Raw genomic sequence first — 69,212 nt, forward strand, 5'->3', positions numbered from 1 at the left:
AAGGTACAGCAGAAGATCAAAAGTTCAGAGTTCTGTTTGGAAAAAGACAAGTTTTAAAAAACACAGCCAAGAGAGCATTACACTGAAACATGGAACGGTCTGTTGGCTGAACTGCACAATGTTATTCAAACTCAGAGGTGACAGCAGGTCTTGATAGGAGGTGTACCCTCCAGGCTGTATAGCCGCTCTCCCAACGCGTCCACAATGTCCTTCAGCGCCGACTCGTCTGTGACATTGAAGAAGTGTTTTTCATCAGGGTCGCTGGCAATGAATTTGATTTCCTTCAGGAAGGCCTCTGGGTTTATTCCACGCCGATTGTAATAACCCAGGACCTAGGAACAGAACATCAAACAACACACCATGAATACCACAGACCAGCCATGCAAAATACCATCACTGGATAATACATTGTCTGTAATCAATGGCAACACAGCATATGAAACTAGCAGCACATGGTTTGGAACGGACTGCCAGGAACCTGGAGAGAACAAAGCAGACAGGCCCGGATCAAGGAGGGAGAAAGGAACACGTGAAAGAAGAACTCACGGCGATAGCGTACAAGGTGATGTTTTCATTCTGGCTTTCCTTCACCGCCGTCTGAAGGTCTGGGCTGTCGTGGGACTCCCCGTCAGTGATGACGATCATCACTTTCTTGGCTCCTTTTCGACCTCCTCGTTTGAACGCCTCAGTCCTGATTTATGGACATTACAGCAATTCTCAATGAGTCTTACAATGGTGAGCAAAGGGGTTTTATTGGCAATCAGAAACCTCTGTGATCCTCAGTAGAAACTGACTTCAGAAACTGACTTTACTGTTGTTGGCAGGTGTGAGCCACATTTTGGTAAGCATGGAGTGGAGACAAGGTGAGGGTGGGATGCAAGGAGCGTCTGGTACCGTGCTACGTTGATGCCCAAGGCTGTGCGCGTCTCCTCTCCTCCTCGCTGGTCAATGTTCCTGGCTGCTGCCACCACCTCCTCCACGCTGCGGAAGTCATTCAGGTTAAACTCATGGACCACCCTGGACCCATACTGCACCACGCCAACCTGCAGACACACCACGGCTCAGTGACAAGTGTCCAACCGGTCCAAAACATCAACGACTTCCTGTCATCAGAAGGAGCATTTCTCACATTCACCTCACCTGGATCTGGCCTGGCCCGATGTAAAACTTCTGGAGAATGTTGATGAGGAAGTCCTGGACTTCATACCAGGGATATATGGAGTTGGATCCGTCCAGGACGATCACTATGTCCATATATGTCTCGCACCCTGTGAGAAACAGTCAGGATACTCAAGTATGCCGTGTCAGAGGAGAGAGACCGTGTCTGGACGGGTCCTTACTCTGGAAAGCAGGAGCGATGGTGCGGGTGAACTTGAAGCTGCTGTTGACTCTGGAGCAGATGCCTGTGCTGTATACTGAGCTTCCACACTCGTACGACCACAGAGGGCCACAAGCCTGGAGCACAAACCACAAACCACCATGGACACTGGATTGATTTGACAGTTTTCCGTCGGGGTTAACATGACCTGACAACTTAGAGTGCAACTACAAGGGCTGGTTACACATCCTGGTGGTGTGTTCTCTCTCACCACAAAGCTGTTGTCTTTGGGGTCTGAGGCCAGGGTCATTCCCAGTCTCATGTTGTCTTTGCGCTCCAGCACGTTGTTTAGAGATATCTTTCCTTGAAGAGATGAACAAGACAAAAACAACTTCATGTAAATGAGTGACAGTGTTGATGTCAGGGTTGGTTACATCTTTATTAGGTGGTTAAGACTGTTCATCGAGTAAAGCTACCCTCTCTACTGAACCTGCTTCAGTTCAACCTGTCAAGACAGGGACATCTCAATCTGAGACAGGACAGGTGTTTCTCGTCTGAACCAACACCTGGCCTACACTCTTTGTGGGCTCCGTCCTGTGGTCTGGTGTGTGCGTGTGCGTGTGCGTGTGCGTGTGGGAGGGGTCATTATACCGAGGTGGAGCCTGGAGCAGTTGGAGGTGGGGTTGGTGTCTAGGGGGCATCTGTACACATCCCCTGTCTGGTGCTGACCGCTCCTTTCCAACGGAGCTCCAACCAAAAGCCTGGAGAGCCAGAAACAGAACATGGATTAGTTCTGGTCCTAGAAACAGGGGGAAGGGATTGTGCCTGCCTGTCTGTCTGCCTGTCTGCCTGATTGTCTGCCTGTCTGCCTGTCTGTCTGTCTGTCTGTCTGTGTCTGTGTTTCTGTCTGTCTGTCTGTGTCTGTGTGCCTGTCTGTCTGCCTGCTTGCTGCCTGTATGTCTGTCTGTCTGTCTGTCTGTCTGTCTGTGTGCCTATCTGTCTGCTTGTCTGTCTGTCTGTGTGGTGATCTGTCTGTCTGTCTGCCTGTCTGTCTGTCTGCCTGTCTGTCTGTCTGTCTGTCTGTCTGTCTGCCTGTCTGTCTGTCTGTCTGTCTGTCTGCCTGTCTGCCTGTCTGCCTGTCTGCCTGCCTGTCTGCCTGTCTGTCTGTCTGTCTGTCTGTCTGCTTGCTGCCTGCCTGTCTGTCTGTCTGTCTGTCTGTCTGTCTGTCTGTCTGTGTGCCTATCTGTCTGCTTGTCTGTCTGTCTGTCTGTCTGTCTGTGTGGTGATCTGTCTGTCTGTCTGTCTGCCTGTCTGTCTGCCTGTCTGTCTGTCTGTCTGTCTGTCTGTCTGTCTGTCTGTCTGTCTGCCTGCTTGACTGCCTGTCTGTCTGTGTGCCTGTCTGTCTGTCTGTCTGTGTGACTGTCTGCTTGCTGCCTGTCTGTCTGTCAGTGTGCCTGTCTGCCTGTCTGTCTGCCTGTCTGTCTGTACACAGTAGAGCTTCTCTCTGGTGTAACACAGTAGAGCTTCTCTCTGGTGTAACACAATAGAGCTGCTCTCTGGTGTAATACAATAGAGCTGCTCTCTGGTCTAACACAGTAGAGGTGCTCTCTGGTGTAACACAGTAAGGCTGCTCTCTGGTGTAAAACAGTAGAGCTGCTCTCTGGTCTAACACAGTAGAGGTGCTCTCTGGTGTAACACAGTAGAGGTGCTCTCTGGTGTAACACAGTAGAGCTGCTCTCTGGTCTAACACAGTAGAGGTGCTCTCTGGTAGGAACATGTCTGTTTAGGGTTTAGGATACGCCACAGCAAAGCCTGCCAATTCTTAATCGGCTAATGTATTTCACATCCAGATCAAACTGGCTAGGGGGAGCGTTGACAAACCACATCCCAAACCTCAGGCCTGTGGAATGATTGTGTGTGAGCCCTCATACCTCAAGCTGTTTACCACAGTACAGAGAGCTCGTCACCCCAGAGGGCACAGGCCTTGGTCAACTAGCATCCTGCATGTTTGGCTCAGACAGTGGCCAGAGAGTTGGTACAATGTTTCTGACAACGTTTTGGTTTTCATTTGATTCAAACTTTGGTGGATCTCTTCTTGATTCTGTTCTAAAGGGATCTGAACAGAAGTCATTCACAGCGCTTTCAGTGGTTACCCTCAACCAAGGTCTGACATGAGTATGAGGCCCAGACACTCTGACTGCTGAGAGTGCGTGTTATCATGTCATGTAGACTGGAAACAGCTTTAGATGTTCCTCTGTGAACATGGCCATGACCCTTGACCCTGACAGTGGTCTCATGGTGCTGAGGGGCCAACACAGAATACCAACACACCAGCAGACTAAACACCCAGAAACAGACACCGCACAGAGAGATCAGAGGGAGCCAGCCACAGACTGGACACACAGGCTGACACAGCTGCCATTTCTCAGCATGGCTTTGTCTTCCACCAGAGGAGCCTCCAGTTCCAAGGTCAGACCTGTTAGACCGGCCAGAGCTTGCTGGGTGGTGTCTGGCCTCTCACCTGACCCAGCAGGGAACACAGGAGGGGACGATCAGGAATGGCAGTGACAGATCGCCCCAGCGATGGAAACAGACACTGATATTACATTTTAAATGACAATGGTCATTTATCAACAGTCAACGGCAAGGCTATTAACGGAGAAATGTGCTGGCACGCTATCCAAATTGTCCGGAGGTAATTATCTTCAGGAAATTAGAATTCAGGCCTGCATATATTTGACTGAGGCTAATTCAATAGGGGCTAAATGCATCTCCAAGCACTGAATGTAAGTTTCATGTGTGTGAGACTAGTACTGCACATCTCTTTCACTAAGTGTGTCGACAATCTCTCCGGCTCTCGTGAAAAGCAAGGACTCTGTAGCATCGCAAACTCTGTTATTCTGCACCCTTCATCAGCCAGTGCTGGGACACGCAGGGGGAGGCCAGGGAACAAGAGACCACAACACAGATTTTCCAAAGCCATCAGTGGCCTCAGGACACCAACGAACAGGTTGCTAGACAAATGCTCAAGTATTTTCCGCTTATTTACCTGGTACTTCAAAGGGCGAAATATTTCGCGATCTTGGGAAACCGCAAGATATTCATCATGGCTGGGAGACTTCCAGTTGAAAAACAGAAAGAGGACGAGGAATGTTACCCAATTCCAACTGGGCTCTGTGATAGAAGCCTCAACGGAAAAAGATTAAAACTCAAACTATGTGACTTTACAGGGACGCCATGACGCGTTATAAGTGACCCCATGCATCACAATACTTGAACAACAGAACCGAGCAGGAGTGTCTTTTCACAAACTGACGTAACGAGTAGCCGCGGGGCCTGACAATGTGCTTTCACCATGGAAGTTTAGATGTGCAATGTGATCGCTTTCAGATTAGACACAGACGCCCCAGACAGTTGATGGCAACAGCGGCCAAGGCCGATACTAGCCTACCGTGCCAAGCCTACACTGACATCAAAATAGATGTGGAGCCTTTTGGGACGCAATTAGAAGTAATCAAAGAGTGTAATTTTAAAGGAAAAGGACCATGGATAATGTCCAGCAGTCCTGATGATATGCTCCACTTAGGAGATGTAGTAAGCGGAAACAGCCACAGGCAAGTGCTCTGATGTCGAGCTGAGGAAATGCGCATGACTGTATTGAGCCTGTTATAAAGAAGAAGAACAAATATTTTTGATATCCAAGAGACATTGTAGGCTACATTTTACTGAATGGGTCTCGAAACCCAACTGTGCTCTGTCTCTTATAGTACGAGTCTGTGTAGATCTTTCCAAGGTGAGCAGAGAGACATTTAGACATTTAGCAGAAGCTCTTATCCAGAGCGACTTACAGTAAGTACAGGGACATTCCCCTGAGACAAGTAGGGTGAAGTGCCTTGTCCAAGGACACAATGTCATTTTGCATGGCCGGGAATCAAACCGGCAACCTTCTGATTAATAGCCCGGTTCCCTAACCGCTCAGTTATCTGACCAGATGAGAGAGACTAGTGAGAAGCCGTACGTGATGGTGGATGTTCAGGTACAGGCACAGGTGTGATGGTGGATGTTCAGGTACAGGCACAGGTGTGATGGTGACTATTCAGGTGTGAGGAGGAGGTGAGAAGTTACCACTTGTGTCCTTCTGTCTCGTGCTGCTGGACCGTGTATCCAAACTGGGCCTCCTTGGAGCCCCAGATGATCTTGGATTTCCTGGTGTCAAAGTTGAAGCAGTGCTGGAGACCTGGAACACACACACATTACACACACATTACACACACATCACACACACACATCACACACACATTACACACACATTACACACACATCACACACACATCACACACACATCACACACACACACATCACACCAGATGAGCCTTCACTGGTGGAGAAGCAGAGTAATGTTAAGTCATGTTATCCATTTTGTGAATGTGAAAGTGTGTACTGACAGTTCTGCATGTTCCATCCATGGAATCAGGACAACTCAATGGTCTCTGAAGGTTTGCATGCCACCATGATAGGTCACACTGCCAGGATGTGCCATTTGATACACAACACTTCTGATCAAACTGTATCAGACAGCCATCAGTGGAGGGAATGCAATGTGTTGCCCAAAGGCAAGACAATAGAGACACCAGCTCACTTAATTACAGTGTGTGAGTAAGCTGATCAAGCTAGCCTCTCTTCTCTTCTTCTCCTGCACTCTCTGTCTCTCTGTCTCTCTGTCTCTCTGTCTCTCTGTCTCTCTGTCTCTCTGTCTCTCTGTCTCTCTGTCTCTCTGTCTCTCTGTCTCTCTGTCTCTCTGTCTCTCTGTCACTGTCTCTCTGTCTCTCTGTCTCTCTGTCTCTCTGTCTCTCTGTCTCTCTGTCTCTCTGTCTCTCTGTCTCTCTCTCTTCGTCTCAGCGCTGATCTCTAGACAGGCCCGTCCACACAGCAGCTTTGATCTGGTGGAGGAGGAAGGACGCTGACAGCGAGAGGGGCGGGGGGGTTTCTGACTGATGATGTCATATCAAAATTCAACTATCATTTCCGTTCCAGGAAATAGTGAGGAGCGGAAAAACATGGACCAGATGACTAGAAGACCAGAGAAAAGGGTCAGGCATAATTTCATCCTCTAATTCCTGAATGTTCCTGTTTCTAACCCGTTATCTTGAAGGTCTTGTTTCACCTGAGTTTTCCACGTCCACTCAGGCAACTTATTACCAGGTGTTGCTTTGACGGGATTTAGTTGTAAACCAAAATAAAAAGGGTTCAGTTGTTGAGAGGGTCTTGTATGGCCTGTAAAGTGATTTGTGAATAGGAATGTGACTGTGTACCCAGCCCTCTTCACTGTTACTGCCTGGCTCATTGATCGAAAGGAACAAATTGTATCATCACTTAGCTGAATGACAGAAAATGAGAATTATTGGCTCCTGTGTAACATGAGAGAGGAGAGAGACAGAGAGTGCATGAGAGAGAAGCAGCTTTAAAAGTAATCATCCTCAATCAGACCAGGGCTCCAGCACTCTGTCAAACATAGCACAACATTAGAATTCAGATCGTTATCTAACTGACTTGGATTCATCAAGCTGACGGGATGTGGAATAAAGACATCTGGTGCACCTTTCATTTTGGCTCTCGGTGCCTCACAGTGAGACCGGCTTTCCATGATGCTGAATATCGACAACTGGAAGTTGGCAGGTGAAGTGAGTGAACAGAGGAAGACATGACGTTATGCTGTTCTGAGTATAAAGGCTTGAGTATGAAGCTGAAACAGCTGCTGTAGGTCAGCGGTGATTAAGGATCATAGCTTGAATGTTTACAGCCCAAAATAGTGAATGGAGGATAAAGATGTTTGCTCAATGGTGTTCAAACAAGAGATTCCTCAGAGTCTACCAAGCTGTTTGAACAACAGTCTGATGTCGCTGCGAGGCGCTGCGAGACGGTCTAGTCAGGGGCTGCCAAGATGGAAGTTCTGATCATCTTGGCTGCTGCAAAGAAATAAACCGTGGAAGAAAAATGATTTGTGCATGTTCATGCCCTGAGGTTGTATTTGTTTGGTAACAGCTAGTGAGATCAGCTTCTGTTTGAGGAGGGCCTGAGGATCCAGATTTATCTGAGCTGTCTAAAAGACTTGGCTCTGCGAGGATGCTTCAGTTATGATCCAGACGAGACTTGGACCTGAGAAAGTCTGTAAAAAGCTGATATCTTAGACCACATAGCAGCCTTGTGGCAGTTTGTCTAGGGGGCGGGACTCTGGAAGGTACAGAGACAAGGTGACAGACTGAAGATCAGACATCTGTTTTACATCCTGCCCAATATCCTGAATAATGGGCTGACAGTTAGGCCAGACTATTGCACAGAGAGAGGACAGGACAGAGAGAGAGAGAGAGAGAGAGAGAGAGAGAGAGAGAGAGAGAGAGAGAGAGAGAGAGAGAGAGAGAGAGAGAGAGGACAGGACACACACAGAGAGAGGACAGGACACAGAGAGAGAGAGAGGACAGGACACAGAGAGAGAGAGAGAGAGAGAGAGAGGACACAGAGAGAGCCTGCAGAGGCAACATGTCTCTTTTAGCCTATCAGCACCTCAGTTCACATGGCCCCAACAATGTCTAACAAACACCAAACATTGTCCTGCTGGCTGTTGGGTCTAGAACTTTTGGAGATATAACCGTAATTCTCACAGTGCCCCAACAAACACCAACAGGCACATCACACTAAACCAACACAACCCAACAACTGGACAGTCCCCATGCTGTTGACCCTCCAGACTCCCAGTGTGGACCAGGGCAGGGTTCGGCTCGATCTCCAGTGGATACGGTCTACGGGCTGTTTTGATGAGCTGAGTGCTTCAAATGTTCCCTGTGGTTTATTGTGTGCATGTGGCCTGTGGGTGTTTAAAGACAGTGTTGTCTGAAGAACCACAGGGGGTGCTCAGACTCTGGAGTGGGACTAAGGAGGCTCCACTGTTTCCAACATCAGGAAGGTTCACACCTCTTCTCAGGAAGATAGAAGTGAAGTTGAGCTAATGTGTCAACTTTTTTACGAGCAAAGTTTACTTAACCACTCCACACCGCAGCCCTGCCAAGCACAACAGCCCCAGCCTGGTGGCAGAGTGAGAGACTGATTACGTACTCGCATTAGAAAAGGGCTGGAATTCCCATTCTGGCCCCAAAGGCCTCGACTTTGGCTAATATTTCTCATTAAACATAGACCATATGTGCCCTTACTGAAGCCAACCATGCTGAAGAGCAGTGTCAGTTGATCTTCTTAGCTCCTCCTCCTGCTGACTGGTCTCTGTACTCTGTGGAAAGCTGTGAGCTTTCCTAACCAAAGCAACATCTTCTGTCACCCTGGAGAGCTGACGAGTCAGTACGTTTGATGGGTCATCGTTATAGGAGGTGAAGTTTGAGAAAATTAGTCTTAAAATAAACTGTGGTCATCCAACCCATTCAAGGCTCTAGATATGGGGGGAGCAGGTGGGCATCTGGACACCCAGACATCAGACTCACTGCTAGTTAGAGCACAGGCTTTACATGTCCTGTGCAGCTTTACACTGCTTGCCGGTGTTGTCCCATATAACTGTAAAATGTATATAAAGTTTATAGTCACACATAGACTCTTGAAAGTACATCTAACTCTGATACAGGTCACACCAAATGTTAAACAATTCTTCATAATCCACGTATTAATCAAAATACCCAAAAATCTCATTTTCTGTTACTCTTAATACACTGTTTACCACTCTCTCTCACTCCCTCTCACTTATTCACTCACTGTCACTGTGTCCCCCCCCCCCCTCACCTGGCAGCAGGCTCCAGGTCCACAGCAGTAGCATCTGGTAGTGTTCCATGTGTGTTGATGTGGGCTGTTCTGGTGTTCTCCTCACAATGCGTACGCTGCTGTGGACACTTCTGCTCCACAGGCTCTCTATGTCTGAAGGAGGAGGGACTGGGACTATGACTGAGGGAGGAGGGACTGGGACTATGACTGAGGGAGGAGGGACTGGGACTATGACTGAGGGAGGAGGGACTGGGACTATGACTGAGGGAGGAGGGACTGGGACTATGACTGAAGGAGGGAGGAGGGACTGGGACTATGACTGAGGGAGGAGGGACTGGGAATATGACTGAGGGAGGAGAGACTGGGACTATGACTGAAGGGGGAGGGACTGGGACTATGACTGAGGGAGGAGGGACTGGGACTATGACTGAGGGAGGAGGGACTGGGACTATGACTGAAGGAGGGAGGAGGGACTGGGACTATGACTGAAGGAGGGAGGAGGGACTGGGACTATGACTGAAGGAGGGAGGAGGGACTGGGACTATGACTGAGGGAGGAGAGACTGGGACTATGACTGAAGGGGGAGGGACTGGGACTATGACTGAAGGAGGGAGGAGGGACTAGGACTATGACTGAGGGAGGAGGGACTGGGACTATGACTGAAGGAGGGAGGAGGGACTAGGACTATGACTGAGGGAGGAGGGACTGGGACTATGACTGAGGGAGGAGGGACTGGGACTAAGACTGAGGGAGGAGGGACTGGGACTAAGACTGAAGGGGGAGGGACTGGGACTATGACTGAAGGAGGGAAGAGGGACTGGGACTATGACTGAGGGAGGAGAGACTGGGACTATGACTGAAGGGGGAGGGACTGGGACTATGACTGAAGGAGGGAGGAGGGACTAGGACTATGACTGAGGGAGGAGGGACTGGGACTATGACTGAAGGAGGGAGGAGGGACTAGGACTATGACTGAGGGAGGAGGGACTGGGACTATGACTGAGGGAGGAGGGACTGGGACTAAGACTGAGGGAGGAGGGACTGGGACTATGACTGAAGGAGGAGAGACTGGGACTATGACTGAGGGAGGAGGGACTGGGACTATGACTGAGGGAGGAGGGACTGGGACTATGACTGAGGGAGGAGGGACTGGGACTATGACTGAGGGAGGAGAGACTGGGACTATGACTGAAGGGGGAGGGACTGGGACTATGACTGAAGGAGGGAGGAGGGACTGGGACTATGACTGAGGGAGGAGAGACTGGGACTATGACTGAAGGGGGAGGGACTGGGACTATGACTGAAGGAGGGAGGAGGGACTGGGACTATGACTGAGGGAGGAGAGACTGGGACTATGACTGAAGGGGGAGGGACTGGGACTATGACTGAAGGAGGGAGGAGGGACTGGGACTATGACTGAGGGAGGAGAGACTGGGACTATGACTGAAGGGGGAGGGACTGGGACTATGACTGAAGGAGGGAGGAGGGACTAGGACTATGACTGAGGGAGGAGGGACTGGGTCTATGACTGAAGGAGGGAGGAGGGACTAGGACTATGACTGAGGGAGGAGGGACTGGGACTATGACTGAGGGAGGAGGGACTGGGACTATGACTGAAGGAGGAGAGACTGGGACTATGACTGAAGGAGGAGAGACTGGGACTATGACTGAAGGAGGAGAGACTGGGACTATGACTGAAGGAGGAGAGACTGGGACTATGACTGAAGGAGGAGAGACTGGGACTATGACTGAGGGAGGAGAGACTGGGACTATGACTGAGGGAGGAGGGACTGGGACTATGACTGATGGAGGAGAGACTGGGACTATGACTGAAAGGAGGAGAGACTGGGACTATGACTGAGGGAGAAGAGACTGGGACTATGACTGAGGGAGGAGAGACTGGGACTATGACTGAGGGAGGAGAGACTGGGACTATGACTGAGGGAGGAGGGACTGGGACTAAGACTGAGGGAGGAGAGACTGGGACTAAGACTGAGGGAGGAGAGACTGGGACTAAGACTGAGGGAGGAGAGACTGGGACTAAGACTGAGGGAGGAGAGACTGGGACAAAGACTGAGGGAGGAGAGACTGGGACTAAGACTGAGGGAGGAGAGACTGGGACTAAGACTGAGGGAGGAGAGACTGGGACAAAGACTGAGGGAGGAGAGACTGGGACTAAGACTGAGGGAGGAGAGAGGGGACTGGAACAGGCGCTTCCAGTGAACACACCCAGGAGGCAATACTGCCCTAAACTGGAATCTATCTGACACCTTTAGCCACACACGCTCTCACACACACTCTCTCTCACACACACTCTCTCTCACACACACTCTCACACACACACACACACACACACACACACTCACACACACTCTCTGTCTCACACACACACTCACCCAGTCCCATGCATGTGCCTCTCATACACCCACAGCAGACGAAAACAAACGCCTGCATTTTCACTTTTGTGAAATCAACTGCACCTCAACGACAGAAACATCTGGTCACCAACAGCAGACCATGATGCACGTCAACACACCCACCAACAGTGCAGACATAGAGGCCTTTACTGTAAAACAGTTCAGTCAGGAATTAAGACAGAGATCTGGGAGTCTTAAAAAGAGATTTTATAGAGCTGAGGCACTTTCTGCTTTGAACACTGCTGTACCTTACAGGACTGCTCCTGCAGAGTGGGGGTGTGAATTCCTCTGTCTCTCTTTCTCTCCCTCAGTCTCCCTCCCTCCCTCTATCTCCCTCTCTCTCTCCCTCTCCCTCAGTCTCCCTCCCTCTCTCCCTCAGTTTCCCTCCCTCCCTCCCCCCTCCCTCCCTCCCTCCCTCCCTCCCTCCCTCCCTCCCTCCCTCCCTCCCTCCCTCCCTCCCTCTCCCTCTCCCTCTCCCTCCCTCTCTCTCTCTCTCTCTCTCTCTCCCTCCCTCTCTCCCTCTCTCTTTCTCTCCCTCCCTCCCTTTCTCTCTCTCTCTCCCTCTCTCTCTCTCTCCGTGACCACACTCTCTGGATGGACTGAGATGAGAGAGGGGAGATCAAGATTTACTCCAGATGTGGAGGTGCACAACACTCTACTGTCCAGAGCCCTTGAGCTCAGGTATTTACAACAGAGTACCTTCCAGGAAAAAGGCATTAAACTTCCTGCCAGAATAACGACTCTTCTGAAGACGGGATTTAGGAAGTGAGATGTTGTGACTGACTCAAGGAAGTATATACTGTTGTTGTTCCCTTTTACTACATTGTTGTTATTAAAATGAGAAGGAACTGCTGGAATGATTCACAGTACATATAGGGCTCCTTCATGTTATCACATACATGTAGAAGAAAAATGTAGCCAAAGAAAAATGTGCTTTTCTTACATGGACATTTTTTGACCCCTAACTTTTGAACAGTAGTGCATGCAGGAGACACTGTTTACAGACAAAGGCTGGCTAGAAGCGATAAAGCGACATCATCTGAATAAAATTAAACTCTGGAAAACTGAAGAAGCACAAGTCTCCTGTTGGTGAAGAGAGACGTAGATGACCTGGGGCAGGGTGGAGACGAGCTAACATCAGGAGACTGGCTAGTGATGAATCACAGGACGTGTGAGTGAAGCAGGAGATGCACTGGAGAAGGGCTAACCCAGACTGAGGAAGTTCTGTTAACTACCAAAACACACAACAGGAATGTCATCAGATGATGTTAAAGTTGTAAATAGAGCTCAGTGACATCATGGAAGCTGCTCAGCAAAGATCAACACCACTGAGCAGAGACCTGACCCAGCTCATCACAGTCAGTCACTGGCAACACACTGGACCTGACAACATTCTTGGAATTTAAATTGTCCAGGACTCAGACAAGAGTCAAGTTCACAACTCATCTGACTTCAAAAATAAATAAAAAACTGTGGAAAATTGTGTCACTCTCTTGGAAATACCACTGGAAATTCACAGCCTTGAAACCAATTGGAGCTGAGCAACACTGCATTGAATGAAACTGAAACATTTGGGCCCCGACAGGCGATATCATGGCCTGTAAATCTTCTGACTTGTCTGACACATCGGAGGTTCTCCTACAGGAGCCGTCCTTTACTGTTACCTGTTTCCCTGTTTGCATTCATCATCCACTAAACAAGTTGGTCCAGTTGCCACCAGTATGGCCGACCATCCGACCCTGTATCACAAATAACCTCGCTGTCCACCTCAGTGGTGAGATGGGAATACCTTTTTGAACAGTGAAGATTATCAACCAGGAATGTCAAATGAAAAATGTGTAGACCCCGCCCACACAGAGGAGACGGGAGGAGACAGGAGGACACTGCGTCCACACAGAGGAGACAGGAGGAGACAGGAGGACACTGCGTCCACACAGAGGAGACAGGAGGAGACAGGAGGAGACAGGAGGACACTGCGTCCACACAGAGGAGACGGGAGGACACTGCGTCCACACAGAGGAGACAGGAGGACACTGCGTCCACACAGAGGAGACGGGAGGACACTGCGTCCACACAGAGGAGACAGGAGGGCGACTCCCCACGCCCGGATGGATGAGAAAAACACCTCAGAAAGAGATGATCACATCCACAAAGAAAAACTTATTTTGGGGGAATGTGGGAAATGGTACTGAAATAGGACACTTTGTCATGGAACAATAAAGTCCTTTTTAGCTGCTTTATCTCTCACACTCGTGCCTCACACATGAGTTTGGGATCAAATGCCAGAAGAGATGTTAATGCATCACAGCATAGTGTAATTAGGTACCTCAGTGAAGAAAAATAGACATTAAAACATCTGTAAAAACCTCACAGCCAGCTCAAGGCTCTAGACAGTAATATCTTACTAACTGGCCTGAGGTCTTATTAACAGCAGCATGACAAATTTTCCACACAAAAACTAAAAATACATTGAATGAATGTCACAGAGGGCCAAACAACCGTTGGTCATTTTTCTTGATGAAAACAAAATCCCGGGACAGAGAAAAGCTCTGAAATACGACACGTCGAGTAACGTGGGATCGAGCCATGTCCCACCCCTCCAAACAGCTGGCCTGCTGGCAGGGAACAGGCTCATCCCTCATGGTGCTAAATCATCCAGGAGGATTTGGAGGCCTCATCCCTCATGGTGCTAAATCATCCAGGAGGATGTGGAGGCCTCATCCCTCTTGGGGCTAAATCATCCAGGAGGATGTGGAGGGCTGGGACTGGGCTCTCCTGGCAGGTGAGTCCTGCTCAGCTGATCACTTGTCTCAGCAGAGCCCACAACGCTTTCCCAGAAGAATCTCAAAGACATTGCTTGAAACTCTGAAAAGGGCAAATGACACGTTTCATCCAGCTGCAGAGAGCACTCTGGATGCTCCTAAATCTTCAGTTGAAGTCTGGTGCTTGTGCTGCGTGAGTAACTTAACTCCAAGTCTGCCTCCCTTCCCAGCTGCTTCTGATAAGAGCTTCCTCTAGGAGAGACGAGCCCTGGCTCTAGCCCCCGGCAGGTTGGAGGGGAACCAGTGATCCACCTATCTGGACCTACTGGCACTCGGCTCATCTGGGAGGGGAGGGGGAACATGGTTTTGGAGTTAAGAATCATGGTTCTAAACCTTCAAATCAAATCAAATGTACTTGTATATTCCTTTTTACACGCAAGCATGTCACAGAGGGCTTCACATATGCCCATAGAACTGCCCATCAACCAATCTAAACCCTCAAGGAACCTTGAGAAAGATATGCTTAAAAAGGTTCAGTCTAATATGACCATCAAAGATATTTTTGCACAGAAGTTACTTTGAAGAGCTAATGCATGGTATATTATATTGTTTTAAGAGTGGGTTTAATACTTTTGTCTTGATCAATCTGTCACAAGGATGTTGAGTGGAACGGAGGCAGGAGACAGATATGATGCAGGCGGTTGTGTTTTAATAAAGGCTAATCTTTTTCAAAATTAGCCTTTATTATTCTACCCTAAGTAGGCCTAAACCATCTTTTGGAAAGTTTTTGGCACTTTCTTCTTGAGGTGCAGTTTGTTCAACTCATTTACTTGTAACTGGGAATACATGGGATAACTTTTAATTTCATAGTTCCACATGCAGAATTCACCTGCCATTGAAAGAACATCTCACTGTATACTGCATCCATGCTCTGTTCAACAGGGTCAAAAGGTGCAAGTCGTTTTTTATATTCATTATTCTCATAATGTCAGTGTAACTGACAATTTCGCACAAGCTTGTAAATAAAAGTACATGGAGAGAGAACTACAGTAGCTACCATACATCATTCTCTGCATCCATTTTTGCGGCAGCAGTGCCTCTTTGTCATCTTAATCATCTTAATCATCATCCTTAGATGAAAATCATTCTGTTGGGGGAAACTGCTACTACAAGTTGAATTAGGCAGCAATTGATATCTACTTTGTATTGTGTCGAATATGATTAAAACCAAGGTGACGTTGTAAGGCTGGGTGTCAAACCTGCCCCCACCTCTCATATGCTAAAGTCTGGAGTTTCTGGACGGTCTCAACTTGATGGCTCTCACACCCCATTCAAGATGTGGTCTGATTGGTTGTTCTTGTGTATAAAGAGATATGTATTCTGTGGAACATTCTCCTCAGTTCTCCCTTGTCCTTGTACTCATTCTTCTTGCTCACCTCTTGCTTTCTATCTGATTTACAATGATCATGGTAGAGGAGGTAAGATTTAAAGCTTTCATTTTGTAACATGTTTGCCTTGTGATTGATTTCGTTCATTTGCAATGTTATTAAATGCATATTTCATTTGAACCTTACTTTGACCATTCTTGCTCTGATTTAACACAGAGTCAAATACCTGGAATTCTATTGGTATTGGCATTATTTGGTTCATGCTAATACACTGTTCAGTTTCCCATCTTCCTTTAAACCACAGGGGAATTAGTTTTAACCCCCTACAACGTTGAGGTTACAATCACAATCAAAATTTGTAAAATGCCTTACCTGTTCGTAGTATGTTTTTATATTGATATTTTGTATGTTTTTATATTTTTCTTATATATATTTATAGAATGAAGGGTACATTGGGATTATACAGAATCGAAGGTAAGAGCGTTATCTTTCACATTTTCTTTTAATTTTACAACAACATAAACGACAAAAGCTAACAATCCCCAACCTCCCATTAGCCCCCCTCCAACCCACAACCTGTATGTTTTTATATTTAATATAACTTTGAACATGCTATTTTATTAAGTCCACCACGTTTTCTCCTGTAATATTAATGGACAGTGGGGTTAAATGTTTAATGTACGGACTGGCTACTGTATAGCGTCATGAGAAGAGCTGACTAGGGCAGGCAAGAGTGAGGCTGTGCAACAGGGTGGGGAGGACTATGCAAAAACAGGTTCCACAAAAAGAGGGCCCTTCATTTTCCAGGAGCCAACATAAAAAATTAACTCAGGCAGGTTCCTTCTTCAAAACTTAAACTGTCCACAAAAGTTAAACAAAAACGGACTTTCCCCTTCAAAGCCGTCCTTCACTCACCCAACAGGGCTTAGTATTCCACCTGCTTCTCTCTGGTCCAAACTAACCAGCCATGTGCCCTTTGTCTCTCTGGTCTCTCCCCCTGCTCTTTCCCCTCCCCCCCTTCTCTAGTCCTAACTTAATTAGGTGGCTCACACATCTACACCTGTCCACTTGGTGAGGGATTCTGGGAGATGTAGTGTGGGCCATTGCCACCATTTTGTAGTGTTGCCCCCTCTCTGGTCCAGGGATGTAACATCCCTCCACTACCTGTCCCCTGGTGATGTCACACTATGCATCACAAATGTATGTATTGACTCAGCAGTAATTGTCTCCCACGCCAGTTGTAGGCCTATGCTGCTACAGCCGTGTTGCTTTTTTTCCGTAATATGTGCTCAGATTGACCATGAACACGAAATAAAACTTATACCTGAAGTGTGGTGAAGTAGGACAACATTTTTTGTCGCCGGATGTCATGCTGGATCCGTATCGGAGCTCCATAGATGTTGGCTTGTAATAGTTGTCATTCCTGCGCTTAACTCAGAGAAGTACTCCGAGTTTACTTTAACAATTTCAGCTTTTCTGGAAACGAAAAGTCAGAGTTTCCCATTTTAGAGTAACAGAACTCAGAGTTCAGGGTTAGGCTGAGTTTGTTAAACCCACTACCTGGAATACCCCCCAGGAAGACAGACAGAATATGAAACTTGAACTTGAAAATGAACAATAAAGGATTTGCACTTTGTGTTTTATGTTTTCACTGAATCTTCAATCCAACTTCTGCTGAACGTTATCTATTGTGTCTCATTTATCAAAACAAATATTCCAATAAGGGAGAAGGTAAGCCAGTAAAGAATAATATTAATAGTAACATTACTGTAATATTACTGTAATATTTCTGTGGCATGAGAGTAGGAGTCAGACAGCGTTAGGAACGCTTTTATATCAACAAGAAGGAGATGATCCTTAACTACTCACACATGCTGCAGTCCTGATCCAAGCTACAGCAGGGGCTCCTTCCAGGTTACAACATGTGACAGAGGAAGAGTTAGTTATAGAGACACCAGAGCCCACTTGTGGGTGGATGTGTAACTGCAGTTCAGACACAGGCCCGGCGTCAGCTACGAGGGGTTTGATCTCAGATAACAACCACAGGATGGCAGCATGAGACCAGTAAAGGAAGGATAACATGCAACACTGTCCTGTGTCCTTCAGACACTCACACAGCTGGAGCTTCACTGGGTGTGCGGTAAGAAGCATCATATGCATTTCTTTCTGCCCTGTTTCTGAAACATCAATAAGTGGTCACCAAAAATGTACAAAACAAAGTGTATGTTTTCAACAGACTTTAAAACAGTGAACAGTGATGTTTGTGAAGCTTCCGATGTGTGAGAAAGGTTTGGCTGAAAGGGGATTTGTGTTGTCTGCTGCTGGGGTAATCCCTCTCTGGATTCAGGAGCAAGTGTACTGTGGGGACAGCAGTTCCTCCTGCCAGTAAGAACCAGTAAGAACCAGTAAGAAGCAGTAAGAACCAGTAAGAACCAGTAAGAACCAGTAAGAAGCAGTAAGGAGCAGTAAGAACCTTATTGTGAGTCCAACATTGCGTCTGAGAGCTCCACTCCGCTCCACTCACACTGCAAACTTAAACTTTCACATCCTGCCCCTAACTGCCTCTAACTGCCTCTAACACTACAACGTGATGTGTGCTCTCCTCCATCATTTCTCCTGCTCCAACTGCCTTCACCATCCCAGTTCCTCTCATCTTTACCTCCCTTCTGCATATGATCTCCCTGTGCCAGACAGCACTGCTGTAGTGAGGCCAGAAGAGAGAGGAGAGGGTGGAGGGATGAGGCCTCAGGACACAGGAGAGGGTGGAGGGATGAGGCAGTGAAAGAGGAGGAGCTCTGCTTCTCTGTAGAGGCAGCATCTACTCCTGCAGCTGTGGTGATTGGCTGCTCACCCACAGTGAGCGACAGAGCAACAGCTCACTCCCTCCCTCTCTCTCTCCCTCCCTTCCTGTCTCCATATCTCCAGTCTCCGTACAGTGGAGAGTTAGCAGCTTCTGCTGGAGAGAGAGGAGCACCTGTCCTACAGGGGTGTAACAGACCCACGGCCAGGGAGAGAGACAGCCACACGTCCACGCTGCATGACTGACGAAGGTAAGCCCTCGGGAGGGGGGCGGGGGGGGTCTGGCTGCTGTCTCTGGAAGAGGTGGGGTTCAGGATGAAAGGTCTGCCAGGACTACCACCCCTCCAGACAACAAGGCTGTTTCACTGTTCCAGATCTGTTCCAGGGGAAGTGAGGACTAGGGCTTGGAGAGTTGGGTCAAGCAGGACGACTCTATGAGAAGCAGCTGGCATTACACTGATATGTGGATTAGAGAGATGAAGTTTCTGACTGTTCTCAGAGCTCTGTGTGGTTCAAGAAGCTGGGGTCTGTACTATACGTGAAGTCTGACTTGGTTGACTTAGTTGAATCATCTTGGAGGATTTTTTCCTAATTGCTTTTTAGATGTGTCAGTCGCATGGTTGTTGCTGTAGAAACAGAGACTGATTAAACTACTGCAGGCGAGTAAGTAAGACTAAGTTTACCTGGTGGAACAAGAGCAAGTTAGGATTTGTTTAAATTGAGGAGCTGAAGGAAAGCTTGTCTGTGTTCATAAACATTGTGTGTTCGTCCAGCAGAGGCTCTTAGAGTCAGCAAACAGTCGACAACAGCTGACAGACAACGTAGGATTTATCTGTAGGATATTAGCACAATGACAATCTGCTGAGTACAATGGCAGATTAATACAGTAATCCCATTCCCTTACACACACATGAGCATGCATACATACAGAAGTGGCTACACTGAGGTTACAGTAACTTCCATGCAACTACACTGTAAAACCCACACTAGCAACAGTGTAGTTGGAACAGCCATGAGGTTCATTTTTGTTTAGCAGTTAAGTTATTACGACAGTAAAACTTGGTATGGGGGAGGTTGGGTGAGGCTTTCCAGGGGTAAGTGGATGTTAACATTGATCTTGTTTTGAGAATACAACCTTCAACCCTCTTCACAACATCCCCTCCCCCTTCACACCCCTCCCCCCTCACACCCCTCCCCCCTCACACCCCTCCCCCCTCCCACCCCTCCCCCCTCCCCCCTCACACCCCTCCCCCCTCCCACCCCACCATGTTTTGCTATGTAGTCACAGTGTTGTCAGTGGCCAACCTTAAAACGTGACTAACTTTGTATGATACTATATCTAACAAATTGTCCTTTTATAGGTTATTTTACCTGTGCAGCTGCAGCAGCAGCACCAAACAAACGGGTGTGGAGAAGTCTGCATTTATAATGAAAGAGACCAAAATAGACACAAACAAATGAAGGAGAGATAGGGTGAGCGAGAAAGAGAAGGACTGAGAGGGAGAGGGGAGGAAGAGGAAGAGAGAGGGAGGGAGGGAGGGAGGGAGAAGGAGAGAGAAAGAGAGACAGAGAGTGAGGTAGGAGGGATAGAGGGAGACAGAAGGAGAGAGAAGGAAAGGTGAGATGTGATGGGGAGGCAGTGGGCTCCCTAGCTGCAGCAGCTGCTGTGCTGCCTGGTCTGGGGGGTGGGGTGGGGGGGGGTGTTCAGTGTCACCCTGACCAGCGGTCCCAGCCAGAAACAGAGAGAGATCTGTGTGAGGCTGCTGGGCCTGCCTCTGAACAAACACAGTCCTGCTGTCTGTCACCATCCACAGACACAGTCCTGCTGTCTGTCACCATCCACAGACACAGTCCTGCTGTCTGTCACCATCCACAGACACAGTCCTGCTGTCTGTCACCATCCACAAACACAGTCCTGCTGTCTGTCACCATCCACAGACACAGTCCTGCTGTCTGTCACCATCCACAGACACAGTACTGCTGGCTGTCACCATCTACAGACACAGTACTGCTGGCTGTCACCATCCACAGACACAGTCCTGCTGGCTGTCACCATCCACAGACACAGTACTGCTGTCTGTCACCATCCACAGACACAGTACTGCTGTCTGTCACCATCTACAGACACAGTACTGCTGGCTGTCACCATCCACAGACACAGTACTGCTGTCTGTCACCATCTACAGACAGAGAACCGTCCGGTTCAGCCTGACCTTGAGAGAACAGGAACCTTCAGCTACAGGAACATTCTGCTGCAGGAACATTCTGCTACAGGAACATTCTGCTACAGGATCCTTCAGCCACAGGAACATTCTGCTACAGGAACATTCTGCTACAGGATCCTTCAGCTGCAGGAACATTCAACTACAGGAACATTCTGCTGCAAGAACATGAAGCACTCAGAGATGACCTCTGAGTGAATCTCTGGAGAGCAAGCAGGGTTAGGGTTAGGTAACAAACACACAACAACCGCCCCAGCGATGATCACTCTTACAAAAGGAAACACGGGAACTGAATCGGAGCGATCTCTGATTAGGATCGAGGAATAAAGACTGTAATGTAGGATGTTGGGATGTGAAATCTACAACGTTGGAAACTGGTCCTGCAGCTGGGGGAGGAGGGGGTGGAGGGGAGGAAGCACATGGGGTTGGAAAGACTTTTGTCTGCCGAGAAAATAAATCCACAACAATGGAATGACATCAACCAGGAAAACCACTGAGGCCACCAACCTGCCCACATATCCCCTCAGCCTCCAGGGGAAGGCCAGGGGGAGGGTGGGGAGGCCAGGGGGAGGGTGGGAGACCAGGGGGAGAGTGGGGAGACCAGGGAAAAGGAAGGTTGTGTTGGGGATGAGAAAGGAATTCTCTTGATGACTGTCTAAATAGACCCTTTGTTGTTATATAGGATGTGCCTGGGAGTTTTTAAAGATTTATTCTTTGGCCATTTTCCATGCTTTACTTTACATACTTTTTTCAGTTTCAAGTGAAGTGTGACAGAAATAGCAAGAGAGAGACAGAGACAGAGAGAGAGAGAGAGAGAGACAGAGAGAGAGAGAGAGAGAGAGAGAGAGAGAGAGAGAGAGAGAGAGAGAGAGAGAGAGAGAGAGAGAGAGAGAGAGAGAGAGAGAGAGAGAGAGAGAGAGAGAGAGAGAGAGAGAGAGAGAGAGAGAGAGAGAGAGAGAGAGAGAGAGAAAGAGAGAGAGGAGAAGACATGCAGCAAAGGCCAAGGCCTAATTCAAACCCAGGCTGCGGCAGTCAGGCCCCTGCCTGTATGGTACGCACACTTCTCTGGGCCCCTGCCTGTATGGTACGCACACTTCTCTGGGCCCCTGCCTGTATGGTACGCACACTTCTCTGGGCCCCTGCCTGTATGGTACGCACACTTCTCTGGGCCCCTGCCTGTATGGTACGCACACTTCTCTGGGCCCCTGCCTGTATGGTACGCACACTTCTCTGGTGAGCTACCGCGGTGCTGCATCGGGGTGTTTAACACATTCTGGTTGATGGAGATTTGGTTGGTGTAAATGACATGTAGTGTGTTTAGCTGTCACTTCATGATCCATGGAGGCATTCATTATCACTGCTTTACAATGGTCTGGGCTGCTTTTTTCAGCCTGAAACAAAGACAGTTTTTTCCCTCACTAAAACACAAAGGCAGTGTTCAGCTTCATAGATATACTCCTTATTCGTTGTTTCATTGCATGGCATAGACGTCTGACTGCTAGCATGACTTCCTGTTTGAGCAGCGTGTCGCTGTCTTCGGCTTCCATGAGGGCCCAAGGGCTGTGTGGTCCATCCATGCCACAAATATGTCTTTGTTCCCAAACAGCAACTTTTCCCCGTTTGACCAATCACCATTTCTCCTTCACTAAACGATGATGATGGATCAACATCCATCCACTCTTTCCCACTAAAGTCATTTGATCTCCCTTTTCCCTCATTACCATCATCCTCCTCAACTCCAAGCACGGCGCTGGGTCACAGTCTGCGTGTGTTAGTGAGTGTGTGTTCTATTGATGAGACCAGGCAAAATCCCATAGAGATCAAAATAATCTCTCAGCTATAAATATATAAGCTTCTTATGCCTGCTGTCCTGCAGGACCCGTGGGGGCTCCCAGCCTGGATAGGACAGGCCCAGCTGCTGATGTGCCTGCTGTTATGCAGCTTTCAGCACGTCAGGGGGACACAGATAATGCAGCTTCACAGTCAAGAGAGATCTGTGCTCCGCCGTCACTACTGAGCTCAGACAAACACGTCTCTAGACGTCAGCAATAACTGATGGACACCAGTGGCCATTCAACATGGCGTAGACTACTTTACAGTAGGTTAATGGTAGGCCACACATGACATATTTTACTGATTTTAACAACCGATGCTGAAGTTTGAGTAGAAAATAAGCGGCAATTCTGTATTCAATATTGTGTTAAAGGGACAGGAGGCTTTTTGGTGAGACATCTGGGGTCTCATTTATAAAACGTGCGTAGGATTCTTACTAAAAGTGTACGTACGCCCAAAAGCCTAAAATGGCGTACGCACACAAAAATTCAGATTTATAAAACCGTGCGTACGCACACCTGTACGCAATGTTCCCTTTATAAATAACAGATTACCTACAAGTGTGCGTACGTGAATCAGCATTGTACCCCGCCCTGAACACGCCCATTTTTTACCATATATGGTCAATGCAAAGCACCTCCTGAATGCTAATCTAGTATCTCATTATGACCCTGGCATACGATTGTTCTTTACGGTGAATCATAGCGCATGACAACTTCTCAGACACTGTTAGCCTTTTGGTGGAGCCCGAAAACTCCGAAAATGTCGTGGCCGGTAGATCACCAATTAAAAAAACTGTGCGAGTGGAGTCAACTGTGCCAGTGATACTGCGAGTCGAGATACAATTTGAAAACAAAAGCGTTTTGTTATGAACAGTAATCTATTAAAGTCTGGACTGTTAACGAGGACGTAGAGTGTAGCGATTGCACAGGAGCTTGACGACTGTATTTCCAGTTTTTGACATATGAGGATATTTGCACAGTATTAAATAAATATATTTAGTTATACACTGTGTTCTGCAGTTATCTAAAGGTAGGATATGTGATGTTATCCTGTATTCCATGCAGTTGGGGAATCTCCCCCCCCCCTGAACTCCCGTAGTGGACAATCTGATGGTGAGGAAGCGCTGAATTTTTATTTAAAATTTGAGTTGGATTGTACAAGGTGTTTATGGAACAAGAATCACTCAGTACAAGCGCAAATAACACTGCTGGATGTAATCTTCATGACTATCATGAAATTGAATGAAAAAAACGTGTGCGAGGAAAACAAAATATATAGATATTATGAGTAATGTTCTTCCCACATTCAATTTCTGCAGTCTGACTACAGTACGGTCATCTGCGTCGCCAATTCCAACTGTTTTCAAAATGTGCGTAGGCCTACGGGAGGGTCAGAGTTTGCGTGGAGGACCGCACATTCTCCCGTCTAGTTAGTTTTTTATAAATCACAACCTTTGCGTGGAAAGTGGCGTACGCACATTTTCAGTCCCGTTTTATGCGTACGCAAGCTTTATAAATGAGACCCCTGGGACCTCATGTATAAACGTTGCGAACGCACAAAAAGCTTGCGTACGCTGGTTTTCACGCACACTTTGTGATGTATAAAGATTTACTTGACGTGAGAATGTGCGGGCCTTCACGGAAACTTTTGAGCAGACGTGAGAATGTGCGTACCGTACGCAAAGTCTTGTCTGGCTCTGTAACATGGCGAATTCTAACTGAAAAGTACCGAGACTCACCAAACATTACAAAATAAAGTTTCCTACGTTTATGACGTTGACTATTCAAAAAACATTAAAATAAAAGTTTGATCATTAATGTGGATAATCACAACAAAATGCCAAAACCCAAAACGCGAAATGCTATATAGCCTGTTTATAATACCGTCACCACTTAATAACTCCTGTTAAACTTGAGGCTGTCAAACGAACGACAAAATCACTCAGGAAATGCATGTCACGCAATAGCTGCCATGCTGTTACAATGCGCCACCACTCGTTACTTCATTTAAAGTTTTATATCGGACCATTTCTTCTTAATTTCTGCCATGGTCTGGTTCTCTGAACCCAGAGCATTGATGGCCCTATAATAATAATAATTTTATTTGTAATGCACTTTACATTTAGCTAAATCTCAAAGTGCTGCAGGTTAAAAACAAGTAAGGGCGCAAATAGTGACAGTTTTCCACTCTGCCGACTTTCTTTGGTCACTAATACCTGATGACAGGCCGCCAAACAGGACACATTTTCTCGCCTCCACCTCTGTTGTCAGAACCTCGATCTCACAGTCCCCGTATTTCTTCGAATAAACGCTGCGGCGTTTAACGTTCATTTTTGGTCCGGCGTTTCTTCGAGGAAGGCGTTTATTCGAAGAAACACGGTAATTCAGATAAATAAATGACCTCAGGAGCGATTTTCTGGTATGAAAGCTGCGCAATCCTTTATACATGAGGCCCCTGGTGATGTAACTTTTCTTATAAAAACGACTCGTCGTGATCAGGTTTGACTCCAGTTCAGTAAAAAATGATCTATGAGTGTTTACGTGCGTCGGACCACATTAAACTGAGTTGACTCAGTTGACTCTGCTGCACTGATCTGCCTCTGACTGTTTCAGCTCAGCCGAACGCTACAACGCAATAGGAACAAATCCTTTTGTTAAAGCGACTCCTCTCCCTAATTGTCTGAAAGTGATTTCCTCCAAGGAAATCCTCGCTACAGTATCTATGGCAACGCCCATTAGTGCCGTCTGAGTTAACATCTCTCACAACCAGAAAAATAATTTACAGAGAACAATAGGCAGCAGGAGAAGCACATGAACTTCAAGTGTGAACGAGCTTTGATGTGTTTAATTGCTACCTAAAGACATGAACCACTTGAGCAGAGAGCAAAGTGGACTGTTTACTGAGGTGATATGCTGACAAACCTAACCCATTAACCTGTTTAAACGTTCAACGGCCTATGAAAACAACAAGTTACAACAGTAGCCCATAGCCTACAGTACTATAAGTTGTTTTGACTAGTGTGTTTCAGTGGTCTGACTGAAGGGCCTGTAAATCGTTAGACGTGGGGGAGGAGACAGAGTCTTCTCCGGAGAGAGAGAGAGAGAGAGAGAGAGAGAGATAGAGAGAGAGAGAGAGAGAGAGAGAGAGAGAGAGAGAGAGAGAGAGAGAGAGAGAGAGAGAAAGAGCAGTCTCTAATGGAAGCTATTTTGGACCAATGAAAAAATAATATCATCAGGAAGGGGAAATTGTGTTTGCTTGGGGTCACAAGAGTGACAGGAAATCTAACCACCCTTTGCAGTTTGTTCATTATTTTGGTCTGTTTTAATGTGAAGTCTACAACGGTGTCAAGTTAAAGTCACAACGTCGGTAACGTGTCGCCAGTTGACTATCTGTCAGAGGTTTTCTCTTTGGTCTATTTTAGGTGGATAAAGGGCCTATAGCCTATATGAAGAATATATCTCTCTTCTTTCTATAGGGAAAGAAATATGACGACATACCACTCATGCTACAAAACCCAAAGTGGAAAATAACCAAGGACTAGCTCTGGAAAAAAATAGGTCAAAGTCCTGATGCCATGACGTGAAATGCGTCACATTGTTTGAGGGTTTTAAGGCAGCAAACAGCCAGCTGTTCCTCCCAGCAGAACGTATCTACTGGAGAATGCGTAACCTTGTGATTCCTGGGTCTGTCTGTGGTCTGAAAGTAGGACAAAGGAGAAAGGTCAGAAAAAAGAATCAGCAGCTATTGTCTTCAACCTTTTAACTACTCCACCCCCTCACCCTCCTCACCACACCCAGACCCCATCTTGTTTACCACACCCAGACCCCATCTTGTTTACCACACCCAGACCCCATCTTGTTTACCACACCCAGACCCCATCTTGTTTACCACACCCAGACCCCATCTTGTTTACCACACCCAGACCCCATCTTGTTTACCACACCCAGACCCCATCTTGTTTACCACACCCAGACCCCATCTTGTTTACCACACCCAGACCCCATCTTGTTTACCACACCCAGACCCCATCTTGTTTACCACACCCAGACCCCATCTTGTTTACCACACCCAGACCCCATCTTGTTTACCACACCCAGACCCCATCTTGTTTACCACACCCAGACCCCATCTTGTTTACCACACCCAGACCCCATCTTGTTTACCACACCCAGACCCCATCTTGTTTACCACACCCAGACCCCATCTTGTTTACCACACCCAGACCCCATCTTGTTTACCACACCCAGACCCCATCTTGTTTACCACACCCAGACCCCATCTTGTTTACCACACCCAGACCCCATCTTGTTTACCACACCCAGACTCCATCTTGTTTACCACACCCAGACCCCATCTTGTTTACCACACCCAGACCCCATCTTGTTTACCACACCCAGACTCCATCTTGTTTACCACACCCAGACCCCATCTTGTTTACCACACCCAGACCCCATCTTGTTTACCACACCCAGACGTTAAACGACAAACTAAACAGGAGGGAGACTCAGCTGGCCTGGGGGCTAATTGATGTTGAGAGGGCGAGCATTGCTTCCCAGCAGGATGCTGCCAGCCTTGAATAAGCTGCCTGCTCTCTGCTCTCCTCAGACAGCTCTGTCTCTCTGCCTGCTCGTTACACCAGCGTCCGCATGTCTCACATCAGAGAGGCACACAAACACAAAAGCCAGCTGGCCTCTCAGGTCACCTCCCATTCAGTCACAGGTCACTGGCAGCCTAAGACGATGGCTGGGGGTCTGGCCTGCACCACCCCTCTGTCAGTGAATACTCCATCACTAATGCCACTGTCACAGTCAAGGGTGTGTGTGTGTTCAGTTTGGGCTGTGGGCTGGGGTTCAGCTGAGATGTGGGTTTGAACTCAGTAGTTGAGAGTCAGTAGTGTTGTTCCTCCTTACCTCCTCACCTCCAACACTCCACTTGCTCCCTTAACTGAACATGTTTCCTCCCCACAGATGTCATGGCGTCCAACGTACAGGAGCTCAAAGTTTAGGAACGTATACGGCAAAGCCGCCAGCCGGGAGCAGTGCTTCGATGGCATAACCATCACCAAGAACGTTCATGACAACCACTTCTGTGCCGTCAACCCCAAGTTCTTGGCCATCGTCACAGAATGTGCAGGAGGAGGGTCCTTTCTGGTCCTCCCCATTCACAAGGTACAGCACTGTCTCCACTCCTGTCTATCAGTTACAGCACTGTCTCCAGTCCTGTCTATCAGGTACAGCACTGTCTCCAGTTCTGTTTATAAGGCAGAGCACTGTGTCTGGTTCTGTAAGGCTGTGCAATTCATAAATGTCTGAGTCAATAGTAGCAGTATAGAATCTTTACATTTCACTCGATATTACCCCAAGGCTAACTCTACCAACTTCACTAGTTATTCATGTCTTTGTTTCTCAACCAATAACACAACACAGATTTTGCCCGATAGTTGATACTGCACTCAACATGTATCAAATCATCCGTCTGCTTTCCCCAATCTGGATTTTACAATTTACATAAAAGCAGATTCTTTTTTCATAGTGACGTGCAAATAGTGCCTGGAGAAAGTACAGCATAAGATTAAGGATCAGAAGTGTGTTGTTCTAACAGTCAATATCCAGTATTTCACTGGACATTTCTGTTTTCCTGACTGCCCCCCCCCCCCGGCTGCGCAGGGTTGGCATGAGCCCATCTCAGTCACACATGTGACCTTGACTTACAATTCTCTCTTTCTCCTGGCTCTGGTATCAGACACAAACTAAGGAAGGCTGACAACGCCATCCACAATGGATACTGTCTGACAGCGACAGCACAACTGTTGCTTGAAACCTTGAGGCATAACTGAATCAAGATGACATCCACATTGGAAATCTTGTTCAGTTTGATGATATCAACAATCATTCTTTCACACTGTAATGTATTCATGTTGTAAAACCAAACAAAAAACTAAGCAAAAGTAAAACCAGTTTTTTGAGCCTGAGATTAAAAGTTGTTGAGGCAGGCTGGGATTCAGAAGACCTTGTCCTGTGTGTGACAGCACAGTAGCGCCCCTCAGGGGACACAAGGGGACGTGCAGGACTGGACCCAACATGGTCTCCTCCGTGGTAATGTCCCACACAGTTCAGTTCAACAACCTTCCTGTCGTCTGTTTGTCCCCCCAGCCCGGCCGCATCGACCCCCACCATCCCAAGGTGTGTGGCCACCAGGGCAGCGTGCTGGATATCAAGTGGAACCCCTTCATCGACAACATCATAGCGTCCTGCTCGGAGGACTGCTCTGTAAGTGACACCCTCAACAGCCCAACACTGACGTGTGAGGTGGCAGACTACGTCCATCTCTGAATGGGTGTTTCAGAAGAAGAACTCCAGTGTGGGATACATGTATAATGTGATAATAGAACACCTATATGATAAGGATTGATAATACCTCACCTTGTGCCTACGAATGCAGGACTACCCAGGGGTTATTAGGCAACACACCCTCTTGTGGTTTAGTGCTTTATTTTGTTCTGTGTCAGTGCGTTGACCTAAGATGTGTGTGTCAGTGCGTTGACCTGAGATGTGTGTATCAGTGCGTTGTTTTTTGAACTGAGATGTGTGTGTGTCAGTGCGCTGTTGACGTTGTGTGTGTGTCAGGTGCGGGTCTGGGAGATCCCAGAGGGGGGTCTGAGGAGGAACCTGTCTGAGGCCGTGCTGGAGCTGTACGGACACAGCAGGAGGGTCGGACTCATCGAGTGGCACCCCACCTGCAGCGGCCTGCTGTTCAGCTCCGGCTACGACTTCAAGGTACACATCCACTCTGGGGAATGGAAGGATTGTTTACAAATGTGGCCCAACAGCTTCTTCACCATAGCTGAGGATGTGCTCATTAAATAGGCCGTTGTCAACGAAAAGTAGGTGGGGGGGGAGGGGCAGATTTGAAGTTTTCAAAAAGCGGATTGGAGATGTCCTACCCATATATAATGAAACTTACGCCCCTTGTTCAACCGCTAGTGTGTCGCTACGATCACGTTTTTTTCCATCACAGAATCATCAGAGCTCCTAGTGAACAAGCCCGGAGAGACCTGTTTCCTGTGGTAGTAACCCTGGTGTGATGTCTTGTGACAGATCCTGCTGTGGAACCTGGAGGTGGGTGCTGCAGTGAGGATGCTGGACTGTCACTCAGACGTGGTGCTGTGCATGTCTTTCAACACGGACGGCAGCCTGCTGGCCTCCAGCTGTAAGGACAAACATCTGCGCATCATTGACCCTCGCTCAGGGAAGGTGCTGCAGGTGGGACTCCCTGGACGCCCTGGACACACACACACACACACTCAGTCAGATGTGCATGTGTAAGATGTACGGTGTAATGTTGTGTTGTGTCAGTGAGGAGTGTGTGGTGTTTGTGTGGTGTTTGTGTGGTGTTTGTGTGGTGTTTGTGGACAGGAAGCAGACTGTAAGAGCCACAGAGTGAACAGAGTGGTGTTTCTGGGCAACATGAAGCGTCTGGTGACAACGGGTGTCTCACGATGGAACACGAGACAAGTGGCACTCTGGGATCAGGTGAGCCCAAACGTGTGTGTTGAGTTGTGTGTATGTGTTAGTGTTTGTTAGTGCATGTGTGTTCTGTGGGAGTATTGTGTGTGTGTGTGTGTGTTAGCTGAGTGGACAGTTGACAGGGCTTGTGTTGTCTCCACAGGAGGACTTGTCCGTGCCCATTGTAGAGGAGGAGATCGACGGCCTCTCTGGGCTGCTCTTCCCGTTCTACGATGCTGACACACACATGTTGTACCTGGCAGGCAAGGTACAACAGAGAGAGAGAGAGAGAGAGAGAGAGAGAGAGAGAGAGAGAGAGAGGGAGGGAGGGAGGGAGGGAGGGAGGGAGGGAGGGAGGGAGGGAGGGAGGGAGGGAGGGAGGGAGGGAGGGAGGGAGGGAGGGAGGGAGGGAGGGAGAGAGAGAGAGAGAGAGAGAGAGAGAGAGAGAGAGAGAGAGAGAGAGAGAGAGAGAGAGAGAGAGAGAGAGAGAGAGAGAGAGAGAGAGAGAGAGAGAGAGAGATGCCATGTTACCAACATTTCCAGGGTGCTATGTAATCTCAGGTGTGTGTGTGTTTACGCGTCCTGTTCAAAGGGAGACGGCAACATCCGCTACTACGAAGTGAGCACTGAGAAGCCCTACCTACAGTACCTCATGGAGTTTAGGTCACCAACCCCACAGAAGGGACTGGGTACGTCTAACAATACCCAGTCTTCATTGTTGTGACAGTACATTCAAAACAGCTAAAGCCTTACTGTAACAGCTGAAGCCTTACCGTAACAGCTGAGGCCTTACCGTAACAGCTGACGTCTTACTGTAACAGCTGAAGCCTTACCGTAACAGCTGAGGCCTTACCGTAACAGCTGACATCTTATTGTAACAGCTGAAGCCTTACCGTAACAGCTGAAGTCTTACTGTAACAGCTGAAGCCTTACCGTAGCAGCTGAAGCCAGACTGTAACAGCTGAAGCCTTACCGTAACAGCTGAAGGCTTACTGTAACAGCTGAGGCCTTACCGTAACAGCTGAAGGCTTACTGTAACAGCTGAGGCCTTACCGTAGCAGCCTGGGTTCAATCTGGCCTTGCCCACATGTGTTCCACTCTGTCATTCTGCCTTTACTGTCAAACTTTACTTAAAAACTAAACAATAAAACATGAACATCAGTAAGGTGATGATGTTTTATCTGAAGTCTTTTCCTGGTGTCCTGCGCAGGTGTGATGCCCAAGCATGGTCTGGACGTAGCGGCCTGTGAGGTGTTCCGCTTCTACAAGCTGGTGACTCTCAGAGGCTTCGTGGAGCCAGTCTCCATGATAGTCCCACGAAGAGTGAGTAGGGAAGGAGAGGAGGAGAGGAAAAAGGGAGACGAGGGGAGACGAGGAGAGGAGAGGAGGAGGGGAGATGAGGGGAGACGAGGACAGGAGGAGAGGAGGAAGGGAGAGGAGACGAGGAAAGGAGGAGGGGAGAGGAAGGGAGAGAAGGAGAGGAGGGGAAGGGGAGGGGGGAGGGGAGGGGAGGAGAGGAGGAGGGGAGGGGAAGGGGAGGAGGAGAGTAGGAGAGGAGGAGGGGAGAGGAAGGGAGAGCAAGGGAGAGAAGGATAGGAGGGGAAGGGGAGGGGAGGAGAGGAGGAGGGGAGAAGAGGAGGGGAAGGGAAGGGAAGGGGAGGAGAGAGGAGGAGGGGAGAGGAAGGGAGAGGAGGAGAGGAGGGGAAGGGGAGATAGTTGTATAGTTATTGACATAAGTTGCTGCACTGGCACGCAAAAAGCAGAAACTTGATTCAGATCTCACAAACAATATCCCTTCAAAAACCACTCGTGGGAACTCAACACTAATTGCTCAGGCAAAATAATTCCACAGGATATCAGACTCTACCCTCTCTCAGGCATTATTAGCAACAGCAGTAGCTGATAATGCTACACTATCTCAGAGAGTTGGACTGGAATCCCCCACACCATATGGGCAGCCTGGCCTGCCTCTCTCCCTGCCTCCCTCCCTGCCTCCCTGCCTCCCTCCCTGCCTCCCTCCCTGCCTCCCTGCCTCCCTCCCTGCCTCCCTCCCTGCCTCCCTGCCTCCCTGCCTCCCTCCCTCCCTCCCTACCTCCCTGCCTCCCTGCCTCCCTGCCTCCCTGCCTCCCTGCCTCCCTCCCTCCCTGCCTCCCTCCCTGCCTCCCTGCCTCCCTGCCTCCCTCCCTGCCTCCCTGCCTCCCTCCCTGCCTCCCTGCCTCCCTCCCTGCCTCCCTGCCTCCCTCCCTGCCTCCCTCCCTCCCTGCCTCCCTCCCTGCCTCCCTGCCTCCCTGCCTCCCTCCCTGCCTCCCTGCCTCCCTGCCTCCCTCCCTCCCTGCCTCTCTGCCTCTCTGCCTCCCTGCCTGCTTCCCTCCCTCCGTGCCTGCCTCCCTCCCTGCCTGCCTCCCTCCCTCCCTCCCTCCCTGCCTCCCTGCCTCCCTCCCTCCCTGCCTCCCTGCCTCCCAGCAGCCCAGCCAGCCAGCAATGGTGAGTGTTGTTGTGTGTTTGCAGTCGGAGACATACCAGGAGGATCTGTACCCCATGACGGCCAGCACAGAGCCAGCGATCACCGCAGAGGAGTGGCTAAGCGGCACCGACAGAGGTGAGGAGCTCTCTGGCTTCATCCTGTCCGGGTGCCCTTCACATGCACTGGGCAGCGAGATAGACATAGACCTGCTCTACTGGGTACCAACATCACATTCAGTGTCATTCGAGTAACACTGTTACCCTCAGTTATACAGCTACACTATCTGTAGCTACGGATCTTTTGTGTGTGTGCACGTGTGTGTGCTCGCATCAGAATCAGAAAGGCTTTTATTCGCCATGAAAGTTTGCACAGAAATGTACATATCGGAATCCTAAAAATTAAATATGTGGTCTAACTATACTAAAGGTACCAGTCTATTTAATACTAATACAAAATATAAAATAAGATATAAAGTAGCCAAATAATTTACAATATAAAAATATAAATAGTACAAGAAAACCAAACAGAGCGCACCAAGCGACCGAGGCAGCCATCTTGGATAAGGATGTTAACGCATAACGTTAATCCAAGTGTATGTGCGTACATCCGTGTACGTGCATGCATGTTAATCTGTGTGTGTGGGGTCCTTCCAGAGCCCGTGCTGATGTCCCTCAAGGCCGGGTACAGGAGGCCAGGCCAGGCGACCTTCAAGGCCCCGCTGAAGGAGAGGAGGAGCGGGCCAGGAAACGGCCTGGAGCTGCTGGATGTGGTGCCGCCCAAAACAGAGAACGAGGTGAACATGCTAGAGCGGGCTTTCTCTCCTATCCACAGTACTATGAAACAGCAGCAGGGCGTGTGTGTGTGTGCTGTGTGTGTGTGCTATGTGTGTGTGTGTGCTATGTGTGTGTGTGCTGTGTGTGTGTGCTATGTGTGTGTGTGCTGTGTGTGCTATGTGTGTGTGTGCTGTGTGTGTGTGCTATGTGTGTGTGTGTGTGTGTGCTATGTGTGTGTGTGCTGTGTGTGTGTGCTATGTGTGTGTGTGTGTGTGCTGTGTGTGTGTGCTATGTGTGTGTGTGTGTGTGTGTGTGTGCTGTGTGTGTGCTGTGTGTGTGTGCTATGTGTGTGTGTGTGTGTGTGTGTGTGCTATGTGTGTGTGTGTGTATGTGTGTGTGTGCTGTGTGTGTGTGCTATGTGTGTGTGTGTGTGCTATGTGTGTGTGTGCTGTGTGTGTGTGCTATGTGTGTGTGTGCTGTGTGTGCTATGTGTGTGTGTGCTGTGTGTGTGTGCTATGTGTGTGTGTGTGTGTGTGCTATGTGTGTGTGTGCTGTGTGTGTGTGCTATGTGTGTGTGTGTGCTGTGTGTGTGTGCTACGTGTGTGTGTGTGTGTGTGTGTGTGCTGTGTGTGTGCTGTGTGTGTGTGCTATGTGTGTGTGTGTGTGTGTGTGCTATGTGTGTGTGTGTGTGTGTGTGTGTGTGTGTGTGTGCTGTGTGTGTGTGCTATGTGTGTGTGTGTGTGTGTGTGCTGTGTGTGTGTGCTATGTGTGTGTGTGTGTGCTGTGTGTGTGTGCTATGTGTGTGTGTGTGTGTGTGTGCTGTGTGCTGTGTGTGTGTGTGTGCTTTGTGTGTGTGTGTGTGTGTGTGTGCTGTGTGTGTGCTGTGTGTGTGTGCTATGTGTGTGTGTGTGTGTGTGTGTGTGTGTGCTATGTGTGTGTGTGCTGTGTGTGTGTGCTATGTGTGTGTGCTATGTGTGTGTGCTGTGTGTGTGTGCTATGTGTGTGTGTGTGTGTGTGTGCTGTGTGTGTGTGCTATGTGTGTGTGTGTGCTGTGTGTGTGTGTGCTATGTGTGTGTGTGTGTGTGTGTGTGTGTGTGCTTGCTGTGTCCAGGACTTACTTGTCCATGTTCTCCTCCAGCTCCTGCGCATGTTCTTCAGACAGCAGGATGAGATGAAGAGGTTGAGAGAGGAGCTGGTGCAGAGAGATGTCACCATCCAGCTGTTAGAGCTGCAGCTCAACAACCTGAGGAACAACAGCTCCTGACCCCGCCCCCCTCTGATCTTCCACCCTCTTGGGAAGAGACGCTGGTTCCCCCCCACCCTCCCGCACCGAGCTGTGAATACTGCCAAACATCCCCCCTGATGCTCTACCCCAACACAGCCCCTGGCCTGGCCAGTCCTCGGGGTACTCATATAGATCTGGTGGAGTGTAAGGGTGTGAAGGGTTAGGCTGAGGGGACCTGAGGACAGGGTGCAGTTAGGGCCACCTTTGGTGATCCTCATTTACGAGTTCCAAAAACATGCGTTCCCTGTTAGTACACCCAGGATCTGCCCACGTAGCCAAAGCACCCATGTAGGATGTGTAGCTGGGAGTAGACTCCACTGTGACAGTCTAGCTAGGCAAGGGCCCTCTGGCTAGGAAGGAAGACCGTTTGATGCAATAACTGGTAACCTAAATTGAAGTACCGTACTTGTGTGTCATCTTGAAGACAACTTATTGAGTAACATGGTCGGCTGCAAGATTGTTGCAGCGTTTAATGTGATGAAAATGCTCTGCTCCAGCAGTGATCTGTGAACGAGAGGTGATACGATTTGAAAACCAAGCCCATAACCCACTGTCTATCTGGTACTATTCCTTCTGAGTTGGTTTTCATGTATCGTTAAATGATCCTCACATCAATACTTTATTGAATATTGTCAAATGAAAGGCATCAACTTACCAAGCCATATCAGTGACAGCTTGGCTGGTCATGTGACCTGGCTGTCCGGGGTTAAAGGGACCTTTCTGGGAACGTCTCCTGAAGTCTGAATGAAATCTACCAGAGATGCCAAGGATACCTGGACCACTTCTGTGTGTTTAAACTTGTTAATAAAAGTTACAATACAGTTTAGAAAACTCTAAAGCATTCAAGGTCAGAGAAGGTAAAACATTGAATCCTGGAAAAGACGGTAACAAGAGTATCTTATCATTTGAAAAGATGTTTGATGTTGATGTTTGTTATGTTGAAGAGGGTGCTGTGTACGTGTAGTTTGGAGGAAGTGTGAACGCAGGCTTTAGTACGACAATAAACAAGCGCTAATATTATATGAACTTGTGTTATGCTACTTGTTGGAGCATGAATCTGCATATCCCTGCAGCTGTCCCATTTACTAATTAAATTAACTGACACCTCAAATATACCATCAGTGTACTGTCTTCAACAGCTGCAATGATTTCCATGTGTGCTTCAACGGTACATCACAGATAAGCTTGCCAAGATTTACTTTTCAACTATTGTAACATTAGACTCCTCAGGTGTGGGACCACTTCTGAACAAGTCAGGAGGCTCTGCTGGAAGCTAGGGACAGACACTGCCTCCACACTGCCTCAGACAGACACTGCCTCCACACTGCCTCAGACAGACACTGCCTCCACACTGCCTCAGACAAACACTGCCTCCACACTGCCTCAGACAGACACTGCCTCCACACTGCCTCAGACAAACACTGCCTCCACACTGCCTCAAACACTGCCTCCACACTGCCTCAAACAGACACTGCCTCCACACTGCCTCAAACAGACACTGCCTCCACACTGCCTCAGACAGACACTGCCTCCACACTGCCTCAGACAGACACTGCCTCCACACTGCCTCAGACAAACACTGCCTCCACACTGCCTCAGACAAACACTGCCTCCACACTGCCTCAGACAAACACTGCCTCCACACTGCCTCAGACAAACACTGCCTCCACACTGCCTCAGACAAACACTGCCTCAGACAGACACTGCCTCCACACTGCCTCAGACAAACACTGCCTCCACACTGCCTCAGACAAACACTGCCTCCACACTGCCTCAGACAAACACTGCCTCCACACTGCCTCAGACAAACACTGCCTCCACACTGCCTCAGACAAACACTGCCTCCACACTGCCTCAGACAGACACTGCCTCCACACTGCCTCAGACAGACACTGCCTCCACACTGCCTCAGACAAACACTGCCTCCACACTGCCTCAGACAAACACTGCCTCCACACTGCCTCAGACAGACACTGCCTCCACACTGCCTCAGACAGACACTGCCTCCACACTGCCTCCACACTGCCTCAGACAAACACTTCCTCCACACTGCTTCCCATCCTCCTGAGGGAGGGTTTTGGAAAAACAAGAATAATACAGGGTCAGAAACCACACCTCTTTATGATCTTCTGCCACTAGGTGGAGCTCCATGTCACGCAACTGTCTTACACATGGTGTAATAGCGCCTCACTGGCAGTAAGTACATTGGTTAAATAGGGGTGATGGTGTATGTGTAACAGATAGCAGCTGTTGTCATTTCTAAACATGGTTAAGGATTAGATCTTTACTTAGTATGAAGTAATACCCAACCATCTAGCCATCTTGGCGTTTGCCAGGAAAGTCATTTAACAACTAAATTACAAATAAAAATAAGAACATTACATTTTTGGGGCAACAGAAAAAGAACACAATTTTAACTGCAGAGGACTAAATGTTTGGCATTGAGTAAAACAGGGAAAATGAAATGTCAGAATATGACAAGGGGGGGGTGGTCAAATCTCAACACCTCAAGAGACCACAGGTTGCACCAGTGAGGAAGTCTACATTTGCATATGAGTGCTTTGGTACAACGAGATCTTCCTGCAGTCTTGGTGAGAACCTTTCCACAACATAGCTGAAACACTGAAAACATACACCATGGAATAGAATTACACTGTCTTTCATTTTACAATATTTAATTTATTGATTACAACAGGGAAATATAAGAAATGTCCACCATTATCAAACTAGCATAGAAAAGGTTTTGGTCACTATTTACAAAAATCCACAGACTTTTCAAGAAAAGGTAAGAATTAATCTTGTGATGATGGAGGACATTCATTATAAATCGACATGAGGGGAATTCAGTATATTAGGATTCTCAACCTCCCTGACAAGACATGGTGCTACAGACTTCATGAACAAAGGATAGAGAACACAGGCAGGTATGTGGGCATTCAGTCCAAGGCGTGGGTACATGGGTCCATGTTGGGGAAACAGACACTGCCAACAGGACGTGCGAGCACACAGACACATCTCGAACAAGGGAGTTCCAATTCTGGTTACACCAATGCCAGTACAGTCTTTCTAGTGGCTCCATAACAGAGGGAAGAAATTAAATTCCAATAACATTAAAAAAAATATTGTAATTCCCAACTAAACCCATGGTTAACATTTCCCACTCCCACCCAATATAATAGCTTAAAAACCAACAGGGAGACATATGCTTAAAACAATACAACGGGTTTGGTGAGGGTAAGACAGCATCTCTAGTCGTCATCATCATCATCATCGTCATCATCGTCGTCATCATCTTCTCCTTCGTCATCTGCTGGTCGTTTCCTTTTCTGTCCCCGATCCTCACCTGTGCAGAACAGTCGTGTCAGGTTAGTGGGAAAAAAACATCTCCACTTGAAATGTGTATTTATGTGATCATTCAGCACGTTTCCTACTCACCATCATCTTCCAACTCCTCCTCCTGGAGCAAGAAATCAAACATTAAACAGGTTTTATTAATGTAATAAAATGTAAACTCAATTAAAATAAATTTATATACCGTTTTTTTAAATTAAAATGTCAAGTCTGAAAACACAGCTAAATGTGTAGTAGTTGTGACACTACTAGCCTGAAACAAGGCAAAGCTAAAGGGGGACATCAGGCAGTGCCCTTACATGTTAAATGCACGTCTAGATGGCGACAGTCTCACCTCCCCACTCAAGTCATCCTCGTCACCTCCTTCCTCATCCTCTTCCTCCTCTACCTCCTCATCATCTTCATCCTCGTCTCCTGGGGCAGCATCTTCATCATAGTCTTCCTCCTCTACCCCTTTACAAGAATAAGAGAAGATTTAAACACAATGGATGGGTGAGGGAGCCAAAACCCGACAACCACATAACTTCCGCCCACACAGCCTAGCTTCTGCCCCCATAGCAACCCACAAGGAGCTGTTCCTTTCACCAAAAGGTATGGAAACAGGGTTTCAGCACACTTTTACCATAAGAACATACACAAGAACACAGAAGAATATTACAAACAGGAAAAGGTAACCCCCCACACAGGGGAGATGAAGGCTCCCTCCTTCCACTGACAGATCAATCCCACCTCATACGCAGCAACAGAGAACATACCGTCTTCGTCCTCGTCCTCCTCGTCGTCCAGGCCAGTGTAGGCCTCTAAGTCAGAGTCGGGGGCCTCCTTGTCGTCCTTGTCATACCCGTCCAGGTAGGTGAGCTGGGGCAGCAACGTGAACACGCTGTCTCGGTACTCCCCCAGGTTGGTCACCTCACAGTTGAACAAGTCTAAACTCTTCAGCTTTTCTAGTTTTTTCTGCGAGGTAGAAAAGAGAGACGGGCGAGTCGACGGGTGAGTGCTCAGTGTTAGATCACAGGGTCTCTGCAGCAGGTGGACGGGGCTCCACTCACCAGAGGTTCTATGGTGCTGAGGTCTTTGATTTTGTTTCCACTGAGGTTCAGGTGTGTGAGGTTTGGACATCTCTCCGCCAAGACTTCCAGACCGCCTGAGATTCTGTTATCACTGAGCTCAAGCTGAAGGAACCATGATGAGCATGTTTATTAAGTGCCAGTTAAGAGGATTGTAATAGTGTTTTGTATGTCACAACAAGTAAACTTACCTTTTTTAATTTCTTTAGTTTGGGCAAGTTTGCAACTGATGTTAAGCCCACATTGATTGTACTTAAGAATTCCAATTCTTCAAATTCATCTGTGAGGCCCTCAATTTTTCCTTCATTTGAGCGGCAGTTATCAAGAACAAGTTCTTTCACCTGGAAAACAGGGGGAAATTGATAAGATACATAGCCTAACATGCAAATTGTAAAGCTCTTTGAATGGGGTGAGATTTCATAAAGGCAACCTCTATCCACTAGTTCGCTAAAGCTGGCTTGTAAATGATTGCAGAATGTAGAAACAAAGTATGTTATGTATGTAGAAAAACGTGAGTATATAGTAATGTCGATTTCAGTTTGAACTAGGCCTGATCATACATTTTCGTGGGATTGTAAATGGACAGCTATGCACAACACCGCATGATCTCGTGTTTTAAATAGAATGCAGCAAGCTTCTCGAAATTTGTAACAAATGTCTCGACCTCATGAACGATATGCTGGACAAAATGGCCGTCCGCGTTTATATTGTGGAATTTGCATCTAAAGGATCATTTGAAATCACGTATAAGCAAAATTGTGTGATTGTCGGTGATAAAATCGTGTGCGAGTGGGGGTGGAGAAGAACTGCGAGGTTGGCGCTTACTTAAGTTGGAGGAGGGGGCGTAATCCCCACAAACACAGTTATACACTCGACGTTTGTGTTCACATTAAACACAAGGTCAACGATTGACCATGCTTTCAACTATGTAAATGCAGATTTATATTTGGGCTAATTGCTAAAGATATTTAACCGCTGCAAAACCTTTTAATTATTTGTCATTGTTGTTAGCAAGAGCTAACACGAGTTGTCGACAATGGCCAGGCAGGCAAGCTAACTGCTAAAATGGCGACGGAATGCTAGTCTCGCAAGCTAACCTAGCAGCAGGTATCAAAATGAATACGAAAGCATTTTGTAGAAAGGATTGACCCAGACGGAATATTTTCGATGTATAAAATGTCACGCAAAACGTTGTCTTATCCTGAGAGCTTTGGTCTATATTAACCTAGGACTTGGCACAGCTTCTTGTTTTTAGCTGATATGAGTGGATGTCGGTGTTGTGCTCTACTACGATAATAGCCCAGCCGTGTGACAGGGTCCTACGACTTATTTGCTTTTAGATATGCATTTCAGCACACCGCTGTTTACTGCGCCGTTACGTTAGTTGTCTGTTGTCTGGGCCCGTCTTTTAACATACGATATTTGTGCCATTGTCTTTCAACCTCGCACATCTTGAAACAAGATGTTTTCGCAAAAAGGACTGATGCTGACTGGATGTTTTTTATTTGGCTCTCCAATAAAGCCAAGAGTAGACGTTTCGGAGATACCAAAACTGGCGCACCTGGTACCGGCAACGTTAAGTCGCTTAGTTCACTGATGTCGGCCATTATAATGTTCAATGGAAACGTAAATTAACTCCAGAAAATCTGTTGGTAGCCTACCATTCATTTCCGTGAACGGGGTAGTGTAGCCTACGTATTACAGGCTGCTAGCCACCGAGTGTTGTTGGCTATGCGGAGCGGCCTCTGTGCGCTACGCGGTCCGTTTCCCTTGAGCGTAAATTAAGTTTATCAAGCCCCAGACCTACAAGGGTCAGGTTTCGGGTAGACACATCATCGTAAATAACTTGAAATTGTTACGAACAATAGAATACAATTTGTATGAACTACAAAGACTAAATGGAAAAAAACATACTTTACAAACTACTTAAAACAACCTCTTCCGTAGGGTAGCCTACGACTTTTGCCTAATAACAAAAAAAAATCCATGTGCATAACAGTTTAACTGCAGATAATAAACGTTAGAATGTGAATGGTCACCAAAAAAAAGTGGCACGGAGACCGTTTAAACAATTCTGATATGAACAACCGTAATTTCACAAGCAAGATGGACTACACCATATAAAAACGCACACGAGTCAGCCCATTGTGTTGCATATTTGACCCGATTCCCGAATTGAATAATGAAATTCCTTGTGTGAGCCTACAGTTTGTTAAAAGGGCGCGATCATGATTTTACTAAACAGTCTACTCCATGTTTACGGACAAGTTTAACTCCCATCACAATCGCCCTGGCATTGTGATGAGTTCTGCACACTGACTTTGCAAGCTTTTCACAAGTTGCTTTTCTAAAAACCCTGCATGGCTCGCCGACACGATCGTTTAATTAGAAGTTCAATAAGTCAAATTCAGTCTATAGGCGCCCAAATGTTGTTAAATTGAACGCGAGAGACTCAAACCTTACATGCACTAACGTTACTTACAGCTTATAATTTGGAAATAAATACATATTTGAGGATGTTCTTACGTCTGAAGGTGTTCGATTCCGCAGCTCTAGATGAATTCTTTTTTTCATGTCCATTTTAAGCCTAACAAGCTATTCCAATTCATAAACCCAAGAACAGTTGAACATGTAAAGCTCTATCCACACAGCTACCGCCTTGGCCACTATTCACTCAAACTTGATAAGTAAGGGGCGGGATTAGGAATTTATTGTCGTCACTATAAACCAATCAATACATTCATAGCAGATATACCAACGTTTTCGGACGCCCATCCTTCATTCTGAGCCAATCACAGAACAAGGCGGGGTTTAGTGGTCGTATGGTTGGAGAAATGCAATAGCTACTTGGCTATTGAATACTGCCCTTTTAAGTTATTTCACAGCCAAGACAATTGTAACGCTCTTCATACTTGTATTAAAACGTGTAATATGAAATGTGTAGGCTACACAGGGTCAAAACCATTTCTCATTGGAAAGTGTGAATAGACATCAAAAAGCGTTATAGTGAACTGTAATATTCTGCCCAGAGCTAATATGCTACTTCACGATAGCGTCTCTTCACCTTTTTAATTTAACCATAAATACTTGTTTTGTTTTTCAATATTTTACCTGCAAACTTTTAGGGTGAATGTTTCAAATGTTAGGCTATAACATTACAATTTAAGCCCACCAAGCCTTGAGACGTTATAATATAGGCTAGGATATATATTTTGTTGTGTAGCCTATTATCACACATTCGGGGGTGATAGCTAGCCTACAATTTAAGCCATTTAAAGGGTGGGTAGAGATGATAACCAAGAACAACCAAGTTTTCTACATATCCACTTCACTTTCAGTAAACTAGATGAACAACCGACGTCACCGCCAAGATCAACAACATATTTGGGCATTGCGACAAATTCACCTCCCATGAAAAGAGATTGACAAGAGCCTCCACAAACAACCAGCCGGATTTTCCATATCCTTCCCCTTTCAGTTTAGGAACCTACCAATGAAAACACTACAACGACTACCGACTTCCTTTCCCCATTGAATCTACTGCATTCCAACGAGGCCAAAGAAATGTCATCTGACCTTTCCAATCGCCATTTTGTCAGCAGAATACACGATGTCTTGAAATAAAGATAAACAAAAATTATAGCTTGAAATGTGAAGTAAATTAATCCACATTACCCATCATTCTGGCCATTGACGTGTTGCGCTGCCGCTTTTAGAGGCACGGACACTGAACAGCAACTGCGTGGCATTTTCGTGTCAAAGCCGACTTGGTATGCTGGCTTGAAAACCCACCGAATTTCAACAAACTGCTCGTTTGAATATCATAAAATGTATGGAATATTATCAATACGTAAGAGCCATATAGCAGCGAAATACCGTCTTCGGCTGCCGCTGTGAACAGTTTCCAGCCCGCGTCTGCAGGTTTTATTGAGAGCCATTGAACGGTCTCCTAGCGCAGGGAGCACCACTTTCCTCTGGGTGTGCTTCATTGCTGCCTTTCCAGCTAGTTTTGCCACACTGTGCTCCACCGACTACTGACTGCAGTTGTCGGAGTAGCAGAATGCGTCCACTTGAGTGCGCAATGTAGCCTACCCAGGGCACGGCCCGTCGAACCACGGCACCTGCACACTTGTCTTAAGACAGATCTTTGCTCATTGGCGTAATGTCGTCAAGAGCACACAACAAACGGTGAAAACGACCAAACGCTGCTCAGCCATGCTTGTGTTGGCGACTTTGGCGTCTTCGTAGTTTGTTCAATGGCTATCAAACATCGTCAAGTCAAGAAATCGAATATCCTCAAACTAATCCCCTGAAACGTACAGAAATAGTTGCCCCTCTTTCAAAGTCACTGTACTAAATTATGCAGCGAACGATGAACCTGCAGGATGCACTTCTAGACTACGTGTTTAGAACCTATAGGCTGTGTCTACAACATTGCATCAACATAGAAGTCCGGATGTCCACATTGGCTATTCCAACGGGACATGCTTTATACCAATTATGGGGTATTTTCTTTTTTTTTTCTTCATTATTTGACTGCTGACGTTATGGACAATGCAAAGATCCAATGTAGAGTTCAAATATTGCCATCTAGTGTCTAACCGTGAGATTACAGTACCTAACATCACATTCCACAAACTGCAAAATAGTACTGGAAGCAATCATTAAATTTAATTTGGCCAACATTCATATTCAGTTCTCAAACCATACCTATGGAACGCCGAGTTAGTCAAAATTAAATAAATAAATAAATAGGTAAATAAATAGATAAATACATAAATAAATATGGCTATGGAATAAATTCTGAAATTTAAAAAAGATGGCAATAAATATAGAAATATAGCATTATATAATTACATAGCTGAATCCATTTACCGACATCAATAAATAAATACATTTATTTATTTCAAAATGACGTTTTTGTAAATACAACATTTATTTATTTCATGGGACTTTTACACGCCACATTTATTTCCACTTGTATTTCCACGCCACATTTATTTCCACACTACATTTATTTCTGTGCTGTATTTATTTCAAATCTCACATGCAAACGAGAGGGGCGTGGTTATCGTCAGACCAACGCAGCAGATAGCTATGCTACCTGTATGGGGGTGACAGTGGAATCGCACTGCCGAACGGCATGGCTTGTCAGGATATATTATTTTGGCACAGATAGTAGATTTTGTTGAGGTACTTGGGCGGATAAGTGCTCTACAGAACATAGATATTGAAGTCTTAAATAGTTTGAGAGTTATCGAGCACTGTTCGTGTGCAAGATGTACAGGTAGTGGGGGGTGATAAGTGCCAGGTAATGTTAGCTAACACAGCTAGCAACAAAGAAGACAATCACTGCCACCACCGCTACATCGCTCTGCTATTATGTGGATAACTAGGTCGATAAGGCACCTGATTATAACGATCTAGCCTCACCATTATGCCATGCATTACCATTTAGTGAGACGAGACCTGAAGTGAAGCCAGACCATTCCAGACATTACCCATACCTTTGGATTTAGAGTAGGCTACTGCTTCAAATTGAAGTCAAGTTTCTTAACGCTTTGTTATTATTGGCAATTTAAAGTTGCAACTAACCAAGACGTGTCAAGACCAAGACCCATTCAACACGGTACACAATAACCAAACCCAGATATTAGGTACAGGTTTATGGAATTATTCAATATTAAATCAAACCACTACCACTGGACTCGTTTTAATGACCATTCAGTGACAAAACGGGTTTGGCTGTTCATATGTGCCAATACAGCACAACAGTACTAGCTCTACAGTAGCTAGCTCTAGCTGAAATGGCCACACTGATGTCGTCCTTTTATTATTTTGTCAGCTAGCTAGCCGGATAGCCAGCCACTTGGCCTACAGTTGCCGACTTCGAGACCAGTGATAGCCAACATATTACCACCTAGGAAGACATAGTTTTGGCAGTGATTGTTAGCTTTGCAGACGAGTTCCACGTCACACGAGCGAAAGCCATGTTTATAAAGGTAACTTCAGCGCAACCTCATAGCTATCAAAGATCAAGTCCCCACACGTAGGCTACTAAGTCACCGCCATCACTCCCATACAAAGGCAGAGACGACACAGACATTATGGGCAAAGCTTGTCTACATTGTATGCTTTTCGGCAGTGCGATGCCACTGTCACCCCCATACAGGTAGCATAGCTATCTGCTGCGTTGGTCTGACGATAACCACGCCCCTCTCATTTGCATGTGAGATGTGAAATAAATACAGCACTGAAATAAATGTGGAGTGGAAATAAATGTGGTGTGGAAAAAAATGTGGTGCGTAAAAGTCTCAAAAAATAAATAAATGTGGCATTAGGAAATAAAAGTCCCATGAATTAAATACATGTTGTCTTTACAAAAACATCATTTTTAAATAAATAAATGTATTTATTTATTGATGTCGGTAAATGGATTCAGCTATATAATTATATAATGTTATATTTATATATTTATTACCATATTTTTTTTATTTCACAGTTTATTTCATAGCCGTATTTATTTATGTATGTATTTATCTATTCATTTACCTATTTATTTATTGATTTAATTTTGACTAACTCGGCGTTCCATACATACCATCCAATCCAATTACATGTTATTTTATGAAACAAACAATATAACAGGGATAATAGTAAATACAAGGTCATGCCAGACGACCCAGTCTAAGTAAGTACTGTTTGTATTCAGCAGACAAGAACCTATCTTTCATATTGTTGTTGAGCCTGAATAGAAAGTGTGAGGGCCTGTGGTCGTGAAGCAGCCCAGCAGGGAGGTTGTGTCAGTCACAGCTGTCGCCTGTCTGTCCTCTGACGCTGCCTCCACTACACCCAGCCTGCTGCCTCCACTACACCCAGCCTGCTGCCTCCTCTACACCCAGCCTGCTGCCTCCTCTACACCCAGCCTGCTGCCTCCTCTACACCCAGCCTGCTGCCTCCACTACACCCAGCCTGCTGCCTCCTCTACACCCAGCCTGCTGCCTCCTCTACACCCAGCCTGCTGCCTACTCTACACCCAGCCTGCTGCCTCCTCTACACCCAGCCTGCTGCCTCCTCTACACCCAGCCTGCTGCCTCCTCTACACCCAGCCTGCTGCCTCCACTACACCCAGCCTGCTGCCTTCACTACACCCAGCCTGCTGCCTCCTCTACACCCAGCCTGCTGCCTCCTCTACACCCAGCCTGCTGCCTCCTCTACACCCATCTTACTGCCTCCACTACACCCAGCCTCCTGCCTCTACTACACCCAGCCTGCTGCCTCCTCTACACCCAGCCTGTTGCCTCCTCTACACCCAGCCTGCTGCCTCCTCTACACCCAGCCTGCTGCCTCCTCTACACCCAGCCTGCTAGATGACCTGTGGAGGTGAGCTCTAGCTGGCAGGAAGCTACACACACTGAGATACCTTGAAGGTGTTGATCAAACAGGGAGCACAGGTAAGCTGTGGTTGTTGTTTGATTTCTTCTGTTTGGTTCTTTTGCATGTGTTTTTTTGTATAATGCTAAACAGAACAGAACATAACCTCTCAATGTGTTGCATGTTATAAAACGGCATTTTAATGTAATTTAAACATTTACACTGACACTTAATCCATGAATATATTCCATATATTGGAAAATATACAGCATATATTGTGTCCTCTGGTCTTGTAGTATTTGCAGTCATGAGTTTGTAAAGTGCCTTGGTAGTGTTTGTATTATAGATATGTTTAATTAAAAGAAAGATCTAAGCAAAAATGTTCAATTTCCATTTTCCTTCTCTGCTGCTGATGTCTCCATGGCAACGTCAGGCCATGCTGGGTTCCATATATAGACCATTCTCTATCAAATGAGTTAATTCTTTTAGACTCCTTCATATTTCAATGACATGACCAACATATGTTTGACTGCCAGTTACATACAGGTGTGTTTTCTACACCTGAGTGTGATGTAAACATTTCCAACAGCAAATTTGAAAAGTGTTTAACATCAGTAGTGTCCATTGAACTCCTTCAGTGTAAACTATAGATCCACTCTTATGAGGTAATGCAGTGAGTATTCCAGCAAAATCTCAAACTGAATTGTGGGACACTAACCATACTCAAGTCTAGTATGTAAAAATAAATAACAAAATAGAAAGTAATAGTTCAATACTTTATGACAAATACTATACAACCACCACCCTTTAGTACATCCAGCCCTGATGGTTGCATTAGAGTTCATACAATGTGTCTGTGTGATCTTCTTGTGTGATGGTCTTCAGAGCCAGCAAAGCAGTACCATGAGCCTGGACGATGATGCCCGCTGGCTGGAATGGGTCACCAAACAGTTTGAAAGCATCGCGGGGGACGACAAAGAGATAGACCTGGACGAGTTTAAAACTGCTCTCAAAGTCAAGGAGGTGAGGGAGAAGGGCCCTGAACGCCCTGGAGGGAGGAACAGGCTGGAGAAAGTGTGTTTCTGTTCAAATAAAACACACAGGGTAAAGATATGAACTGTTGAGTGTTGGAGTGTGAGAGGTTTTCCTGATCTCTACTGTTTCGCAGTCTTTCTTTGCAGAGCGGTTCTTCGCCCTGTTTGACGCTGACGGCAGCGGCTCCATCAGCCTGGACGAGCTCCTCAAGGCTCTGGACCTGCTCATCCACGGCAGCGAGACCGACAAGCTCAAGTTCCTGTTCCAGGTGTACGACGTGGACGGTACACCTGGCTTCCAGCACCCAGATACACAGCACCCAGACACACAGACACACAGCACCCAGACACACAGCACCCAGACACACAGACACACAGCACCCAGACACACAGCACCCAGACACACAGACACACAGACACACAGCACCCAGACACACAGACACACAGCACCCAGACACACAGCACCCAGACACACAGACACACAGCGCCCAGACACACAGCACCCAGACACACAGACACACAGCACCCAGACACACAGACACACAGACACACAGCACACAGACACACAGCACCCAGACACACAGACACACAGCACCCAGACACACAGCACCCAGACACACAGACACACAGCACCCAGACACACAGACACACAGACACACAGCACCCAGACACACAGCACCCAGACACGCAGACACACGACACACAGACACACAGACACACAGCACCCAGACACACAGCACCCAGACACACAGACACACAGACACACAGCACCCAGACACACAGCACCCAGACACACAGACACACAGCACCCAGACACACAGACACACAGCACCCAGACACACAGACACACAGCACCCAGACACACAGACACACAGCACCCAGACACACAGCACCCAGACACACAGACACACAGCACCCAGACACACAGACACACAGCACCCAGACACACAGACACACAGACACACAGCACCCAGACACACAGACACACAGACACACAGCACACAGACACCCAGACACACAGCACACAGACACACAGACACACAGCACCCAGACACACAGACACACAGCACCCAGACACACAGACACACAGACACACAGACACACAGACACACAGCACACAGCACACAGCACCCAGACACAGCAAACAGGGGCGTGCACAGAAATCTATTGAAGTCTGTGATGACCTCTGACCTCCAGGCAGCGGCTCTATCGACCCTGACGAGTTGCGTACGGTGCTGAAGTCGTGCCTACGCGAGAGCGCCATCTCCCTGCCGGAGGAGAAGCTGGATGACCTGACGCTGGCGCTGTTCGAGTCGGCCGACAAGGACAACAGCGGCTCCATCACCTTCGAAGAGCTCAAGGCCGAGTTGGAGACATTCCCAGAAGTCATGGAGAACCTCACCATCAGGTGAGAGCGTACACACACACACACACACACACACACACACACACACACGTACACACACACACATACACACACACGTACACACACACGTACACACACACGTACACACACACGTACACACATACACACGTACACGTACACACACACACACACACACACATACACACACACACACGTACACACACACACATACACACACACACACACATACACACACACGTACACACGTACACACACAGGCTGGCACACGCTTTCTCTCCCCCATCTCTCCTCTCACCTATCTCCTCTCCCTCCCCCATCTCTCCTCTCACCTATCTCCTCTCCCTCCCCCATCTCTCCTCTCACCTATCTCCTCTCCCTCCCCCATCTCTCCTCTCACCTATCTCCTCTCCCTCCCCCATCTCTCCTCTCACCTATCTCCTCTCCCTCCCCCATCTCTCCTCTCACCTATCTCCTCTCCCTCCCCCATCTCTCCTCTCACCTATCTCCTCTCCCTCCCCCATCTCTCCTCTCACCTATCTCCTCTCCCTCCCCCATCTCTCCTCTCACCTATCTCCTCTCCCTCCCCCATCTCTCCTCTCACCTATCTCCTCTCCCTCCCCCATCTCTCCTCTCACCTATCTCCTCTCCCTCCCCCATCTCTCCTCTCACCTATCTCCTCTCCCTCCCCCATCTCTCCTCTCACCTATCTCCTCTCCCTCCCCCATCTCTCCTCTCACCTATCTCCTCTCCCTCCCCCATCTCTCCTCTCACCTATCTCCTCTCCCTCCCCCAGTGCTGCTAACTGGCTGAAGCCTCCACAGCAGGAGCAGAAGAAGAGGAAGCCCCCTCGGTACCTTACCCCAGCCTACTGGCATAACAACAGCCGCAAGCTGCTCTTCCTGTGTGGCTACACCTGCCTCAACTTCCTGCTCTTGATGGTGGCCATGCTGCAACACAGCCATGGCGGGCCCTGGTATATGTTGGCCAAGGGCTGTGGGCAGTGCCTCAACTTCAACTGCACCTTCGTCATGGTGAGATGAGGGGTGAGATAGGGGGAGTGGGGAGGGGGAGGGATGGTGGTGTTGGCAGAGGGCAGACTAAAAGTGCCTGTTGGTGTGAAGTCCATATCAACATGTCACAGCATGGTATGCAGCTGGTCTTGGGTTCTAAACCCTTGTAGCAGTATGAGCTAAGTACGTTGGGTTAGTCAATATGCTGAGAATAAATATTTTGTGTGTTTTGAACAGGCCTGTCCTTAACCAATGATCAGTTAACAAGAACTAAAGATTACAACTAATGATTACTTTATTACTTTTATACTCTTTGGAATGCTTTGAATATAATCAGAATCAGAAGGGATTTTATTCGCCATGAATGTTTGCACAAACAAGGAATTTACTTTGGCAGGGAGGTGCATACATTAAACATATAGGAATATTGAAACTTAAATATGTGGACTAACTATACAAAAGGAGCAAAGTCTAGCTAATACTAAGGGGGGTCTAGCTAATACTAAGGGGAATAAAATAAAAAATAAAATATAAGTAGTCATAATTTGCAATCTAACCTAAAAAAAAACAGATAGTGCAAGAGAACGATACAATAGTGCAAATTGCAATGTGCAGGGTGTCATTGTGCAGCTTGTGATTTAAAGTCAGTGACAGTCCTTGGCCTTGTTAAAGTGGCCAACAGCGGATGGGAAGAAACTGTTCTTGTGGCGTGAGGTTTTGGTCTTGATGGACCGCAGCCTTCTGCCGGAGGGGAGTAGCTGGAACCTCGCCTCAGGGACCTCGAGGTGTGCAGATCCTCGAGGGTAGGCAGATTGCAGCCGATCACCTTCTTAGCAGTGCGGATGATATGCTGCAGCCTGCTCTTGTCCTTGGCAGTGGCAGCAGCGTACCAGATGGTGATAGAAGAAGTGAGGATGGACTCAATGATGGCTGTGTAGAAGTGCACCATCATTGTCTTTGGCAGGTTGAATTTCTTCACCTGCCGTAGGAAGTACATCCTCTGTTGTGCTTTTTTGGTGAGGGAGCTGATGTTTAGTTCCCACTTGAGGTCCTGGGAGAGGAGGGTGCCCAGGAAGCGGAAGGACTCCACAGTGTTGACTGGGGAGTCACTCAGGGTGATGGGGGTGAGTGGGGCTGTGTTCTTCCTGAAGTCCACAACCATCTCCACTGTCTTAAGAGCATTGAGCTCTAGGTTGTTCTGGCTGCACCAGATCACCAGTTTGTCAGCTTCCCACCTATAATCAGACTTGTATCCACCAGAGATGAGCCCAATGAGGGTGATGTCGTCCTCAAACTTCAGGAGTTTGACAGACGGATGACTGGAGGTGCAGCTGTTGGTGTACAGGGAGAAGGGCAGAGGAGAAAGGACGCAGCCCTGAGGAGATCCGGTGCTGATGGACTGGGAGTCAGAGACTTGTGTTCCCAGCTTAAAGCTTGATCCACCTGCAGGTGGAATGGGGCACGTTCAGCTGGGAGAGCTTGTCCTGAAGCAGGGCAGGGATGATGGTATTGAAGGCAGAGCTGAAGTCCACAAACAGGATCCTGGCGTAGGATGCTGGGGAGTCCAGGTGCTGTAGGGGGAAGTGGAGGGCCATGTACGGCATCATCTACCGACCTGTTGGCTCTGTAGGCAAACTGCAGAGGGTCCAGTAGAGGGTCTGTGATGGATTTGAGGTGTGCCAGCACCAGGCGCTCAAAAGACTTCATTACCACAGAGGTCAGGTAATAAACAATGTTTGAACTATACCCTGCTATATTAGCTCATGAGAACATGGAACGGCATGGCCATTTCTAGGAGCCCTATCTAAAGCCCAAACAAACGCTATCTAGCATGCGGCGTCCTCTTTCTGTGCTTGCTAAGGCTATGTTAACTGTCATCCCCCTGATGTTTCTAGTGAGAGTATAACCCCCCATATTGTGATACTATTTAACTGCCCTTCATTCCTGTGTTCTTGGCCCAGTCCTCTGAGACGCTCAGCTTGACTGGATCAGACACCTGCACCTTACAGACCTGGAATAAATACTAAGAATAATTTGTCTTGAACTTGTACTTGGCGATTCACTTCATTGACTTGGTACTTTTGGGTTCTAATACTTCTTCAGTTTCTAGCAGGCTTTGTGTCATTTGTGATCCTGGATGATTCACCTGTCTGTATGTGTGTGTGTTTGTGTGCCTGTATATATGTGCGGGTGTGTGTGTGTATATGTGTGGGTGTGTATATGTGCGGGTGTGTGTGTGTATATGTGTGTGTGTGTGTATATGTGTGTGTGTGTGTGTGTGTGAGTGTGTATATGTGTGTGTGTGTGTGTATGTGTGTGCGAGTGTGAGTGTGTGTGTGTGTGTGTGAGTGTGTATATGTGTGTGTGTGCGTGTGTGAGTGTGTGTGTGTGTGTGTGAGTGTGTATATGTGTGTGTGTGTGAGTGTATGTGTGTGTGTGAGTGTGTAGGTGCTCATGCTGAGGCGCTGTATGACCTGGCTGAGGGCCACATGGGTGGTCAGAGTGCTCCCTCTGGACCAGAACATTCTGCTGCACCAGATGGTCGGCTACGCCATCCTCTGTTTCACCCTGGTTCACACCCTCGCACACACCATGAACTTCAGTACGGCCTCACACTCCCAAACACAAAATTGTGTATTGTGGTTATGAGACAATATGCAATAGTTAGGAACTGCATGTTTATTCTGTGGGAATACTTTACATATGACATTAGGTCATTTCCCAATGACATGTTTTTCTCATGTAGCCGTCAAAACAGTTTGAATGACTGACCCTCTCTCATTTTCTTTCTTTAAAACTTCCCTCCTTCCCTCCTACCATCCTTCTCTTCTTCACTCCTACCCTCTTCTGTCCTCTCTTGACCTCCCCTGGCTCCTCCATCCCTCTCCTCTGCCAGTCAGCCTGTCTGAGAGCAGCAGCTTCAGCGTGTGGGAGTACCTGTTGACCACGCGCCCGGGGGTGGGCTGGGTGCATGGCACAGCCTCACTGACCGGCCTGCTGCTGCAGATCTTCATCTGCCTCATGGTCTTCTGCTCCAGCACCTTCGTACGGCGCAGCGGACACTTTGAAGTAGGTGTTCAGACAGGAAGTAGGTGTTCAGACAGGAAGTAGGTGTTCAGACAGGAAGTGGAACTAGGATGACTGTTTCTGACAGGACCGCCGTGTTCATTGAGTCCAAAGTACCAAACGTTGTGCTGTAACACATAGCGTATGTTAAACTTAAAAACGCTTATTATGAGTCTATAAGCCGCACAAGTGCCTTTACTGCATATTATTAACATTGAAAGGACTTAGTTTTGTTAATAGTGATATATTGGGGGGAACAAATCATATTTTTCCCAGAATTTTGGGGCTGTGTTTCCCCATGCCCCTCCTGATCTCCTCCCGCGGATCAAAGACAGCGACGGACTGGGCTGAAAAAATGTCAGAGGAGTTACTGTCAGACCGGACCTCTCAGTACAGGGCACGCTACCCTCTCAGTACAGGGCACGTTACCCTCTCAGTACAGGGCACGTTACCCTCTCAGTACAGGGCAGGTCAGCCCACCGGGGAATCCCCCGGTATCCCCGATGGCCAGTCCGCCCCTGATCAGAGATGGCTGCTGTTCCTCCAGGTGTTCTACTGGTCCCACCTGTCCTATATATGGGTATGGACTCTGCTGGTAATCCACTGCGCCAACTTCTGGAAGTGGTTTTTGGTTCCGGGCGTGGCCTTCCTGCTGGAGAAGCTGGTGGGCGTGGCCGTGTCTCACATGGGTGGTCTCTACATCATTGAGGTCAACCTGCTGCCCTCCAAGGTGCCCCTGAATCTGACCCTGAATCTGAACCTGCATCCACACACACTTGATTGCACTTTGTCATTTACTCCCATAAATATATAAAAAAATGTTTTTTAAAGTTTTCATCTGAGTTTTTGTAATGGTGCTAATCTGGTTCTGTTTAGAATATTTGGGTGGAAATGGTCATGTTTGGTTCTGCAGGTGACTCACCTGGTGATCAAACGGCCGGAGTTCTTCCACTTCAAGCCGGGAGACTACATCTACATCAACATCCCCGACATCGCCAAGTACGAGTGGCACCCTTTCACCATCAGCAGCGCCCCGGAACAGTCAGGTAGATGAACACATCACGTGGCTCGTTTGTCTCCATGTCTGAAGACCGTCTGAAGAGACAACAACACTACAGCAACATCTCTGTTCCAGTCACCACGTATAGCAGCCTTTTGTAGGAATACATCAGGATGTAGCTATGTGGTCGTTCCTCCCTGGGCACAGTTTGATGGTGAGACGTGTCATGTAAAGCAGCACCTCTTCTGTTTCCCCTCACAGATACTCTCTGGCTGCACATCCGTTCCATGGGCCAGTGGACCAACCGCCTGTTTGAGTACTTCAGACTGCCAGAGAGTGACGTCCTCAGCACCAAGAGACTCAGCACCAGCCTGAAGAACCGACAACGCCAGAGGAAGACCCAGGTTCAGCATGAACACACACACACCAACACACACACACTGCACAAATATATTTAGACGTATTCCCTATCTCTGGTACTCACAGTTTCAATCTCACTTCTTTAATGACTCAGCAAATGTAACACACAACCTTGCCTGGCCAAATGTTATATGTGTAATACATCTGCAAATGCATCATTTGAATTCTGTAACAGTCTGGGGCTCGGCCGACCGATTGAATATTCTTCTAGGAAGAGCTGTTCAAATCAGCATGCTGGAACGGAACCGTGGCTTCCAGTGAAGATGATGCCATAGAACTGACCATGTATCGATCAAACGGGACCAAACCTGGACCAGGACCAGAGCCAGACACAGTACCAGGACCAGAGCCAGGGATAGGACCAGGACCAGGACCAGGACCAGAGCCCAATCAGGACCAGCTGGGCGTGGCTGAGAGAGGGGAAGGTGCCCCAAGTAGAGAGGTGGGGGCTGGTTTTCAAAGCACAAGCTTTGGCCTCTTCGATGGATATGGTTGTTGTTGTGATCATTCTGGTTCTCCTTTCAACCACAGGCCTCTGCCAAGATGAGTGACAACCACAGGTTCAGTAACATTAAGGTAAGCCAGTCTCCACCAGGCCATCAAGCTACAGTACACTGCAGGAAATAATCAAGTATATCTGCAACTGATAAGTAACGATTGTCTGAATATTCACAAGATGCATAAGTGTCATTGATATATGAACACATGAATTGATATGTAAATGCCCTTTAACTGTGTGTGTGTGTGTGTGTGTGTGTTCATGTCTGTCAGTGCTATCTGGATGGGCCGTATGGAACCCCCACCAGGCAGATATTTGCATCTGAACATGCTGTGTTGATTGGGGCTGGCATTGGGATCACACCCTTTGCCTCCATCCTGCAGAGCATCATGTACCGGTAAAAGATTTTAAACCATGAGAGTGGTTTAAAATACTACAAAACACAGTCACAGTCTGTATAAATCACAATAAACCTAAACAAAGGAGTGTTACAGGAAAAAGGTGTCATCTCAAAATGACGTGAATGTCCTAGTACTATGTGCTAAATCATACCAGTTAGTTAATAGCTGATCGTGAAGTGAAAGTGTAAATGTTTCCGTGCCAACACACTGCCAGCTACCGCATGAGGAAACAGAACTGTCCCAGCTGCAGCTACTCCTGGTGTGAGAACATCAAGGACAACGACATGGTGCTGAGGAAGGTATGTCCTCCCATTCCCTCTGTTCTTAGGGTAACTACTGTACCATAGTGCTTTGACTGCAAGAAAGGCATATAACAAATACAATGTATTATTATTATTATTATTATTATTATCCTCTTTCTGGTCAGAAGCTCTGCTGGAGGTCTGCTGAAGAGACACTATAGTCTAGATCATTTTGGACCTTTTGTATATTTTGATAAGGTTGACTTCATCTGGATAAACCGTGACCAGAAGTGCTTTGAGTGGTTTGTTAGTCTGCTGACCAAACTGGAGATGGACCAGGCCGACGAGGAACCAGAAGGTGAGACATAAACTGTGATGCAAACGGGAATATAGAAACAGCGCAGAAGGAACAGAGAAACAAGACTCTGACGGTAATCATGTCAGAGATGTATACGCCTCGCCTTTGCTGTGTGTCTGTGCGAGTCTCCTCTGGTCCTGCTTGTGTTCAGGACGATTCCTGGAGATGCACATGTACATGACTTCAGCCCTGAGCAAGAACGATATGAAAGCTATCGGCCTGCAGATGGCGCTAGACCTGCTGGCCAAGAAGGAGAAGAGGGACTCCATCACAGGCCTGCGGACACGCACCCAGCCTGGGAGGCCTGATTGGGGCAAGGTGAGGGGGCCTGAGGGGGGCAAGGTGAGGCGTCCTGAGGGGGGCAAGGTGAGGGGGCCTGAGGGGGGCAAGGTGAGGGGGCCTGAGGGGGGCAAGGTGAGGGGGCCTGAGGGGGGCAAGGTGAGGGGGCCTGAGGGGGGCAAGGTGAGGGGGCCTGAGGGGGCCTGAGGGGGGCAAGGTGAGGGGGCCTGAGGGGGCCAGGAACGTCATCTATTGGTTCAATGGGGAAGTTTGATAAACGGATTAAATATATAAACTTGCAGTGGATCGCAGAGGGGGAGATCTTCCGTTCTCTAAATAGTCCTGAACATGTTAGACTGGATCTTAGTTGGATCTTAGTTCTGAGCAGCGTCTTCAGATGTGTTTCTGTGTTGCACCGCAGGTGTTCCAGAAGGTGGCGGAGGAGAAGAAAGGCAAGGTGCACGTGTTCTACTGTGGTTCTCCAGCTCTGGCCAAAATCATCAAGGCCCAGTGTGAAAACTTTGGGTTCCATTTCTACAAGGAGAACTTCTGAGCGGCCTGCTCTCTTCTCCCCTAGCTCTCAGTCTCGCTCTCACAGACTCCCCCTCGTGTTCTAAACCACAGTGGGTTCATTACAGATTAGTATTGTGCATGCGATGATCGCTCTTTCTACATGTGGTGTCTTCAAGCTCTTTAAACTGTACTATGCCAGAATATAGTGTGTGCATATGTGTGTGTATGGGTTTGCGTTTGTGAATGTTGTTCCAGAATTCATACATGTGCATGATTTTGGATATCTGCCTTCAAACTATAATGCCGGCCTTTTCATTGTTGGGTCACATTTGAACTCTTAACTGCTTAGGAACTAGATGTAAGCAATTTCTGGTATTTGCTTGTTGTATTGCTGTTGTTGCAAATGGGTCTGATGTACATTTACAGTGATATTTCTGTTCAAATGTTCTATGGTAGATGCTACAGTATATGCATTTTCAGTAGCATTGCGGTTTAATTAGACATATATACACAGTTAAACCTATAATGATTGATATTGAATTAATATTTATTTCTGTGTGATGTTTTTAATAGATCAAATTGATATCTATAAATTTAAATCATTGTCTAGCAGGTTGTTATAAAATAACATATGTAATAATAAGATTTACAAGTATAGGTAATCACTATATTCAATATTCTTTCACGTAAAACCACTGTTTATTCTACAAACCTAGAAACGTGTACCTCAATTTTTTGGCACTTATGTATGTAATTCTCCGTAATATTTTTCTCTTGGACAGGAATTTGTTGTAATAAACTGAAAACGATATAAAGCAGAATCCAAGTAAATGTCGCGTATTTACTTCCTGGCTTACTTAGTGCCCGTTTAAATCACTATGATGTCAAGGCTAATATAGAGCTAACCTTCTTGGTTAATGGCAATTGGAGGTCATTTATGTTTGTCTACTATATAGTTATCTATATATTTCAATCGGCACAGTTCACAAATTGCCGACAGAGGTTAATTTGAATCCATTGATTCCAGTCATCTAGTTTTATCTACGTGAAACAAAAAGTAGGCTAGTCTTTTCTCTTTCTAGGAGGGCGGCGTGAGTCCTAGGCCTTTTTGAAAACATCGACTTGTTCTGTTTTCGATTGGTCTCTATCTGGGCTCTGTTGTTTTGACTGCCTGCCTGTTTGGACCTTTTCCTGATCTGGGAAGCTAGCTAGTTAGCAAGCTAGTTACGCAGTACACTGGGGTAGCTATCATAACGCATTAGCTGCATACCTCACGGAAAACATTTATATCGTATTTTACAGATAATATGAATGATACAAATTGTAATGACCTTAGATTGTTAATAGTTATTCATATTTGTACGTCAATTCTAGGTAGCGAGTAACTTGCCGTAGCCGTCTATATTATTGCTAGCAAGCTAGCTGTCCAGCTAGCCTTGACGGGTACGCCTATGATGTCAAATATCAAGAGAAATTCAAGAAAGAAAGGTAGGCCGTGACCTTCTGACTGGCAGACCAGTGGTTAATTTAACAATCTAATGATTTTCCATTCACATAGCTAGCTGATGTCACTCTATTTTTGCACTCAAAATGTCTATGTAGTTTTATAGCTAGGTCGTTAGCCAGTGCTTGAATATCCGGGCTCAGGCTGGCAAGATTCGGCAGTACTATCAGGGTAGCTAGCTAGCTAGTACTGGCACTGCGCTAGCTGGGTTTTGTATTGGCTGGTTACCAAGTTGAGCGGGATAACGTGGCTAGCTAACGTTAGTTGTTTTTCTGGTTTGGTATAACCTCTCTTGTAAGTCTTCTTAATTTGTGTGCTTGCAAAATTACTTCAGTTTTCCCATTTTTTTATCATTGAAATAAACAATTTGGTTGGTTAGCTGGACCGCTAAAGCTTTGACTTGGCTGATCTTTGTCTATCGAATGTGACATGTTGGTAATCAGTCTCTAGCTGCTTGGCTACTGTAGCATTTTTCTAACCAGCTTGCTAGCTATTCTCTAACGTTGGCTACATTTGTTTATTTGGCATGTTAACTTGTTATTGCCATGGACCCCTCTCACCAGCAATATATTGTTAGTTACCTATCAAAATAACAAGATGACTAATCTTCAGCTATCGGTTAGGTAACTACGGTAGTCAACATATCTTAAGTGAAAATATTTGAACTCAAATTACGATCGGATGGTTTCTTGGGTTGTTAGATAGCACTAGTAACAATGTTGCTAAAACACAGAACGCTGTATTTCTCACTCTCACTAATTACTGAAAGTATCTAGGCTTTAAGCTAACGAGTTCGTAAACTTGACGAAACAGTCATCAGCTTGTAGTTAGGCTAGCTACTTGGTAAACATGTTGACCTCTCGTGTGGCCTTAGGTGGTGTGTTTGTTTTTGTTAAAACTGCATACGAATCTCTACCCTTTTAATGTCAACGTTTTAAATGGAGTATCATCGTTTTAAAATATATCTCTCTAATCTGGATAGCTTCGTTTGATCAATGTTCCCCTAGCCTAGGTAGGCTGCATTAGTCTGCCCTGAAAGCTGTGACGAGTAGAGTTAATAATGGTCAATTCAATTCCACCATAATTCCACCATCCCATTTTTTGTTTGAATTAACGTAGAGATAATAAAAAAAAAACGAGTAAAAACCAAGGACAAGGCTGTTAAGCCGTGCCTCACAAATGTTCTGGAAACAAGGTTATGAAAGTTCAAGAGCACAATGATCTTTTTGGATGTTTGTCTGTCTTGGGATTGAAAATAGACCCACCCATCGTGGTTTGAAAGTAATGTGCTAGGCTTGGCCATCCAAGAATTGTGGTCTCCCTGTTAACTGTTATGTTGTTGGTCATGAATGTAGGAAAATCTCTCCTGGCGTTTTAAAATGTCTCGACTTCCAACCCCCAGTTGCACACAGCTTTTTAAGAGGGTGCTAACAGATTCTCTCAGCCAATTAAGTCTGCAGCTGTGTTTTCATCCAATGTGGTGTTTTGCCAAACTGACCAAAATGCATCTGGATTTCAAAAGGCTCACGCACAGTCTTAGGCAAGGTTCCAGGCGTGTGGTGTCGAGTTCTGGCCGTGAGTGCACCTCGTCACAGAGCGCCCTTCAGCTAACACCCCCCTTATGAAGGACGCAAGATATTTTAGAACCAATCTCTTAATAGCACCCCAGCTCACGTTAGGAGCCCTGCTGCAAGCTGTGAGTTTACTTAACAACTAGGCCGATCTGAAGCTCATAAACCACTGCTAACCCTGCCTTGTAGTTGACTGGGCCGGTCTGTCCTGTGTCCCTCAGTATAGAGCTGTGCATGGCGAGAGAGGTGCAGCAGGACTGACGGAGCGTCCAGTGTGAGCAGCCTGCTAGCAGCAGCGCTAGAGCCCCCCCCCCTCCTGTCATGGCGTCCCGCCAGAGGAATGCCGTGTGCATCCTGGCCAGTCGTGAGCGAGGCTCTCAGCTCTCTGGCTCCCAGTGCCTCCTGCAGCAGCTGGTGGAGGAGAAGGTTCGCGGGATGAAGTGGCAGAGTCAGGTAACGCAAGACTGGGGGAGGGGGGGAAACGATGTGTGTGTGTTAGTGTGTGTCATGGTCCTCACACCATGGTCCTTGTAAGGCTCTAGTCCTCTCAGCTCCTTGTCTCCTGGACACAGGGTCGGGGTTCAAGCCCATGCTTACAGCAATCGCACCCAGATGAGTGCAGGGACAGAGGTTTCATTATCAGGTTTTTCCTATCCTTTCTTTAAAACGGCAATCTGACCCCACTCGCTCCCCCCCCTGCCACACACACACTCACTCTCACACTCTCTTCTTATGTAGAAAATGATATTCAACAGCCGCATCCTTGGTTATAAAAAAAATAAATAAAAATGTCCCTCCCACATGTGAAAACAAACCTTTGGCCCTTAGAGCAGAAGACCATACATGTGGAGGGAGGGGGGGGGGGGGTGCAGCCAGGCAGTATGCACCAGGCAGCATGCTCCAGGCAGTATGCAGCCAGGCAGCATGCTCCAGGCAGCATGCTCCAGGCAGCATGCTCCAGGCAGCATGCTCCAGGCAGTATGCAGCCAGGCAGCATGCTCCAGGCAGCATGCTCCAGGCAGCATGCTCCAGGCAGCATGCTCCAGGCAGCATGCTCCAGGCAGCATGCTCCAGGCAGCATGCTCCAGGCAGCATGCTCCAGGCAGCATGCTCCAGGCAGCATGCTCCAGGCAGCATGCTCCAGGCAGCATGCTCCAGGCAGCATGCTCCAGGCAGCATGCTCCAGGCCGCATGCTCCAGGCAGCATGCTCCAGGCAGTATGCAGCCAGGCAGTATGCTCCAGGCAGCATGCTCCAGGCAGTATGCAGCCAGGCAGTATGCAGCCAGGCAGCATGCAGCCAGGCAGTATGCAGCCAGGCAGTATGCAGCCAGGCAGCATGCAGCCAGGCAGTATGCTCCAGGCAGTATGCTCCAGGCAGCGCTTGAGGAACCAGCCCACTCCACCACTCTCCTGTGGGCGTTCCAATCTGGGGCAGAGCCGTTGTCTTTAGCCTGTCACCATGGCAACGCTGCCATGTGCACGGCTAAATTGTTACTACGTCGGCCTATTTCTGGGCGCGAGTATCTCAATGCTAAATAGGTGCGGAAACAATTAACAAGGATTGGATAAATCCTTCGAGGACCTGCTGGTTTGGAATGTGTGTCGTTCATTTTGTCTCCACGGCTCGTGTGTGTGTGTGTGTGTTTAAATCCACTTCCCCCTGTGAGAGGTCAACCTGAGACATGTCTGTGTTTGTGTAGAAAGTGGAGCTTCCAGACAGCCCTCGCTCGACGTTTCTCCTCGCCTTCAGCCCGGACCGGTAAGCCACCACAGGACCCTGAGCTGCATGGAGGACATGATGACTAGTGTGTCTCACAACACCACTAACACCACTAAACTAAGCAACACTGTTCATATCCCTCCTCCCCTCTCCTCCCTACAGGACCTTGATGGCCTCCACCCACGTTAATCACAACATCTACATCACAGAGGTGAAGACTGGAAAGTGTCTGCATTCCCTGGTGGGGCACCGCCGCACCCCCTGGTGTGTGACCTTTCACCCCACCATCCCAGGGCTGCTGGCGTCCGGGTGCCTGGACGGGGAGGTCCGCATCTGGGACCTGCATGTGAGTGCTGCTGCGTTCACCAGCCCTCAACCCAGGTGTTCCTGTACAACAGGGGTGGAGCTTTCCTTATACATGGGTGGGACGTTTTCCCATCCACTTTTATTAAGAAAATTATATTTTACGGCCTCCTCACTTAAGGCATCCTCAGTAAAAAAATTATAGGTTAAAAATAAATAAATAATACATTTTGTCCCACCCAGCGTTGACATCAAAGCTTCGTCTCTTATATAGAATGTTACTCCTAGGTCTCTCTCTCCTCTGTGCCAACCTTCCTAACACGTCTCTCCTCTGTGGCCATGCAGGGAGGCAGCGAGAGCTGGTTCACCGAGAGCAACGTGGCCATCGCCTCCCTGGCCTTCCACCCCACCGCCCAGCTCCTCCTCATCGCCACCAACAACGAGCTGCACTTCTGGGACTGGAGCAGACCAGAACCCTTCGCTGTGGTGAAGACTGGGAGTGAGACGGAGAGAGTCAGGTACATTTCCTCAGACGGTTTAGATGGTTGGATCACCGTTGCCTAGTGTGGATTTGATGGTGTTTGTTGATTAGGATTTGAATAGACGTTATTGAGGACGTGTTCTCTTTCCAGGTTGGTGAGGTTTGATCCGTTGGGGCACAATCTCCTGACAGCGATTGTCAATCCCTCCAACCAGCAGGTGAGTCCTCTCTGGTCCTGCGACATCTCTCTGGTCCTGCTACATCTCTCTGGTCCTGCTAAACCTCTCTTGTCCTGCGACATCTCTCTTCTCCTGCAACATCTGTCTGGTCCTGCTACATCTGTCTGGTCCTGCGACATCTGTCTGGTCCTGCGACATCTCTCTTGTCCTGCTACATCTGTCTGGTCCTGCGACATCTCTCTTGTCCTGCGACATCTGTCTGGTCCTGCGACATCTCTCTTGTCCTGCGACATCTCTCTTGTCCTGCTACATCTGTCTGGTCCTGCGACATCTGTCTGGTCCTGCGACATCTCTCTTGTCCTGCTTACACTTCTCTAGTCCTGCGACATATTTTTTGTCCTGCTCTATCTCTCTTGTCCTGCGACATCTATCTTCCCTGCGACATCTCTCTTTTCCTGCGACATCTCTCTGGTCCTGCGACATCTCTCTTTTCCTGCTACATCTCTCTTGTCCTGCTATATCTCTCTGGTCCTGCTATATCTCTCGTAGCCACAATGAGTAACACCAACCTAACTAGCCATGGCCTTGCGCTTCCCCCCAGAATGAAGATGACTCGGAGGTCCCTATGGACAGTGTGGAGATGCCCCACTTCCGCCAGCGTTCTTTCCTGCCCTCCCAGCCGGTACGCCGCACCCCCATCCTCCACAACTTCCTCCACATCCTGTCGTCTCGCTCCTCCGGGGCGCCGGCCGGCAGCGATCTCCCCCGACCCAGCGTGGAGGTCAGCAGCGAGGGCCCCAGCGCCTCCCTCGGCCAGTACCCTCCAACCCACGAGCGTGGGCCTCCCTACCCCGGGTGCACCCAGCACCTGGGCATGGTGTGCCTGTGCAACCGCTGCACTGCCAACCGCAGCCCCTCCCTGGGCGAGGGGCCCCCTCCCGCCTCCTCTAGGGCCCCCCCGGAGCCCCCCCATGCCTCCACCTTCTCTTCGGCCCGGACTGAGCCCCGCCAGCCCTCTGAGAGGCCCTCCGCCTTCACCTCTGTCTACTACGCCGGCGGCAGCTCCCTGCACCGTGCCATACCCACCCCGCACCTGGCCAGCCAGCCCCTCAGCCAGCCCCTCAGCCAGCCCTCCGCTCACGAGGCCTCCGGCCGCCTGCCAGGGCCCGACTGGACGCGCAGCCTGCTCAACATGCGTCCCGGCGCTGAGAGCGGCATGCTGCCTCCCAGGACCAGCTCCTCCTCCGTCAGCCTGCTGTCTGTGCTACGCCAGCAGGACGGCTCGTCCCAGTCCCCCGTCTACACGTCTGCCACGGAGGGCAGGGGCTTCCCCCCGCAGGGCCCTGAACCCTCCACCGGGGGCCCCAGCCAGAGGGGTGGTGGAGGGGCGGGCACCAGCAGCGGACATCACCCCTTCTGGGAGGGCGCACGCAGCAACCCCGCCTCTTTCCGCAACGTGCTGCAGTGCAACCTGAGCCGCTACTTCATGGAGTTCGATCGCATGCAGGACCTGGAGTCTCCTCTGGGGGGCACTGCCGGTGTGGAGGGCAGCCAGGAGCAGACCCAGGAGCTGCTCAACAACAACATTGACCCTGACAGGCAGTCGTCGTCCTCTGCCTCCTCCTCACACTACCAGCCCCCTCCTCCCCCTCCTCCTCCACCTCCTCACAGCTCAGAGAACCCCCCTCCCCCCAGCCCCCAGACCCACTCCTCCCGGGCACACCTAAACCGCTGCCGCGCGTGCCACAACCTGCTCACCTTCAACCACGACTCCCAGCGCTGGGAGCGCTCCAGCCAGGCTGCCTCCACCTCCGCCTCCGCCCAGGAGCCCCCTTCCTGGCAGGCCCCCGGCCCAGCCTACGACGAGGGGGGCCAAGGGCCTCGGAGGGACCCCCAGGCCCACGAGAGGAGGGCCCCGGCAGCAGAGCCCAGCGAACCATCCCCCGGGGGAGGCCCTGGGCCGGTGCCCTTCCCCATGGCTTCCTCTTCCCCCCAGCCAGGGGAGCAGACAGTGGGCCTGGTGTACAACCAGGAAACAGGCCAGTGGGAGAGGGTGTACCGGCAGGCAGCCTCCGGACGCCCTGCAGACACACCGCCTGAGGCCTTAAACCAGGAAATGCCTGTGGACAGCCCAGATGAGGACTCTCTCAGGAGGTAAGGACACACCGCTCTTCCACTGGGGGCTTTTTCTCAGACTTGTCATTGAGTTGACATACCGGTTTAATCTGGTTCCAAGGCTGTGTTTTTTGGTGCTAAAATGTCCTGTGATGTTTTGAGTGCTGCTGATGGTTGTGTCCTGCGTCTCAGGAGGCTGCTGGAGTCGTCTCTCCTTTCCCTGTCCCGCTACGACATGGGAGGCTCCAGAGACCACCCCATCTACCCTGACCCTGCCAGGTAAAGCCCCCAGCACGGCCCCTGTGTGTGTGTGTACCTGGGTATGCTAGGTTCTGTATTTCAGCCCAGTAACAGACCTGGTTCCTGGTTCTGCAGGTTGTCCCCTGCAGCCTACTACGCTCAGAGGATGATCCAGTACCTGTCCAGAAGGGACAGCATCCGCCAGCGCTCGCTGCGCTACCAGCAGAACCGCCTGAGGACCTTGTCATCCTCCTCAGACAGCCCGGCTGGTAACCCCTCCACCGCCATGGAGAACAGCGACGTGGACTTTGAGGAACTGGAGTGAGTCTCGATTTTCCTGTCTTTATGTCTTGGCGTTCCACCTCCCATCTCTTCTGAGGGAGTCTTCATAGAAGCTTTTTACTTGATCCTGATTAGGGCTGTCACGATAACTACTTTGTTGGCCGATATATCGTCCCAGAAATAATCGCGATGTATGAGATATTGTAGTCTTGATAGAGCCTCGTGTCTGTATTCTCTCCTGGCATTCCCCTTTCCTTCCCATCCCTTCCTGGATTGGTGATGTACGTCTTTGTCCTGAACTACCTTGTGTCTTGATGTTTGTGTCGTTCAGTGACAATGGAGACAGGACAAGGCACAGAACGCCTCGCAACGCCCGCATGTCTGCCCCCTCGCTGGGACGCTTCGTTCCCAGGTCCGTCATAGACCATACATCCCTCTAAGGCTCTACATCTATATACATATACACATATATATATATATATATATATATATCAAATGTACATGAAGACGTATATGACTCTAGTGGACATGCTGAGAGTCGCTGTGCTCTAACTGTCTGTGTCCACTCTGTCCTGAAGACGGTTCCTGCTTCCTGAGTACCTGCCATATGCTGGAATCTTCCATGAGAGAGGTCAGCCTGGCCTGGCCACACACTCCTCTGTCAACAGGGTCCTAGCAGGTACACTTCCTGTCCAGCACCCCTCCACAGCTGCCCTCAGTACAGCCATATCTGCTCTCCAGGTTTCACATCTGTGAACTGTCAGTAGTGTCCTACCTCTGTGGTAGTATCAACTCCCTGCTGGTTAGGCTTGTGTGTTTTGATTCACCTGGTTGCTGACCGCTAACGTTTGTCTGACCGGTCAGGTGCCTCCATCGGTGATGGCCAGTCCGCGGTCGCCAGCAACATTGCCAACACCACCTACCGGCTGCAGTGGTGGGACTTCACCAAGTTCGACCTCCCAGAGATCAGCAACGGTACAGGCAGACCTCGTTGCTCTAGCACACCTTTTCTTCACACGTTGGCCATATTGGTTTCCACTTGTATTTATTTATTTGTACATCACAAGTAGTTCACAAGTAGTTTTTTTTAATTAATTTGTATTCTATTTATAGTTACCAAATTTACGTTTTTATATTTACGTTTGACCAAACTCTTCCTTATTTTGTTGAACATGGTGCCCCTCCCTCCTCCTAGCCTCTGTCAACGTGCTGGTGCCAAACTGTAAGATCTACAACGATGCCAGCTGTGACATCTCAGCGGACGGCCAGCTCCTGGCCGTGTTCATCCCTAGCAGCCAGAGGGGCTTCCCTGATGAGGGCATCCTGGCTGTCTACTCCCTGGCCCCTCACAACCTGGGAGAGATGCTGTACACCAAGAGATTCGGTGAGTCAGCAACACCACCAGGGAGCCCTCAGAAGTACACCACGTCATTAGTCCGTTCAGATAACACTTAAGGTTAAGGTATTATTGGCTGTTTAGACAAATCAGATGGCTGTAGAATCCTGTTAGACTGCAGTGAGAGTGGGTGCTGATGATGTCCCGGTTGGTCCCAGGTCCCAATGCCATCTCCGTCAGCCTGTCTCCTATGGGCTGCTACGTCATGGTGGGGCTGGCCTCACGCAGAATCCTGCTGCACCCCTCCACTGACCACATGGTGGCGCAGGTGTTCAGGCTGCAGCAGCCCCACGGAGGAGAGACCTCCATCAGGGTGAGGAGGGGAGGGGAGGGCTGGGGAGGGGAGGGGAGGGCTGGGGAGGGGAGGGGAGGGCTGGGGAGGGCTGGGGAGGGGAGGGGTGGTTAAGATGCAGTCCTGAGGGTGTATGTGAAGCACTCTGTGGTGAAAAAAAGAAAAAGAAAGTACAAGGGACAAATAAACAATACAATAAAAACATCAACAAAATGAACATGTATAAACATATAAACAGCAGTAAGCAACTTAAGTATGAACAACCACATAAGCAATGACAAACCAGGGTAGGTTGTATTTCCTCTGACAACTGTGTGTTGGTGGCGTTCCCCAGATGGTGTTCAATGTAGTGTACCCCATGGCCCCCGACCAGCGCAGGCACGTCAGCATCAACTCAGCCAGGTGGTTGCCTGACCCTGGCATGGGCCTGGCCTACGGCACCAACAAAGGAGACCTGGTCATCTGCCGCCCTGTGTGAGTGTCCCCTCAGACTCAAGTCCACTTCATGCTCCGCTCCCTGCTCACAGGCCTCAGACTCAACAACGGAAGCTGCTTTCCTGATGTGTTCAGTTCATGATTAGATTAGTTTAATTGTCATTTAAAGCAGGAAGCCGATGGAATGGCTGTGGTCAATTATCAGTTGCTAATAAGGTCACCGTCTGGATGATTGCTTGAAGGAATCCCCTGTCAGTGACAAATCTGATTACAGCTTTGTCTCTGTGGAAACGAGTCATGATATGTGTTCCATAGGTTCTACCGCACCGACGGGGAGAGCCCAGCAGAACCCAGCACAGAACCCATATTCTCCGTCAACAACAGCGGGGGCACCAGCAGAACCCGTGGTACCGAGAGGCCAGGGTGAGAAACCTTCACCCCCTCATGTCTGAGCGCTAGTCGCGTCTGAGCGCTAGTCGCGTCTGAGCCCTAGTCGCGTCTGAGCCCTAGTCGCGTCTGAGCCCTAGTCGCGTCTGAGCCCTAGTCGCGTCTGAGCCCTAGTCACGTCTGAGCACTAGTCACTCACGTCACTCTGGAACACTACCTGCATGCGTGTAGCCCCTTTAAGACAGCGAGGGAGGTCATATGCAGTGGAGCGGTTGTGAGAGCAGTGTAACTTAAATCCTTTCTACACCAGTAAACATTCCTAAACCAGTATCACTGTCCTGTCAGGCAGAAGACACAGAGTCCACAGCTCCTCTGGGCTCCTCTGGGTCACCCTGACCTCTCCTGTCTCCTCTGGGTCACCCTGACCTCTCCTGTCTCCTCTGGGTCACCCTGACCTCTCCTGTCTCCTCTGGGTCACCCTGACCTCTCCTGTCTCCTCTGGGTCACCCTGACCTCTCCTGTCTCCTCTGGGTCACCCTGACCTCTCCTGTCTCCTCTGGGTCACCCTGACCTCTCCTGTCTCCTCTGGGTCACCCTGACCTCTCCTGTCTCCTCTGGGTCACCCTGACCTCTCCTGTCTCCTCTGGGTCACCCTGACCTCTCCTGTCTCCTCTGGGTCACCCTGACCTCTCCTGTCTCCTCTGGGTCACCCTGACCTCTCCTGTCTCCTCTGGGTCACCCTGACCTCTCCTGTCTCCTCTGGGTCACCCTGACCTCTCCTGTCTCCTCTGGGTCACCCTGACCTCTCCTGTCTCCTCTGGGTCACCCTGACCTCTCCTGTCTCCTCTGGGTCACCCTGACCTCTCCTGTCTCCTCTGGGTCACCCTGACCTCTCCTGTCTCCTCTGGGTCACCCTGACCTCTCCTGTCTCCTCTGGGTCACCCTGACCTCTCCTGTCTCCTCTGGGTCACCCTGACCTCTCCTGTCTCCTCTGGGTCACCCTGACCTCTCCTGTCTCCTCTGGGTCACCCTGACCTCTCCTGTCTCCTCTGGGTCACCCTGACCTCTCCTGTCTCCTCTGTCCCAGGCCTCCCAGCAGACCAGGCTGGAGACCGGACAGGGACATGGGCCTGATGAACGCCATCGGCCTGCAGCCCCGCCACCCCGCCCCCTCTGTCACCTCCCAGGGGACCCAGACGCCGGTGGTGCAGCTGCAGAATGCAGAGACCCAGACGGAGAGGGACCTGGCCACCCCCAGCACCTCCCGCACCACACCTGGTGAGGGGCACAGTCACCTCCAGGGTGAAGAACCATATCCAGCAGGGATACATGGAGGGTGCAGTCAGGGAGAGGAAAAACAGTGTTGGAATGTAATAGTAAAGGATGTATTCATTTAGCAGATGTGTTTATCCAAAGCGTCAGACAGCACAGAAAGGGGGAAATACAACCTGGGTCCTTGATCTGCAGTCACATGCTGCGCCAGGGACCTGCACCCTGCCCAGCACGGTGGGCTCACCACCGTGTTCCCTGTGTTTCTGGAACTCAGCAGAGCCACAACAGGAAGTGGCCTCCACCAGCGCCGGGACTGCAGGAACCCTGGAGCCACACGGCAGCAGGGCCACGGACGGGACCCCGGGGGGCGGGACCCCGGGGGGCGGGACCCCGGGGGGCGGACCCCTGGGGGGCGGGACTCCGGGGGATGCCAGCACTGAGGCCAGCACCTCCAGCGCCCACACTGGTAACCCCTCACCTGCTTGTCCTCCTGATAACCAGGGCTG

General features: G+C 48.5%; 5 protein-coding genes across 15 annotated transcripts in view; 3 read left to right on the forward strand and 2 right to left on the reverse strand.

Annotated features, from left to right (window-relative positions):
• Positions 1-9,226, reverse strand: part of itga11b (integrin, alpha 11b) — a 31,417-nt gene extending 22,191 nt beyond the window's left edge. For 3 of the 4 annotated variants that reach the window (XM_084672749.1, XM_084672747.1, XM_084672748.1), the window contains exons 1-9: positions 9,098-9,226; positions 5,444-5,555; positions 1,970-2,079; positions 1,590-1,681; positions 1,341-1,455; positions 1,141-1,268; positions 895-1,043; positions 547-691; positions 167-332 (exon numbers count right to left, since the gene is read on the reverse strand). In XM_084672749.1, coding sequence (XP_084528875.1) covers positions 167-332; positions 547-691; positions 895-1,043; positions 1,141-1,268; positions 1,341-1,455; positions 1,590-1,681; positions 1,970-2,079; positions 5,444-5,555; positions 9,098-9,146 — 1,066 coding nt within the window. In that variant the 5' untranslated portion in view covers positions 9,147-9,226. Of the gene's footprint in view, positions 1-166; positions 333-546; positions 692-894; positions 1,044-1,140; positions 1,269-1,340; positions 1,456-1,589; positions 1,682-1,969; positions 2,080-5,443; positions 5,556-9,097 lie in introns of those variants that run through there. The other variant, XM_084672750.1, reaches the window with a different exon arrangement.
• A 9,342-nt stretch (positions 9,227-18,568) lies between these two features.
• coro2bb (coronin, actin binding protein, 2Bb) lies at positions 18,569-35,547 on the forward strand. The gene is made up of 12 exons (XM_084672547.1): positions 18,569-18,693; positions 27,468-27,668; positions 28,653-28,769; positions 29,127-29,276; positions 29,598-29,762; positions 29,916-30,032; positions 30,169-30,273; positions 30,598-30,694; positions 31,216-31,328; positions 32,514-32,604; positions 33,123-33,262; positions 34,381-35,547. The coding sequence occupies exons 2-12, from the start codon at positions 27,468-27,470 to the stop codon at positions 34,504-34,506; spliced, it is 1,422 nt and encodes a 473-aa protein (XP_084528673.1). The 5' UTR covers positions 18,569-18,693; the 3' UTR covers positions 34,507-35,547.
• A 1,638-nt stretch (positions 35,548-37,185) lies between these two features.
• On the reverse strand, positions 37,186-41,775 carry LOC146258056 (acidic leucine-rich nuclear phosphoprotein 32 family member D-like). Of its 3 annotated transcripts, none has more exons than XM_084672368.1 (7): positions 41,472-41,775; positions 39,137-39,286; positions 38,928-39,050; positions 38,634-38,832; positions 38,178-38,331; positions 37,963-37,984; positions 37,186-37,870 (listed from the first exon to the last, which is right to left on the reverse strand). In XM_084672368.1, exons 1-7 carry the CDS (start codon positions 41,523-41,525, stop codon positions 37,622-37,624), a joined length of 951 nt encoding a protein of 316 aa, XP_084528494.1. In that variant the 5' UTR covers positions 41,526-41,775; the 3' UTR covers positions 37,186-37,621. The 3 variants fall into 3 exon arrangements, with proteins under 3 accessions (XP_084528494.1, XP_084528495.1, XP_084528496.1); XM_084672369.1 differs by lacking the exon at positions 41,472-41,775 and adding an exon at positions 40,607-40,828; XM_084672370.1 differs by having other exon boundaries at positions 37,644-37,870; positions 38,213-38,331; positions 41,472-41,753.
• Positions 41,776-47,222: 5,447 nt separating this feature from the next.
• On the forward strand, positions 47,223-57,331 carry nox5 (NADPH oxidase, EF-hand calcium binding domain 5). Of its 2 annotated transcripts, XM_084672751.1 has the most exons (16): positions 47,223-47,342; positions 47,488-47,638; positions 48,551-48,761; positions 49,534-49,771; positions 52,199-52,352; positions 52,647-52,819; positions 53,364-53,546; positions 53,730-53,862; positions 54,078-54,220; positions 54,448-54,678; positions 54,768-54,812; positions 55,008-55,132; positions 55,351-55,435; positions 55,637-55,736; positions 55,888-56,054; positions 56,437-57,331. In XM_084672751.1, the coding sequence occupies exons 1-16, from the start codon at positions 47,223-47,225 to the stop codon at positions 56,566-56,568; spliced, it is 2,391 nt and encodes a 796-aa protein (XP_084528877.1). In that variant the 3' UTR covers positions 56,569-57,331. The 2 variants fall into 2 exon arrangements, with proteins under 2 accessions (XP_084528877.1, XP_084528878.1); XM_084672752.1 differs by lacking the exon at positions 54,448-54,678.
• A 297-nt stretch (positions 57,332-57,628) lies between these two features.
• ambra1b (autophagy/beclin-1 regulator 1b) overlaps positions 57,629-69,212 on the forward strand; it is a 12,950-nt gene continuing 1,366 nt past the window's right edge. The window contains exons 1-19 of one of the 5 annotated variants that reach the window (XM_084672741.1): positions 57,629-57,769; positions 57,903-58,016; positions 59,825-60,056; positions 61,305-61,363; positions 61,487-61,670; positions 61,973-62,145; positions 62,260-62,326; positions 62,889-64,441; positions 64,595-64,681; positions 64,778-64,963; positions 65,256-65,336; positions 65,503-65,603; positions 65,789-65,899; positions 66,120-66,308; positions 66,479-66,633; positions 66,947-67,086; positions 67,363-67,470; positions 68,522-68,712; positions 68,981-69,172. In XM_084672741.1, coding sequence (XP_084528867.1) covers positions 59,925-60,056; positions 61,305-61,363; positions 61,487-61,670; positions 61,973-62,145; positions 62,260-62,326; positions 62,889-64,441; positions 64,595-64,681; positions 64,778-64,963; positions 65,256-65,336; positions 65,503-65,603; positions 65,789-65,899; positions 66,120-66,308; positions 66,479-66,633; positions 66,947-67,086; positions 67,363-67,470; positions 68,522-68,712; positions 68,981-69,172 — 3,709 coding nt within the window. In that variant the 5' untranslated portion in view covers positions 57,629-57,769; positions 57,903-58,016; positions 59,825-59,924. Of the gene's footprint in view, positions 58,017-58,062; positions 58,327-59,554; positions 59,729-59,824; positions 60,057-61,304; positions 61,364-61,486; positions 61,671-61,972; positions 62,146-62,259; positions 62,327-62,888; positions 64,442-64,594; positions 64,682-64,777; positions 64,964-65,255; positions 65,337-65,502; positions 65,604-65,788; positions 65,900-66,119; positions 66,309-66,478; positions 66,634-66,946; positions 67,087-67,362; positions 67,471-68,521; positions 68,713-68,980; positions 69,173-69,212 lie in introns of those variants that run through there. The other 4 variants (XM_084672742.1, XM_084672746.1, XM_084672743.1 and 1 more) reach the window with 4 other exon arrangements.

This window comes from Hypomesus nipponensis, chromosome 14, assembly GCF_054491055.1.
Source record: "Hypomesus nipponensis isolate SF chromosome 14, ASM5449105v1, whole genome shotgun sequence".
In the NCBI taxonomy this organism is placed as follows: domain Eukaryota; kingdom Metazoa; phylum Chordata; class Actinopteri; order Osmeriformes; family Osmeridae; genus Hypomesus; species Hypomesus nipponensis.

Bases quoted from the DNA above. Each gene is read 5' to 3' on its own strand.
- nox5 (XM_084672751.1), top strand. From the start codon at position 47,223: ATGAGCCTGGACGATGATGCCCGCTGGCTGGAATGGGTCACCAAACAG. The intron at 52,820-53,363 runs GTAGGTGTTCAG...CTGTTCCTCCAG, and splicing joins GGCGCAGCGGACACTTTGAA to GTGTTCTACTGGTCCCACCT. The intron at 54,813-55,007 runs GTAAGCCAGTCT...CATGTCTGTCAG, and splicing joins ACAGGTTCAGTAACATTAAG to TGCTATCTGGATGGGCCGTA.
- coro2bb (XM_084672547.1), top strand. From the start codon at position 27,468: ATGTCATGGCGTCCAACGTACAGGAGCTCAAAGTTTAGGAACGTATAC. The intron at 29,763-29,915 runs GTGGGACTCCCT...GTTTGTGGACAG, and splicing joins GCTCAGGGAAGGTGCTGCAG to GAAGCAGACTGTAAGAGCCA. The intron at 32,605-33,122 runs GTGAGGAGCTCT...GGGTCCTTCCAG, and splicing joins GCTAAGCGGCACCGACAGAG to AGCCCGTGCTGATGTCCCTC.
- LOC146258056 (XM_084672368.1), bottom strand. From the start codon at position 41,525: ATGGACATGAAAAAAAGAATTCATCTAGAGCTGCGGAATCGAACACCT. The intron at 39,051-39,136 runs GTAAGTTTACTT...TGGTTCCTTCAG, and splicing joins AACTAAAGAAATTAAAAAAG to CTTGAGCTCAGTGATAACAG. The intron at 37,985-38,177 runs GTAAGGGCACTG...TTCTTGCTCCAG, and splicing joins TCTAGACGTGCATTTAACAT to GAGGAGGAGTTGGAAGATGA.